Below are 72,089 nucleotides of genomic sequence, written 5' to 3'. Positions count from 1 at the left end.
AAAGCCTTGTATAGTATTTATATTTTTGATATCATTAGACATTTCATTCCATAGCTGGATCGCTCTAATTTTAATACTTTTTTGATTTAGATTCGATATTTTTGGTGGTAATGCAAAATTATTTAGGACTGACAGTGTGCTATATCAGAAGATTTGACAAGGAGGAGGAGGAGCATGTAGCATGGAGGCATATATACCCTGCCAGATCCAAGGAATCTGGCAGCCATGCTACATCCCCCCTCTTTAGGAACTATCTTATCATAACAAGGAAAAATGAAAAAAGAAAGGTTACCCCGAGGAACCTTGAATGTTTTGGCAGGGGTGAGGAATTTTTTGATTATCTCAAAAGTTTTTTTTCTTCATTTAACCAAGCGAATGTTTTTTCGCCAAACGGGCAATTCGTCGGGCCTCTCGTCGGGCAATCGATTCTTTGCTGCGCCCTCCTGGGCAGTCTGAAACGTCATGGTGTCCTGTCTTTCTGCATCGCCAGCAAACCACAGTGCTCCAGATAAGAGGGTGTTTCGCCTGCTCAACTTTCGCCGGAATAAGGATTTTAGGAATTGTTAACTTCGGGGTCCAACCCATACTTCCAAAACGCTCGCAATGGAGCTTATCCTCCTCGTCCGGCTAAATTAATGGGCACCATTGACGGGGAGAAGCACAGGGTGGAGGAAGGTTCTGGCGAGGAGCAGGGGGGACCAGGAGCTGAGCTGGCAGTTGAGGCACAGGAACAAGGGATTTTTGGACGTATTCCTTTAGGCGCCGAAAAGCAGTAACAGGGCCTTGTACAATTTCTTCTTGACAGGAAGAAGAAGAAGGCACACTCAAAAGGGTAGTTCCACTAGGATCTAGCAATTCTTTCATTTCTTCCTGAGGAACTTCAATAATTGGCGATTCTTCATCCGCAAAAGGACAATTGTTTGCAGAATGCCCCTTAGTAAACATAGAGGACATGAATCCTAAGAATTTATTAAACGATTTGGAGTATAGCAATCGCATGCTTTGTGTCCGAAATCGCCACAATTTCGACACTGTTCTTGAACTTGTTTGTCATATGGACAATATTTCTCCAGTATTTCTATGGATTTTCCAGTCAAGCTCGTCGGATTTGATGTTCTACACTCTTTTTGGCGAATTTCCTTAGACAATTCGAAAAACCACGGAGCGGCATCAGATTTCCATGCCATCTATAAAGATATATTATTAATAATATTTCTTACTAGCTTGGGAGATAAACTCCCATGGGAAAAAGAGATTGGCTCTCGGGTGAAGGAAAAATGTTCCCTAGTTAGGTTTTTTATGTTGTTGTTCTGGAGGTAAACTTGGACCTCATATTTTGACCGTAATCGTTTATTGTCGGGAGGGCGATAATAAATATCGACTTCATTTCCTCCTGGCACAACCGTTTCCCTTTTGCACACTTCTCGTCGCCATCCCAATCGAAAAGGTTCTAAATAACTATCGGGTAAGGTAGCCCTGTTTAAACGAGGAGTTCTCATAGACACCGATAACGTGGTCGACCAACTTTCAGACGCACGCAGCGATTGGGATAGCGATTGAGACAAATGTTCAGGAGCCACAATCTCCTCCGAAAACCCAGAAGAAGGTGATTGAAGTTGTTCTGGTTCCGCGACTGAATTGTCAGAGATGTGCTCAGGCGTTTGAATCTCGTCCGAAAAACTCGAAGTTGGTGGATGTAGCTTAGGTTCCGCGACTGATTTTTCAGGATCAGACGGGGAAGCCTCCTCTGCCACAGAAGGCGGACTGTCATTAGAGGGATGATTTAGCTGGAAAGCTCGCATATCGTGATAGGTACGAAGTAGGAGAGGGGGTCTTCACTATCAGAGTCCGTTGGTGGATGAAAATCATCTGAAATTGCAGGAGGATCTGTTGATCCGCTGCTTGATCATCTAGAGCAGGAATGATCTGTTGCTCGACATCCTGACCGTCCTGAGGGGGTGACGGTGAAGTAGAAGATGATGTTGAATCAGAGGAAGTCGCCGTAGGAGGGTGGTCCATGGTACCACCGTTCGTTGTGGGACTAGGCTCAGGATCATCTGCAACATTGGACTTAGAATTGGGGGCATTTCCTTCATTGTCGAAGACAGCTACATTTGGCCAGTAGTTTCAGATGCTGTAGGTTAACTTTCCCTACATTCTGTCCTGAGACAGCATCTTCTAACTCGTAGACAACGTGAAAATGTTTTCCAACTATTTTTAAGGGACCTGCCCAATTGGGACTGGGCTTTCTCATTATCTGACCTGTCGTTCTTGACAAAGGATGCGTTTCCATTCATACTTATGTTCCTACCTCAAACTCTAGAGGGTCATGGCGGAAGTCATAGTGTTTCTTTTGGTGAGCTTTTGCTAACTTAGATAATTCATTACTGAATTCTAATTGTTCCTTAAGAACTTTTAAAGCCTTATAGGCCAGGACAGATATGCCAAAAAAGGGCTTGACCTAGAACATTTGAACATTAAGATGAAAATTGTTACATGTGTTGTTTTTGACCCAACAAAAAATATACTAAATGTCCCCTGCTGTGGAGCGCGAGCTTTCGCCGCCATCTTGGAAAATGGCCGCCGGGAATGCCAACTACAATGTATTCTACGTTCTTCTTCAAAAATTATGAAAATTGGTACACATTATGATTTGAATCACATGAACATCATGGCAAAATTTTATGGCTCTGTGTTCAATAGTTTGGTCGCCATATTGGAAAATGGCCGCCGTGAATGCTAGGTACAGTATATTTCACCATTTTGTTGGAAAATTATGAAAATTTATAGGTTTTATAATCAGAGCTGTGCGAACCTCACTGTAAAATATTGAAGCTATTAGTCAGATAGTTTGGCCGCCATGTTGGAAAATGTCCGCCATCAATGCCATTATGGTTCAAAAATTATGAAAATTGGTAAAAATTATGTTGAAGACCGTCTAAATATCATACTTGAATATTGATGACGTGCTACTGATAGTTTGGGCGCCATCATCGAAATTGACTGCTCGAAGTGCCAAATATATTACCGATATATATATTATTTCGATATTTTTTTATTGAGTAGATGATTTTCATGAACGTATAAAACGCCATAAAAATAACTATTTTCGAGTCTATATTATCGACCCATCATCAAAAATGGTCGCTGAAATATTACTATCCTAAAATCTGGAAAAAAAGGAAAGGAAAGCCATATTACTCGGATTTTGGTTAGTAAAAACCATTTATATGGGGTATATGCATTCTAGCAGAAGGGAATAAGAGAGAAGGGACACACTTTATATCTCCATAATGCTTTACACTCGTAACAACACTCTTACTAACCTCAAATTAACTACCCTTCACTGATTGGCTATCTAACTTCTGTCGTAGCTGTGACGTCACATATGAAGGTGACGCCTCGGTTGACGTATAAAAAGTAGTTTTGTTTACAACTTTACATTGAAGGAGAATTTCATGTTGATAAACGAAATCAAGCTGTGCAATTAATTTAGATGCGCGGGAATTGAGAACATACCAAAATCAGATAATTTGAAGGTAATAAATAGATGAAAACTAATTATTCCGAATTAATATTAAAAAATATAAATTAGTTTCAATAAAATACATACTTGAGGAGGTTATAATTACACAAGAACGAAACATCGACAGCCCTAAGCCTTTGGAGAATGAAAATCTAGCAGACAAATGGGCCGATACCGCGGAGAACTTAAAGAACTATTTTTGCAGTAAATTGGTTAAAAGCTGTGTACCTGCGCAAAGTTTTCGCGGTTTTCTCGAGGTTGGTCGGACTCTCGTTCCCAAAGAGGCTCTAATGTCTCCCTTCTCTCTTATTCCCTTCTGATTCTAGTGTCGTTAAGGATTAGATTTAAGACACATTTTTAACATTTCTTTCGTATTTCTCGTCATCCTGAAGATTTTTTATTACGGCTAATACCTGGATTGCCCAGCAAGCTAATCCAGATCGTCTACATTCACAGTTCTTTATACAAGATGTTCTGCAGACTGCAGGTACAAATAATGAGGTTTATAAGTTCATCTGATGCCGGAAGGAGAATGGTGTGAATGGGTCTTCGACTTTCGCGATCGCGAACCAATCCCCACTGTTCGGGATTAAATCGTTTCCGAGCTATTATTGGACTTGAAGATACGCTCGGAAAAAATTTAGTTTTGCGGCGTCGGTTGTTGGAAGAACCTTAGCGAGATCAAATGAGGACTTGACAGTATGTGTGGCAACGGTTCCATTGTACGTGTAATATCTACATAGTTGAAGCGTGACGTGTCAATTATCACCCTAAAAAAAGCGAAAAGGAATCTCTCTTCGGCAGCAGCTATGGCTTCCTTAGATGCAATATGGTCATTAAAAAAGCGCAAAAAATTTGTAACATGTTGATTATCTGTCATAACTTTAAACCACGCCTTATCATAACCACACTCAGTTACAGCACGTAAATGAAAGAAGTTCTCTCTTAACCTTTTAATCTCAAAGGACTTGTCGTGGCGGAGGGGGTCCAAGTTCGGTGTGACGGTTCGGGAGTTCCTTGGGTTCGCCCTTGGTTCAGACCGTTCCTTGCCCCGTTCCGTGAAGGTTTTGCTCGGCCGCTTCGCTCCCGCCCAGGTGTTGCCTTGGCTCGCCCCCGCTATTGGCAACCCTCTAGGGGTCGCGGATACACTATTTGTTTGGGCCGTATGGCACTGTTGTGCTTGGAGAGAACTCGCCCGTCCACTCGAGTCTTCTGCTGCCCTAATCCTTCCCTGTCACCGATTACCTCCTGACTTGGCTCGACGCTGACGTGTCCAGCTTCTGTCACCTGCTCTAGTGGCGTTCGTCGGGCCCGCTGGCCAATCCCGTGTGCCATGACGGCGGATCCTCAGGTTCAATTTGGAATATGATGGGGAGGGGCGCATAGGTGTAGCGCCTAATTAAGGCCTCTGACATGCAATTATTATGAAAAAAAACTTCAGGATGACGATGAATATGAATGAAATGTTAGAAATTTGTCTAAAATCTAATCTTAAACAATACTAGAATGTGTAAACCAAATATTAAATAATATTCTCTAATCAACATGTTGAGAACAACAGCTTAGAATAACTTTCCTTTCATTCAGAATTTAGGGCAACGATTTTCGTGTGGCCATTTTTAAAGATGGTGTCGATAATTTCGACTTCGAAATATACACTTTTTTGATTAATGAAAATCATCTATTCATAATTGGAATTTCAAAAAGATTTATATATTTGAAATATATTTAGCATTTTCAGCAGTCATTTCCAAAGATGGCGCCCAAACTATCAGTAGCACATCTTCAATATTCATGTATGATGTTAAGACGGTCTTCAACAAAATTATTACCAATTTTCATAATTTTTGAACCATATACTGTATCTATATGACATTGATGGCAACCATTTTCCAACATGGCGGCCAAACTATCTGATTAATGGCTTCAATATTTTACTATGAGGTTCATGCAGCTCTGATTATCATACCTATAAATTTTCATAATTTTCCAACAACATGGTGAAATATACTGTACTCAGCATTCACGGCGGCCATTTTCCAATATGGCGACCAAACTATTGAACACAGAGCTGTAAAATTTTGCCATGATTTTCATGTTGTTCAAATAATAATGTGTACCAATTTTCATAATTTTTGAAGAAGAACGTGGAATACATTGTAGCTGGCATTCCCGGCGGCCATTTTCCAAGATGGGGGCGAAAGCTCGCGCTCTACAGCAGGGGACTTTTACTATATTTTTTGATGAGTCAAAAACAACACATGTACCAATTTTCATCTTTATGTTCAAATGTTCTAGGTCAAAAGCTAAAAGTCCTGGGCTATTAGTACGACCTGGGTCATCAGGGTCCTGAATGGGTTCTTCAATTTCTAAATCCCAAGGGAGACGTGGCTCCCGCCCTATAGTCAAAAAGAAAGGGGATCTGCCCGTAGTTTCATGGGGTGCAGAATTGATAGCAAATTCAAGAAGGTCAAGGGATTCATCCCATCTATAATGGTGATTCCCTACATAATGAGTTCACCTATTACTCTATTGACTCGTTCGGTGGGATTTCCCTTAAGTGTGTAGGGGGTGGTGAACTTTGGGTTAATTCTAAAAGCTCTGCACGTTTGCAGCCAATGTTTCGAAGTAAACTGTACCCCTTTATCACTAAGAATAGCTTTTGGTGCTCCCCACCTAGTAATAATAGACTTCAAAGCCTGGACACAAGTCTTAGTTGTAATAGACTTAAGTGGTATCATTTCCATGAATTTTGTCATGTCATCGACAAAGACTATTAAATACTTATAGTGGTGTCTACTTTGGGGAAAAGGTCCCATAATATCGACACTAATTTGGTCCCAAGGACTTGTTATCTCAGAGGGTTGCATAAGCCCTGGCTTTTTCCTATTCCTTGCCCTAAATTGTTGGCATAAGGGACATCCTCTAACATTGTCCTGGACATCACTAACTATGGTTGGCCACCAATATCTAAATGTCACTTTACTTAGGGTCTTTACTTAGGTCAGCCCCTGAGAGCTGATAAAGGGTGGTCATGTTATAACCGCATGGCTTCTAGCCTTAAGCGCGGTTTTAAATAAATTTTTTCAGGATAATTCCTGTAAGGTCTTCTATATAGAAGATTATTTTTTAGTTCGAACAATTTATGCCTAACTGGGTTAGGACCTTGCAAGGAATTTATAATAGGGGAAGCAAACGGGTCTTCCCTTTGAGATTTTCTTAGATCTTCTTATGTAAATACAGAATATAAGGCTCTAGGACCTGGAGGACGTATCTGACCTTCAACAGAATCACTAGAGGACGTTGTTGAACTACTACTACCGGTAGAATTTGAGTTTGTACTACTACTAGTTGGATCCTGCATACTAGTAGAATTTGAAGTAGAGGAGCTAAAATTTATGCTTAAGACGTTTATCGGAGCTCTCGATAAAGCGTCAGCTACTACATTTTCTACTCCTTTCTTATGCTTAATTGTAAAATCAAATGTTTGAAGGTACATTGCCCATTTAACTAGTCGAGAATTTGGTTCCCTGATATTTAATAACCATTGTAAAGCCTGATGATCAGTAAGGACAGTGAATTTTCGACCTTCTAGAAAGGGCCTAAACTTCTTTACTGCCCAACAAATGGCTAAACACTCTTTCCCGCTAGTGGAGTACCTAGTTTCAGTGTCTTTTAGTCCTGTACTAGCGTAAGCTATAGGAACTTCAACATTATCTTGATTTAGGGAAAGAAGGGCACCTAACCATACATCACTAGCATCGGTAGTTAAAATGCACGGGGAATCCCTTCTAATGGAAGCTAAAGGATGAGCCTTACAAATTTCTTAATTTTTTCGAACGCCTGTTGCTGTTCGATACCCCAAATAAATTTCTGATCCTTCCTTTTAAGTTTATTAATAGGGGCTACTATTTGGGAGTAATGATTAATAAATCTATTATGCCAACCTGCCATCCCTAAAAATCTCTGGACTTCCTTAACCTTTTTAGGTGGAGTAAATTTTTCAATTTCTTCAATTTTTGAAGGATCAATATGCACTCCTTGTTCATTAACTATGTGACTAAAAATGGTAGCTTCTTTTTGAGCGAAACGACATTTTTTTAACTAAAGGGTGAGATCCGCTTCCTTTAATCTATTTAGGACGTATTCCAAACACGTTAAATGTTGATCCCAATCCTCGCTAAGAGAGATTAAGTCATCTAAATAGTCAATCAATTGGAAATAGTTGGCGTCTCTAAAAATCTCGTCAATTAATCGCTGAAAAGAGCTAGGGGCGTTACAGAGCCCAAAGGGGAGTACGTTAAACTCGTACTTTCCCATATGAGTCACGAAAGCAGTTTTTGGTCTACTCTTAGGGTGCATTTCCACTTGCGAATACCCTGATTTAAGGTCAAGGGTTGTTATGAATTTCGGCCTTCCTACTCTGGCTAGCATATCTTCTATATTAGGCAAGGGATAAGGGTCCTTTATAGTACCCTGATTTAGTTTTCTATAATCAATACAAAACCTATAGGGTTTACCCTGTTTTGTTTGATCAACTAAAACTACGGGCGAAGCCCAAGGAGATACTGAGGGTCTGATTATCCCGTCATCTAACATTTCCATGACGTATTGTTCAATTCTTTTCTTTTTCTGGTCATTAACACGATAAGGCTGAGATTTTATGGGCGGACTATTTCCCGTATGAATCTCATGGAAGATTAGTCCTGTTCTTCCTACTTTATCCGAAAACAACTCAGGAAATTTCAATAAGAGGGATTCTAACTGACGACGTTGTTCATCAGAGATAGGGGCTGCGGAAACTGCGTCCCTAATACTATTCACAATCTCCTTATCTATTGGATCCTTTTCAGATGGAATTGAAAAAGGGATCTTTAAGTTACCCACTAAACATTGCTATGATTCAAAATCTAACTTGACCCTGTTTTCTTCAAGAAAATCTTGACCCAATATAAAGTCACTATTTAGGGAAGGAACTATGTAGAATTTAAATTTGAAATGTTTCTCACTTTCATTTGACTTGAGAGTAAACTCTAGTTCGTGAGAACCTTTTGTAAACGTATATCGGCCATCGCCCCAAACTACACAATCTAATTGTTCATCTTCAGGCAATTCTGAAGAGTTTCAAAATTTACAAATTTTTGCCACTGATCTAGACTTACAAAAGAGGCATCGGCCCCACTATCTAATTTAGCGTGAACGGTCGCGTGTTCAAAATTAACGGGGATGGTAACCCTTTTATAAACTGAACCTTTCCTGACGGATTCAATCCTCAGGGGAAACGCGACACGCTTTTTGGTAGGGGAATTTATTGGGCACCGGGAGAGGGACCACGAGGGACCTCTCCCGTCTGGGCTTCCCCCGACTTGCTAATCTTTTTTCTTGACAGTCGGGTGCTAGATGACCTGGTTTTTGACAATTATAACATGTGAGAGTACGTGTAGATGGGTAGGACAAGGCCAATTGACGACCAGGAGATTTTGATCTCTGATTATTATATCTAGTATAGGATCTTTGACCTCTATTAGAGTTGTTAACCTTAGCTTTGGCTCTAGAGTCTAAATGTTGTAAGGGATATTCCCATTGAGGAGAAGTAGGAGGATTACAAGGGCTTTAACAATACCCGGGGGAACACTGACTATGGGCGGAGCCCTTATTAGCTGGGCAAAAGGACTCAGCTGTAACCTTTGGTTTAGGGGTTGATCTCCTCTTTTCCCTTTTTTCAGCATTCTTTTTCCTAACTTCGATATCCTTTTCAATTGTTTTACAGGAATTCCTTAATTGTTCCATTGTAGTAAATTGCAAGAAAAGGAGAGGAGTTCTTAGTTCATCCTTTAAATTGCTTTTAATAATAGGAACTAACTCCTTTTCGGAAAGAGGATGGGTCATCCCTAAATTTAACTTCATAACATCCCCGAAGAAATCCTCTACAGATTTCTTTGATCTTTCTGACTCCTATGGGAAATCTCTATCTTGAGCTTAGAATCAGCTTCAGAGTCTCTAAACTGAGCCTTAAAGTGCCTTTTAAATGTTTTCCAAGCTAAATGAGGATGGGCAGGGTTTGCATTACAATTATCGTCATACTGACGGATTAGATCCCTGTACTAATACAAAGCATGTCCTCGTAGAAGGAGAGGCAATGCTGCTAACCTGTCTTCATTTGATAGCTTGTGAAATTTAGCATATTCCTCAAAAGCAGCTAAAAACTCTGAGGCATTATCGCTAGACGACCCCATAAAGGCTAACCTTTACGGCGGTTCGATAGGGACTTTTCCCGTCTGAAAAATAGTACTTCTATTTATTAATGAGGGTAGATCCCTAACTAATTTAACCAAATTAGTAGCTATAGCTTTATTTTTTGCTACATTTTGAGCTACGGCATTAGCCTGTGTGGTAGAATTATCTGCCAAAGTTTGGAGTAAAGGTAATAAAGGATCTTAATTCCTCATCAGTAGTATCTGGTCCTAATTGAGGGATTTTTCGAGACGGAGACATGTGAGTTCCGGTTGTTTTGACTCTAGGATTAGGTAAGGTGTTAGCAAAACTAACGCTAGGCTTAACACTTTTGGACGCTGATTTAGGAGGAACAAGGGAATCAATCCCATTTTGAGGAGGGAAATTTGAGGGAGTTGAACTTCCCTTAGGAGCGGGAATGTTCTTATGAGGGAATAGTTGATAGGGAGAAAATCCCAATACTGAAGAGGCTGCAGTCCTCTTTCTCGAATGAGAATCTTCTTCGTCCTTCTCTTCCTCAATGCGAAGAATCCTGTTAAAATTCTCCAAAGGATCATCTGTTCCTGGCGGTGCTAGCGTGTCGCCATCATTTTCCGTAGAGGCAAACAGTTCTTCCTTCGAATTATCTTCCACTTTATTTAACGTAGAACCATCCGCCTCATCCTCAGATGTTCGAGGCGACCTCCATTGTTGTTTATTTTCCGAGTAGGCCATTATTTATTTTAATTTAAATTTACAATAATCAAAATAGTTAACAAGTTCAGTTTATACAAAATAAATAAGTTATCTAAATTCAATAAATTAATAACAAGGATAATTTCATTTTTAATTTAATATTTAAATTAATTATGCTTAAATAAGATTTAATTTAATTTAATTTAATCATTAACCAACGTGAAAGGTGTCCTCCCATTGGATCGAATCCCATTCGACCGAATTCCCAATCGACCAATTTAATCTGAAATATGATATTAAATCCCGCCGTTTGTGCGGTTTCTGTCTATTGGGATTTTTTATTAGGAATATTATTATTACTTATAAGGCTATATAAGTTAATTTAGCGATAGGAACTTTAGTCTCACCGTGGCGCAGTGGAAGAGTATCGGACTACCGTGCGATAGTCCTTCGATCGATTCCCCGAAAGAAAAAGTAAACTACGTAATAATAGTTTCAGGCAACTGATTATTAATTTCATTTGAACTTAATTGCAGTTACGTTAGACAGTGTGGGAAACTATAAAGTAATAAAAAATACTATTGCAATAATTTCCTTGTAGAAAGATATTTTCATTAAATGTTTGATTAATATCTAAATATGTTTAAAATCTAATTTGAAGTATTTTTATTTTCAATGTATCTAAATTTTGTAAACGTTTTTTTACTCTTTATATTTGCATTTCTTTATTCTGTACACTTTAAAGTGAGTCACCGGTTTTCGTGGGGTTTACCCCTTTAGGAGAGAGGACTCTAGCTCCTCGGTGGCCAGGAATGCGAGACTCTCAGTCAAGCGCTAAAAATATCTCCTTATATGGAGTTTTGAAACTTTTAGCTGGGCATTTCTGGCCAATAGGGATGAGCCCAAAATTCACCCACGAAGAACCCTGACTTTCACTTTTTAGTCTCTACTATACCTCGACTCGAGAGGTCCAAATAACCTCTCTGTCCCGCCTGTGGGAAACTTTCGTTTACGAAGAATGTAAATCGTAAATTGACCTAGTATTTTTTACCTTAATAATTAAAGTTAATTTGTTTTATTTCATCTCGTCTCTGCGTACATTCTTGCGTAAATAAGCATTTAGTCCGAACCACACTGGATTTAATTAATTGCCCAAAATTAATTAAAGGCTTTTAGACTTTTTCAGTCGGGTCCAAAAGTCCTACCTCTCCGTTCTCCCGCTTAAGCACCCTGCTTAACATTTCGCCATAACATTTTGGTGCGATAAACCCGGGACGGTGTTTATTTTACGCGAGTAAGTGTAACTCTGAAATATAACTTCGTTAATTAAAAACATGCCTGTGGACCCTGAACTAGCGCGTTTACGCCGAAAACGGGCTCCAATTCGCGCCGCTGTAACTAAAATATGCGCGATGGTGGAAAACGAACTTTTACCGGAAACACTCAACCCTAATATTGAGAAACTTGAAGACGCTCTTCTTCAGTTTGAATTAAGGGAGCCTCAGCTGGAGGCCCTTAACAATCAAATCGAACCGTTTATAGACAATGTAGGAGATCAAGAACAAGAAGAAGAATTTGAATCTGTGACAAAATATTCTGAGGACTTAATCAGATGGAAAGGAGCAACCTCGAGGCGCCTGAAGCATCTTCGAGAACAACAGAACCTATCTATCTTCGCCCCACCCTTCGTGGGACCCTCTACTAGCACAGCACCCTTTCCGCCAAGCCCTAGAACTCCTAACAGCGTCGTGCTAAATCCTGCCGTACCTACTGTGGTACCGCCCAACCCTACAACTTCTACCAGCGGTATACATCATCCTGCTCTATCTAAAACAGGAAGTGCTGCTGGGACATTATCCGCAAGTGGTGTTCGCCTTCCGAAACTTGAAATTGAGCGTTTCAACGGCGATGTGGAGACATGGCTATCTTTTTGGTCTCAATACAAGATCAGCGTACATGACAACAGTAGTCTGCACAAACAAGCTAAGTTTACTTATTTAAAATCGTATTTAGAAGGCGCAGCACGCGTTGCAATCTCGGGAATGCCAGTAACTGACCTTAACTATGACGCGGCCATTAAAATTTTATATGATCGGTTTGGAAATCCAGAAGATATCGCTAGCACGCATATGAACATTTTAACTAATCTCTCGCCTGTTCAACGAGCTAACGATATAGAAGGTCTTAAGAGTCTCTATGACACATGTGAAGTCCAAATTCGCAGCCTTCAATCGTTAGGTGTAGTTACCGGTTCTTATGGGGTTTTGCTATGCCATGTTTTGACTAAAATGTTGCCAGTAGAATTAGTCGTGAATTTTAATAGAATTTATGATAGTAGAGCGTAGTTGTTACATATGTCTCAGGAAGCATTTTACCCGAAATTGCGACTCCCGAAGCAAAAAATGCCCAAAATGCGATAAGAAACACCACGTCACACTCTGTGAAAGAGAAATCGACCAAGATCAAGAAGCAACCGAAAGGCGTAACGAATCTCACAGCTGCAACGTTGGAACTTCAGACGATGACAAACGTATTGTCCTACTTCAGATGGCCCAAGCCTTGGCAAAGAATCCTAAGAATAACTCCACTCAAAGATTACGATGCCTTCTTGATAATGGGAGTCAAATTACTGTTATAAAACAAAGCGTTTCTAGAAATCTCAACCTGCCAATCATCAGTGAAGAAGAATTCAATATTTATCCCTTCGAAGGCGCCATTCCCATTAGCACGAAGAGGAGGAAAGTTCTCGTGGAACTAATCAACGTTTCAGACCCCACGAAACGAATAAAAATCGAAGCCATAGAATCTCCTAGCATCAGCGGCGCGGTTTTCTCCGTTCCAAGCCACGGTGTCGTTGCTAAAATGAAGGAGCGAGGTCTTGAGTTGGTTGACTCCATCACTGAAAACGAGGAAAATAATCACGCATCCTCAATTGATCTTTTAATTGGCTCAGACGAATACTGGGGCATTGTCTATCCTAAGTTCGAGCGCCTTGGACCAAAAATAGTAGCTCAAGACACTGTTTTTGGATGGGTAATTAACGGCCCAGAAAAGGTCACGTCATCCTCTTGTGGAATAAACACGGTGACTATCATGATGGCAAGCTCTGAAAACGAAGATACTACTTCACTATCAAAACAAGTCCGCGCCTTTTGGGAACTAGATTCCATTGGAATCCTAGACTCAAACTCAAACTCTTCGGACGGAAGCGACGTATTGGACCTTTTCAAGAAGACTATAAACTTCAAAGACGGTCGGTATGAGGTCTGTTTCCCATGGAAACCTAACAAAGGTCAACTCGCTAGTAATGTCCAAGTCGCTAAGAAACGAACGAATACAGTTCTAGAGAAACTAAGAAAGAATCCAGTACGGTTCCTCAACTACAATGACGTTATGAAGGATCAGCTCGACGCTGGAGTCATTGAAAGGGTAAAAGGACCAAACTTGAAAGATGAGGAAACTATCTATTATTTACCTCATCGGGACGTCATTCGCGAATCAAGCGAGACCACGAAGGTTCGCATTGTCTACGACGGCTCATCGCACGCAACCAACGTTCCTTCCCTGAACGACTGTCTGGAAACCGGTCCAAACCTAAACCCTGAGATTTTCGACGTGCTCATTCGCTTCCGTGAGGGAAAATTGGCATTCACGGCCGATATCTCCAAAGCCTTCCTCCAAATATCCACATCCGAAGAAGACAGAGACGCTGTACGTTTCTTATGGATAGACGTAAACAACTTAAAGTCGGATCTGGAGACTTACCGAATTACTCGGGTACCATTTGGCATAACGAGCAGTCCTTTCCTGCTATCCGCAACCGTACGACACCATCTCAATGGTTATAATGAAGACTCTGAAACTTGCGAAACAATAGATAGAAGTCTGTACGTGGATGACTTAGTCTTAAGCGTCGACGACGTCAAAAGAGCTTACGAGGTTTCCACTAGAGCAACTGAAATTCTGAAGGAAGCAGGAATGGAACTAAGGAAATTCAAAACCAATTCTCCAGAACTACGAGAACTATGGGGCGCTGAAAGCCCCGAGCTTGGAACTCAACCAACTCAAAGCTTGGCAAAATCAACCACTCTTAAGGTTCTTGGCTTGTCTTGGGACACCAAGAATGATTCTTTGATTTTCGACATGGAAGCGCTGCTGCAATTCCTGCTCACAAAGGAAAACACTAAAAAATGCGTACTTAGCGCTGTCGCCAGAATATTTGATCCTCTCGGAATGCTCGCACCATTCACCATTCGAGCAAAGTTCATGTTTCAAGAACTCTGGCAGAAGGGACTTTCTTGGGACGAAGAACTCCCAAGTGAACTGGCCGTCCTATTTAATCGCTGGTGCGCCGAACTCTCGGATCTCAGAAAATTGAGAATTACGCGTTTCTACTACGCAGACATCGGAGCAACAAAACCAGCAGCGACACAGTTACACGTTTTCGTTGACGCCAGTGAAAAAGGGTATGCAACAGCAGCCTACCTCCGTTTCGAAACCATTGATGGTCAGATTGGAACAGCTCTGGTAGCCTCAAAGACTAGGGTTGCGCCTTTGAAGAAACTCTCCCTTCCCCGCCTTGAACTGATGGGAGCGGTACTTGGTTCAAGACTAGCTAACCATCTTACAGAGACCTTTTCTTTTGCCCTATCAAACGTTAAAATGTGGACAGACTCTACGATCGCCCTACAGTGGATAAAAGGATCAGTCTCTCAATGGAAGCCCTTTGTTTCAAACCGAGTGAGAGACATTCAAACACTAACAAGTCCAGAAAATTGGAACCACTGTAGGAGCAAAGAAAACCCAGCCGACTTGCCTACGAGAGGCAGGACTATTTCTGATCTAGCCACCAACGAACTCTGGTGGAAAGGGCCACCTTGGTTAAGCCTTGAAACCGGAAAACACCCTAAGAAAATCTCAGTCAAAACTGAAATTGATGAAGAAACCAAATTGGAATTACGGAAGTCATTCCAATCAATCTCGCAGGCAATTTGCATAATTACGCCAACCCCTGAACCACTACTCGACTTGAAGAGATTTAGTTCCTGTTTCTTGCTTTCGGTCTATCGTATCACTGCGTATATTTTTCGGTTCATTGATAACTGTCGAAGAGCAAAGGCAGAACGATCCACTGAGAGCCTCAATGCAATGGAGATTATCCGTGCAGAAAAATATTGGATAAAAGGTTCTCAAATGGCCAACCCATCTCAATGAAGTCGCCTATTTACTCTCTCCAACCTTACTTGGACGATGATGGACTTATGTCAGTGGGTGGTCGACTTATCTCAAACTCCCTATCGTACAGAGAGCGTCATCCATGGCTTATTGCGTCTCAACACCCGTTGTCAGAGCTTATCACCTACAACCGACACGAAAGACTCATGCATGCCGGCGTCAACGACACACTTGTCGAGACCAGAGAAGAATTTTGGATCCCTCGAGGACGCCAACTTGTAAAAAGGGTTGTGGATCACTGCTACCATTGCAAATGGACACGTGCTCAAAGAACGGTCGCCGCTATGGCACCCTTACCCTCGTTTCGCACGACTCAGTCACCCGTTTTTGAAATGACGGGGCTTGATTTCGCCGGCCCGTTATCCACCAAGACTGGCGAGAAGTGCTATATAACACTTTTCACTTGCGCCGTGACCAGGGCCATCCATCTTGAACTGGTCCCGGACATGTCCACTGAAGCTTTCCTACTGGCTTTCCGCAGATTCATTGCCCGACGTGGCATAGTAAAATCTATTTACTCGGACAATGCCAAGACGTTCAAACGGGCTGAAGCCGACTTAAAGGCACTCTTACAAAATGTTCGACAACCAGAAGTTTGCAAGTACTTGGGCGAACATAAAATATCATGGAATTACATTGTGGAACGAGCGGCATGGTGGGGCGGTTTTTGGGAGCGTCTTGTCCGATCAGTAAAGAACTGCCTCCGTACGGTCATGGGAAAGGCTCGTCTCACTTATGACGAGATCAATACCCTTTTAACTGAAGCCGAAGCCGTTATAAATTCGCGGCCGGTCACCTACGTTTATCAAGACGCGGGAAAGCCAGTTCCTCTCACCCCCGCCCATTTCCTTGTCGGAGGGCGTCTCACGGCATTACCTTCAAGGTCATTCACTGAAAATGAACCCAATCCAGCTACGCGACAACAACTAACAAAACGCTTCAAATTAAGGCAGAGACTAATGGACAGTTTTTGGTCCAGGTGGAAAAAGGACTACCTCCTTGAGCTACGATCAGCTCACCATCGTTTGGTAAACGACCCCACCAAAGAACTAAAAAAGGACGACGTAGTTCTCATCGAAGAACCTAAACTTCTACGATTATGTTGGCGAATGGCTGTGGTGGAAGAGGCTTATCGTGGACGGGATGGAAACGTTCGATCTTGTCTGCTAAGATTGGCTAATGGTAATAGGCTTAAAAGACCCGTACCCTTCCTTTTCCCTTTAGAACTGAATTAATTTTACTTTGAACGCTTGGTTCAAAAGGGGGGGGGAGCTTGTGTAGAAAGATATTTTCATTAAATGTTTGATTAATATCTAAATATGTTTAAAATCTAATTTGAAGTATTTTTATTTTCAATGTATCTAAATTTTGTAAACGTTTTTTTACTCTTTATATTTGCATTTCTTTATTCTGTACACTTTAAAGTGAGTCACCGGTTTTCGTGGGGTTTACCCCTTTAGGAGAGAGGACTCTAGCTCCTCGGTGGCCAGGAATGCGAGACTCTCAGTCAAGCGCTAAAAATATCTCCTTATATGGAGTTTTGAAACTTTTAGCTGGGCATTTCTGGCCAATAGGGATGAGCCCAAAATTCACCCACGAAGAACCCTGACTTTCACTTTTTAGTCTCTACTATACCTCGACTCGAGAGGTCCAAATAACCTCTCTGTCCCGCCTGTGGGAAACTTTCGTTTACGAAGAATGTAAATCGTAAATTGACCTAGTATTTTTTACCTTAATAATTAAAGTTAATTTGTTTTATTTCATCTCGTCTCTGCGTACATTCTTGCGTAAATAAGCATTTAGTCCGAACCACACTGGATTTAATTAATTGCCCAAAATTAATTAAAGGCTTTTAGACTTTTTCAGTCGGGTCCAAAAGTCCTACCTCTCCGTTCTCCCGCTTAAGCACCCTGCTTAACATTTCGCCATAACAGGCCTTTGAGTATTTGAAATATTTTGCGTAAATTTTATTAAAATTACGGTGATATTTTAGAGGCTTTAGGTTAGGTTAGGTTAGGTTTGGAAGTGGTAGGATAATCGATTTTCCAAAATATTTTTATTTTTATTGAGGTCCTTGCATAATGAAAGCGGGCCTTTTCCAACAAATTATTTTTATAAAGATTCTGGAATAATTAACGCTGCGTTTATTAAGTTCCTTGAACAATAAATATATGCCTTTTCCAAAATATTGATTGTTTTATGGGTCATTTCAGGTTGGCTTTGATTTGGCTCGGTTACAATAGAGGCATCCTTTTAAACTTGGGATTTGACCATCACAGTATCATTATTTATATAGGAAAGTGTATTGATAGACGCAAGCTTAAGGATAAGGATTTTCTTTAAACCAAAAGAGGTTAAATTTAAGATAATAAACCCGCACATTTGGCTATATGCGGTCCAACGGGATTCGGTTCAATGGGACATTCGATCTAATGGGATTCGGCCCAATGGGCCAGCAGCACGTGAAAGCCAAGGCTTAACACCACGTGGGGACGGATATACCGACAATGATAAACGGTTTTTTTACGGGACTGACCGAGGCTTAAGGCCTAGTCTTATCTAGTCTGGTCCCTGTTCGGGCGCCATTTATGTAACCCTCCGTAGAATTTAACTAAAGGAGAATCTCTCGAGGGCTATAAAAATGAATTAAAGACAACTTACTTTAATAATCCAAAAATAGAAGAATATCTTCTAGCTTTTATTGATTTAATCAAAATAACTAAGGGATAAAGATCCCGCAAACTACTACGATAATACAAAACTCCGTCTTTGGAGAGGTTAAATCAAAAAGGAGAGAACTGCTCTCTTCCGAAGCAGTAACTAACTAACTCTGACTTGCAAAAATATCGCAGTAAGGGGAGGAGGAGTATGTAGCATGGAGGCATAACACCCTGCCAGATCCAAGGAGTAGAAACTCCAGGAATCTGGCAGCCATGCTACATCATTCTGCTTCATCTTGAATTTTAATGTTTTATTTATAGGTTGCATAAAGGTGGTGTAAGATTTGTAAGTGCGCCATTCGACTTTTTGCATATTTCGTTCCCTCCTTTTTTATACTTCGGAACACCAACTGTTAAAAGACCAGACAAAACCGCAAATATCCTTCCTGGTATTTCTATAGTATGACATTTGCACTACATTTTAAAGAAAAGAGCGTCACAATTCACTTGCGCGTTTAATAGTAATCATTGATCAAAAATTACTCATTTTGAGCAATTTTCGATATTTTTTCTCTGCATCTCCCATGTTAAATGATATTTACTTTTATTTTTAACCTACCATAAGAATCAAGCTCTTCAGACATTACAAACGTCAAAACACGCTTAAACCTACTACAAGGCTAACTTGGCTACCAGATCGTGCACGCAAAAACTATTTAGTTTGGTGAGATCCTAGAACTCAGTGGAAGTTTGTCACTATGAGCCTTGTGGAATTTTTGCCAAAATATCGGTCTTTTGTAACATAGTGGAGGGGGTCGTCCGGTCTTTCTTTTTAGGCCTACGGTTAGCACGAAGGTGATAGTAACATATCACTTTATCAGCCATCTATCTCCGGGTTTTTACCTTTCTTTGAGAGAAGTACTAGTTGCGCAGTCTTTCACGCTGACGGAAAGACCAATAGCTCAAGACACGAGTTATATATAGACAATACCAGACCAGGGATTGCAGTAAACACCTTCTGAAAGACCTCTATTGTTATTCCATCTAGGCCCGACGATTTTCCCTTAGAGAAACTAGAAATAACTTCCTGGACCTCATTTAAGGTTAACGGTGTTGGGGGGATTAACAACATCATCCTTTATCTGGGTGTGTTGGTAAATCCGTCTCAAATCACTGGAAAAAAAGGTGTCTAATAGGATTTCTGCCGTTTCAGTAAAAGAAGAGGTTAGCGAACCGGTTGGTTTTATTACTTTATCCAATTTGATATTTTAAAGGAGGCTAAAGAGGCTATCTTTACTAGCTGTGGAGCAGAACTCTCGCGACGGTTTAACCCTAGCTTCATTAATAGTGATCTTATAAAGTGCATGAGCCTTATTGTAATTGATTTTCCTAGTTGCTCTAAGTCCTGGGTCACGTGTTTTCTGCATTATTTTCCTAAGGGCCCTTACTTTCTTCCTTTGGATTGCTATTTTCTTATTCCACCAGGGAACCGACCTATGCTTTAATGGTTTCTTTCGTTTTAACTTTGCTTCGCATACCCCGCCTAAGCTTAACATAAATTCACTGATAGACCCTTCTAGTGTTTCAGCGTTGGACTTATCCAGAATGAATCCGAAGGAATTTGTTTCGATTGCTTTAATGAAGCTAACCCAATCCGCAGACTTGGTAACATAACGTTTGTAAGCTATGAGTTCGGGGCACTGTTTGGAGATTTGAAAAAAGAATATACCTATGGTCACTACAAGAGGGGTCTTCACTAACCTCCCAATCTCCAATAAGATTTGAGATGTTACTAGAAGTAATAGTTAAAGTGTTAGTGACATAATTTTCGTCATCCACAAACTTAAAATGGGAAAAACATCCTTGAAAAATCTAGTTTATTATGATATCTTTACTTTTATATTTGGTTTCGTAGCAATTTATAAAATTGCAATCAAAGTATTGTGTTTGGAAAAGGCCTAGTTAAAATTTTGTTTCGTTTGATGACGTAGTAAGGAGAAATTTCCTCTCTTGATGTCGCTCACGTGACGCCTTAAGCCTATTTAATTCAGATTCACGCGGCATTAGTAGACTCGGGTGCTCGCGCTTGGCTTTTCCGCGAGCTGCCGTGACTCCCGTGAGTGACGTATCAAGGAGAAAAACCCGCCAAAAATCTTCTCCGCAAATTTGCTTTTGTCCCCCAAATTTCAAGTTTTCGAAGTGTTTTTCTGTGTTTTCCCTCATATTTAAATATTAATTAAGCATATTTTTGGGATCAGAAGAGTTTAAACTCTCAAAAAAGTAAGGTTTTCTTTAGATTTGAGATAATTTTTAAATCACGTCGCTATTCCTTTAAGTCTATTCAACTCTCGCCGTTACTAGTACTAAAAGTGGGTAGCGAGTTAAGGTCGTTTATGACGTCGAGACCTTAGGCATTGGTGAACTCTATGACAGACTCTCCGCGATCGTCGCAGTGATTGGAACCCCAAAGAGAAAGCTTCGCGTTAAAATCCCCAGCTAAAATGGAGCGCCTTAAAGTTATTATACAGGGCCGATAGGCCCTTGTAGATATAACATGATACCCTTCCGTAATGTTAAAGAAAAAGTCACACCTTTTAGGGTTAGCGTCCCATAGAAAAAGCATTTAAAATTTTTGGTTTTTTTTAACGCAATTGTCATAGGTCATACGTCAAAAAATTACTTTTGGGTCAGAAGTCAGCCTAACCTTATAGCGCGCTTAAAGCTATTTCTTCATTTCGTTCTCGTTGACAACTAGAAGGGCCTAGGTTTATGGGTGCTAAAAAGTTACGTTGACAAATTTCAAATGTTGGCTTTCTTGCTGATTTTCCTAATTTCTTAGCAGTAGACGCTAACAATTTACTTTGGTATTTCATCCGAGCTTGAGCACCTTTATATGTATTTTCTTATTAACTGTAGCACCCTTAATAAGAAATACGGCGTTATCAGGTCGAATTTTCGTCTAGAAAAGTAATTCAGGTGAATAATTAAAGCTAATAGAGGTTTTTATATCATTTAAAGTAAGCTTTTCGACGTTCGTTAAGGCCAAGGCTTAAGTTTTAGTTTGTCTAGGTAATATATAGTGTTTATAGTGTCTTTCCTTTTAAAGATTATAAGAAAGCTACTTTCCAGCACTGTTTTGGATTGGAATTACGAAAATACACAGTCTGCTTCGATTCATGCTAGAGATCCTAACCCTAGGGCCTAGGTTTTACGCTACTTAATACTGTATTCATCATGACTGCTTGTTGGCGCTTCTAGTTTTAAGTAGAAAATGGCATATCTATCCAAATTAATATGGTTTAGAAATCAACGGTAGTGTTTTCACCCTGTGAAGAATTCAACTATAAAATATTACAGGATAGATGAAAAAATGTTCAATGTGTTTTCCCTACGGCAGTTAAAAGAGTGGTGTTTACGTTAGCGCATTGAATTCAACATTCTCATTTGAGGACAGGTATACACGGTTTCATTATTGGTTAATCTCACTAAAATGCTACTAATTGTGAAGGTGTGTGATATAATTCCTGAAACTGAACCAATGTAGAGGACCAGATTATTCGTTAAAACAATTTTGATCCTATTGAATCAGTCATACTGTGATGTTACGTTATCATTTTATAAACTATTTGTTACCAACAGTGGATTGTTTAATTCATAAGTAACAGTGGTACTGGTTAATCCAGGAAGACAGTGTCGTTATATAATTTAAATAGTGAAAAATTTTTCACGTTTACTTCACAGATTCTCTCAACGTAACAACGTTAGAAACGGAGGGTTACGTTGTTTGCTATTTCCACAGTCCACATTGCCGTTTGGTTATTGGTTTAAATTGCTATGAATTGTATAGGTATTTGATTTAATTACTGGTATTCAAGCTAAACTATAGAATAACATCATTCATTAACATATTGTATAAATAATATTTACCACAAACCTAGCACAGGATATGATAAAAATTGAACGCAATGTGTTGGAAAAAATCAAAAACTCCTCTAAACATTAGAATTAAGGTGAATTTATTGTTGAAAGTATTTTTATAAGCTTAATGAGCACTGACGACAAGTTAAATTCAACGTAATTAAGTATAATTAACGTGAAATTAAACCCCAAATCTACATTTTTTGATGAAAACTCAGATAACTCTAAAATGATGTTCTTGATTAAAATTGTATCTACCCAAGCCGTTGGTAAAGCCCCATGTTTTCTCTTTCACACTTAAGCTAATTTAAATTATCTCCAAAGTACCTTAATAGGCGCGAAATTTAAAAGTTTAGCGTAAAATGAGAATTGAAAACTCCACTAAAAATTTCAATTAAGGCGAAGCATACATTTAAACTCATTTTATAACCTAAATGTACACTGCCAAAACACAATCCTACGTTAATTTTAACTCAATTTAATATAATTAACGTGAAATTAAACCAAAATATACATTTTTGGATAAAAGCTCAAATAACTTTTAAATAAACTGTTTAATTATGATTAAAACTACCCAAGCCATTGGTAAAGCCCAATATTTTCTATTTCACACTTAAGTTAATTTAAACTATCTTTAAATACATTAATTGCTGCGAAATTCAAAAGTTTAGGGTACCATAATGATGAATATATGGCAAAAATATTAAACTGCACTAAACATTGCAACTAAATCCACGCTAGATAAACAAGATAAGCCGATAAATTGAACTCAATCAAGTATAATTAATGTGAAAGTTTCGTGTTTTGGGTAAATTCATGGATATCTTATAATTAAACTAACAAATTAAAATTAAAACTACACTTATCTTTCACCCAGCCTCCACTTTCCGGTCTAATTCTTACGATTAATTAAATTGTAATTTAAAAGCATTTTTCCCAAATTGAAAAGGCGCGATATTTAAAAGTTTTGGGGCAAAATAGTGATTGTTCCGCAAGAGTCAAACAGTCACTCCTCTAAAGTTTGCAGTTAGGGAGAATTTCTTTTTCAAACTAGATCGTATAATAAACTGAAATAACACTAGTAAAAGAAGATAAGCCGTTAATTTCAACTTAATAATCATATTTAACGTGAAATTAATCGAAAACAATAGGTTTTTTGGGTAACTATAGATAACCCTTAACTGAAATAATAAAATAAGATCAAACTACGCGAGTTGTTCTTTCAGCCTAACTGTTTTCCTATTTAACACTAAAATTAATTACATTATCACTATAATACATTAATAGGCTCCAAACACAAAATTTTAGGGTAAGGAATGTGTCAAAATGTAACTTTTCTATTTAAATTTTAATATATCATTAACATAGTTCGAAAAATCACCAGCAACAATTTAATCTGGAAACATTCAATGTAACAATGTTGCCAATAAAACAAGGGCGTCTAGCCCATAACTAAGCCACATTGCTAGCCATCTCTCGCTATCGCTAATTCAATAAATTTTCTTCTACTGAAATATCACCTAGCATACCAGTCAAGTGGGGGGAGCAACAGAAAATTTTAAAGCACATTCTTGCGATTAGTCTTGGAATTTGGGCCTCAAATTACAACCTCTAATCTGTTCGGTACACATCAACGTCAACGTAGATGTTCAATGTGATTACCATTGTGGTGCAGGCACTCTTCATCTGCCCATGTCTTGCAATAACTTTTCAAGCAACGAACTCATGACGCAGGAAGTCCAATTAAATGCCTTCAGAGATCTTCTTATCAAGAAAAAGGGTCCCATAATTTGGTTTCCAAGAATGCCCTCCCAAAAATGCACGTTATGAAAGTTTAAGGTACCATCCCTAAAAAGCCTCGTTAGAGAACAGTACCTTTCTAAAAAATAATGGATCGGCTTTAATTAGTTCACGCAAAGGTTTTGCTGTATTACGTAATCCTCGTAAACATCATGCTCAATTTGCCCTGGTTTGAATACACTGGCATTTTGCTAAGAGACGAGACTAATTAAATTCGATTTTAACTGCTACGTAACTACGATTACTTTTCACTACGGCCTTTTTTCTCGGTTCCACAGACAACTCGGACCTTCTTCAAAGTTATTCTCAAAGAAACCTTTATGTTTTCCTTATTTTGTCCAAAGTTTAAGGTTAGGGGTGTTTAAAAATTGGCCAACCACTTTTACAATGGTTTTTTTTACAGTATTTGTGCCTTTTTAACAGACGTATTGTTACAATTGTAACACTACAGACCTTGTATTTCTAATGGGACCAGCAATACCGCAACACTGATCCGAAAAACCAAGATGGTAATTGTTTGGACCTATCGGGTCAGGACATACCGTGGTGTCACGTGTCGAACGTTAAAGCGACCTTTACCACTATACACACCATGACCTGCTCTGGCAAATCTTTGAAAACTCAACTTTGAGGAACTTCCGGTCTCTTTAGATATACAGGGTTTTTCAGTGTCGCAGCTAAATTACAGTAGTTAGTCTCGTTTCCTAGCAAAATGCCAAACTACTCTAACCAGGACAAATTGGACAGCACGTATATTTTGGGTGAAGGTCGCGGTAACGTTCAACTAAAGGCACTGCTTTATGCCGAACGGTCTCCACACCGACAACATTCGGGTGCGAGCACCTTCGTGATTTCGGTAGTGCAAGATCGTGAACGTAGAAGAGACTGTATAGTCTGTAATGAGGATAGAGACTTTGACATCGTAGATAGTTTTGAAGCCAATCTCATGCTAGTAGTAGAGCGGTGGAACATGAAGTTGCACTAAGCCATTCTACTGTTCGTGCCAGTTTACAAGGGCATTACTACCAGCATAATCATATCCCCCTACATCAAGCCTTAACGGCAATACCATTAGTCTTACCATGCGTCACGAGTTTAGTGGTTGCAAATGTAATGAAAAACACGGACAATCCTCTGTAAGAGTGCATCAACCACAATGATAGAAACTTTGAATATTTACGTTGAGTTGTTTACCAAACAGTTTAGAGGTTGCAATTTGAGACCCAGGTTCTAAGAGACTAAGACTAATCGTAGGACTGTGCTTTGATATATTTTGTTGCATTCAGGCATGCAATAAAACATGAATTCTAAACATTTATCTACACCCTGTATAATTTAGTATGAAATCTACCGTTGGCAGTATTGGGGGTTTTACATAAAGGAAGCTGTTTGTCTGATCTCGACATACAGTGTACGAAACAAATATTTTTCTTCCAAATTTCAAATACCGGCGTTTTTAAACTTCTTTTATAAATAAAGTACAACATTATTTGCTTATCGAAATCAATGTTTTTGAATATAAGTTAAATGTAATTAACGATACTTAAGTACTTCTTTAAGCAATTAGAAATAGATCAACCCCAAATGTATGACGGTAAAGCAAAAATAAAATTATTCAAATTTTAATTACAATAAGACTGAAGTAACAGATATTATAAAAAAAGTCTTGGTTTGGACCAAGGCCGAAAAAACAAACGATATATCTGAGGTTTATCATTTGACTGAAGTTTCAGATAATGCAATTGTTTTAGTTATTTTTATCCATTTAATCCTTAATCAATAATATAAAAAAGACTTGGTTTGCCCAAGCCTTAAAAACAAAACGATAAGAGTTTTTCCAGTTGTCTGATGCGCGGATATTATTTTTTTCTATTGAATTTTAAAGACAATCCGTATTTTACTACTCTTTAGAATTTAATTCAATCACCTGATTTTACTGCTCATGGATTAGTTTCCTACAAATTAATTGAAATAAAAAATTACTTATCTCAGATTTTTCAACAATTCCATTTTCCTGAAACATTTTATCATGAATTTTTTTCTTTTCAATGAAGAACGTACTTTAATTTTCAAATAATACTCTCATTAATAATGTATTATATGCGGTCTTTTCGAATACAAAGGGGGCTGTTATCACCTTTCTTATATTTGATAAAGGGGTTCGTTTCCTCTTTAAGCACAGTCACAATTATTGAACTGTGTATATCAGTACTTGTGGGGAAGATTTTAGAAGTGTTGGTTGAGTTGCTATTTAGTTGACAACATTATGAAAACTTGATGTGTTTAAAACCTTTTGAAAGGAAAATTCTCGGAAATTAAAAAAGAAAGAGTCAATTTGATCCCTCAAAATAATAAATGCATGATAAAATGTTTCAGGAAAATAGAATTGTTGTTGAAAAATCTGAGATAAGTAATTTTTAATTTCAATTAATTTGTAGGAAACTAATCCATTAGCAGTAAAATCAGGTGATTGAATTAAATTCTAAAGAGTAGTAAAATACGGATTGTCTTTAAAATTCAATAGAAAAAAATAATATCCGCGCATCAGACAACTGGAAAAACTCTTATCGTTTTGTTTTTAAGGCTTGGGCAAACCAAGTCTTTTTTATATAATATCTGTTCCTTCAGCCTTAATTTGTATTAATCTATTATAAAAATAATAATATGCTTGTCAAACGTCATTAATTCGATGTTCCAGTAAGATGTTCGTGAGCATATTGGCTCACTCCAAGTGCCTCTCATTATTTTATGGGAAAGATTAAAATTTTAAATCATTTCGCAGGGGAGTGGTAAATTAATTCACAATTGATAGGCGGGTGGTAACTTATTTCATATAAAAAGGCGGTTGGTGACTCAATTAAGTTCAGTTGACCTTTTTGTATGGATTTAAAAAAAAGTTATTTCTAAACCACGCGCCAGCACGCGCACATTCATTGAAAGTTTGTTATTTAAGAATTGTCCCTTTCATATACTAGGATTCTTCATCAAAAATATACAACGAGCTTTCCAAGACTCGAACCTGCAATGTTTTGCTTTGAATGCAAACGCGTTATCCATTACGCCACAAGCCCGTACTTCGTAACAAAAAAATTATCCAAGCATAGTATTTATAGGATTATTTTATTTATGTTCAATAAAAGATCTGTAAAAATAAACACCGATCTTGCCAGGACTCGAACCTGCAACCTTTTGCTCCATAGGCAGACGCGTTATCCTATGCGCCACAAACCCGATAAAGGCTAAACAAAATTCTATGCAAACAGTGTAATATATGTAACGGTTTTACCATGATTTATAAATTAATTAAAATAAAATACTTAGACTTAATTGTTCTTAATCAAACTTCAGAAGTTCAACATTCAATAGTTGCTTGATAATTCAAAAGTGTTCCGAACCTTAACTTCGCAGTAGTTTCTGAGTTATTCGATGGAGTGGACCACCAAAAATCCCATGCTTTTTCTATGGGACGCTAAGCCTAAAATCTGTGAATTATTTCTTTAACATTACTGGAGGGTGTGGGTTCTTATCTAGAAGGGCCTACCGGCCCTCTAGAATTAAATTCAATCAACTGATTTTACTGTTAATCGATCCATTCCCTCTAAATTAATTGAAAAAATTACATATCTACGCTTTTTCAAGAACAATTACATTTTCCGAGAACATGTTATCATGAAATTAATTATTTTGAAGGGATTTCGTGTCGTTGCTCACTAACTTGTAAGCACCTTGACGGACATAGTTTTAATTGTTGATGGCTTAACAAATTTTAAAGTTTGCACCAAAAAAGTTTAAATCTGTAGTAAGTTTCTGAGAAGACCGATGTTAGAGAAAATATGATAAAGAACTTTTTTTCTCAAACTAATTTATAATTTAAGGTCGTCTTCTTAAGACAAAGCAACAATGTTTATTCTGTGTGGTTTCGTTTAGTAGGTGGCTCTCAGGAAAAATATGATATCGGTATAAAAATAACCAGCAGTAAGATAAGGGACTAGAATTAAAGTGCCCTAGCATTGGTAATAGAGCCTAGCACTAGTGAACAAATTTGACGATTTTATGCCGCTTCCATCGCCAAGTGAAGAGTTTGGTTACCTCGATACTTCTAGTCCCTTATTTTACTTCTGATATAACCAAAGGTAAGGGTAAAGATTACATGAAAAGAAATACTTCTCAGTACCAATGACTTGTTATATTCATTTTCATGCGGAAATAATATGGGTATACACATTATTCATTACCAGTTATTCGAAGGTCACACTTTACTCCGACCCCCCTTCCTCTATTTTCCCAAAATAAAATTATTTAAAAGCACCAGTGGTTCAAGTGTATTGGTCATCTGAGCCGTCGCAACACACTCAATACCATATAGTTCGAAACCTTTTCACATTAGTGACTCTCCGGACTTTCCCGCCAACCTTAATAACCTAAAACTATAAAACATTCGTGTACATGAATGATTATGGTTGTGGCTTGTCACTCGCTAGCGCCTAAAGGACCGATCACTCAGTGTAATTTGTGTACATTTGTAAGTGAGTAGACCATTTTAGAAATTACATACAGAGAAACTAAAACACAAGGGTGATGCCGCCATTGGGGTCTTCTCTCTCTCTCTCGCCTAGAAGCACCGCTATAGGCAGTGCGAGTTGGCTAGCCTCCTGCCTCTAGTGAACTTTGGCACCGTCTGGCGGTGAGCCTTGGTGCGAGGGAGAATACCCCAATGGTGGCCTCGCCCCTGTGTGTTTTCCGAAATGGTCTCCAAGCGTGCTAAAATGATTACGCGTAATACGTAACCGGTTTACAAGTAGCGCCAACAATGTAGAAAGGGGTGGTGACGTGTCAAATGAAGACTGAGTTATGACCAAGAAATTCTAAAGCACGGAGAGGGAAATTGCAGTGCAATCTTTTCTTCATAGATGCGATAAAAGAAATGTAGCATTTCGATTAAAAATTTACATTTTCCTTTCGAATTATGTCAAAGTTCGCTTGTTCTTTTTAGAAAGTCAATAGAATATTTCAAATATTCTATGTTGATACCTCAACACGTACTCCCTTCAAAATAATTAATTTCATAATAAAATGTTTTCGGAAAATGTAATTGTTCTTGAAAAAGCGTAGATATGTAATTTTTTAAATTAATTTAGAGAGAATGGATCGATTAACAGTAAAATCAGTTGATTGAATTTAATATTGATTAAGGATTAAATGGATAAAAATAACTAAAACAATTGAAATATCTGAACTTCAGTCAAATGATAAACCTCACACATCGTTTGTTTTTTCGGCCTTGGTCCAAACCTAGACGTTTTTTTCATAATTCTAGTATCCCACTTATCTAACTCGCTCTCAAATTCAATTTAGTTGATTTGGTGGTTAGAAATTATCGAAGGAACGCTTTGTTTATGAATTCTAGGAGAGCGGTCGCTATCTTATATAAGAGTTGATACTGCCTCTAATGCTAAAGGAGGGTTCTTTGATTGGCCGTAACTTTTTTCGTATTGTGTTTGCTGTTTTGAAATTTTGCCAGTGAACTAAAAGTTGGGCCCTAATTTTGTGGTTAAAATTTTAAAGAGATCCAACTAATAGTTAATTCTATAAAGAAAAGAGTTGTTAAGGGTGGTTTTAGAATCCGTAAAATCAATCACACATTTGGTGAAAAATACTATATTGTTCCATAGAGATAACATGGGATTTTTTGGAAAAATGACCTTAATTGGGATAGTGTATAAAGAAAACGATTCATTCGTTACGTTTGGAAACCATCTTAAATGAAAGATAACAGTCATAGATGTGTCTTCCTTTAGTTTCATTAAGATAAATTAAGTTTAAGTATTGATTTTTATCATTATTAACACATACTTTGACTTACGTTGTTTAGGGTATTGGAATTACGGCGTTTAACCACTGTTAGAGAAACGCATTTTAGCCCTAATTTTTTATATTGGACTTAAGGCGTTTTTGTCGTGATTCACGCCGTTAGAGGGATATTAAGCAAGAAAAACATGGCGTTTGAGCTCTTGTAGGTGCTTTGCCCGGGTGCTTGTAGGTGTTTGTGGGTACTTGTGGGTGCTTGAAGGTACTTGTGGGTGCTTGTGGGTGCTTGAAGGTACTTGTGGGTGCTTGAAGGTACTTGTGGGTACTTGCCCCGGGTACTTGTGGGTGTTTGTAGGTACTTGTGGGTGCTTGTAGGTACTTGTGGGTGCTTGTAGGTACTTGTGGGTACTTGCCCCGGGTGCTTGTAGGTACTTGCCCCGGGTGCTTGTAGGTACTTGCCCCGGGTGCTTGTAGGTAATTGCCCCGGGTGCTTGTAGGTAATTGCCCCGGGTACTTGTAGGTAATTGCCCCGGGTGCTTGTAGGCACTTGCTCCGGGTGATTGTGGGTACTTGCTCCGGGTGATTGTGGGTACTTGCTCCGGGTGATTGTGGGCACTTGCTCCGGGTGATTGTGGGTACTTGCTCCGGGTGCTTGTGGGTACTTGCTCCGGGTGCTTGTAGGTACTTGCTCCGGGTGCTTGTAGGTACTTGCTCCGGGTGCTTGTAGGTACTTGCTCCGGGTGCTTGTAGGTACTTGCTCCGGGTGCTTGTAGGTACTTGCTCCGGGTGCTTGTAGGTACTTGCTCCGGGTGCTTGTAGGTACTTGCCCCGGGTACTTGTGAGTGCTTTCAGGTACTTGCCCCGGGTGCTTGCTCTGGGTGCTTGTAGGTACTTGCAGGTACTTGCCCCGGGTACTTGTAGGTGCTTTCGAGTGCTTTTAGGTACTTGGCCCGGGTGCTTGTTGGTACTTTGCCTCCTCCATAGGATTAACATTAAACTAAATTTTGGAAGCTCGTAACTCTGGTTATATTAGAGATACGGGGATATCCTTTGATTATGTAATAGTCCTATTTGCCCCTTCCCGCCTTCGTTAACATTTGCTCCATAGGATACTCCAAATACGGGAAAAACCTGGAAAACTCAGGTAAGTATACGGGGAAAAGCCTGGAAATCTCAGGGAAATTTGTTTTCCAAATGTTGTATGAACCTTGTTATGGAACATATGTTATAAACTCATGGTTTTAGTTATATAAAGTTTTACCAAGAAGCGATATCTAGTTTACTAGGGAGAAGGTATAAGATGCCTAGGTATTCGCGCTCCATAGTCCCAGTCCCACTTTCAAAATACAAGGGGGGGGACGTAAAAGGAGGCCGGGCTATTTCGCCTCTCCTCAGTCGGAAAATACGTATATTTCGTCATTCGCGTTGCGTTTACGTGAGTTTTCTGGTCCGTGACCAAATAAGCATTTTTTAAACTGTACATTAGGCCAGCGACTTTCCTGACCTCGTGGACCACTGACCCCCCCTCCGATTTAATTTTTGAACTGGACCAGGCAATTTTTAAACTGGTCATTTGCCCTGTGTCACCGCCTTATTTCCCACGCTGGCGCGAGTTGCTTTGCGTCGTCGAGTGCGTGATGGAGTTGGCTATGCCTGGAGTTCCAACCTTGAAGGAGAGAGGAATGGAGTGGAAACCCCCATACCCATAGCGTTGCCTGTGTACCCCCACCTACGGCAACATAGTCCTCCCAGCATCCTCAGCGGTTGGGTAGGGTCGTACTAGACGAAATTGTAAAGGGCGCTCCCTCTATCTTCAAAATAGAAGCTAGTTCTCATACAAATAAAATGGCGCTACGCGGCAGCACTTAGCAATCGCCTACCGAAGGGTAGGGGCGTACATTGGGAGAGATACGGTGCCGCAGGTCGTCCATCTTCGTTTTCAATCCATCTCAACTTCCTTATCCCTGTCCCAACCCCCGAGACTTCCAACCACTAGCATAGCCCACTCGATCACGCTCTCTTTTCCCCGGCTACATATTTTGAAGATGGCACTTTTTAGGCGTATTAACAATCTTGTATCATCTTTGTGAACATTTAGGGTAGCCCTGACTATATTACGTTTAAGGTTTTAAGCTTAATATCAAACAGACGTTAGTTTCTGCGACAAAAAAGTTTGAAATTGACAATGTCGGATCGTCTTTATGAAGTTTTAAGGATATCCGAATTTCATATTGGGCTTATGACAATTTTGAGCTAAATGTTAAACGGACATAAATCAGCATTTTTAAAAATTTTGTAAAATTGTCAATTTGGACCTATTTCTGGAATCTTTAGGGGGGCGCCTCGCGTTTCAATAAATGATTGTAAAAAATTGTATTATGTTAATTACAATAAGAATACAAACTTTTATTGATTTAGGTTTTTTTTGAAGTATCATTATAAATAAATGTCTGATTGAGGTAAATTTATGGTCCCCTTTATATATGTTTCTGCTTAGTGCAGATTTTGAAAATGTAAAAGTTTCTTAACATTCTTAATTAAAATGAAGACTGAAGGAACAGATATTAATCAAAAATGTCTTGATTAGAATCAAAACCTAATAAGTATCGATAAGACTGAGGCTATCACTTGTCTGAAGGATCAGATATTAATTTTTCTTTTTAATTGAAACTTAAATGCATGGTTAAGAAAAAACAACGTTCCATTACCGTTTTCCGTTGAAATAAATTATTTTACTGGTAATCAATTTCAAAAACTTACTTATCTCGGCTTTTCGACCACAATTCCATTCCCCGAAAACATTTTATCATTACATTAATTACTTTTGGGAGATAACGTGTCAAAATTACCTATAAAACAATAAAAAAACTGTAATAGCGGTCTTTTTAGCCATGACAACAACCTTTTAAAAGTTACAAGGACTATATAACCCTTTCGAGACTAACAGGACCTGAGCAAACTGCTACTAGTACGACCAGGGAGAATTGATGTAAACTGGAGTTGAAATTTCATCATGTGCGACCTGCGACCCTGAAACTCTCCCATAGTCCCAGTGTGTGTAGAACATAATTTTTTCGCTGTTATCTGCCAAAATCAATCTTTCTAGGTACTCCCGCCTCCTCACTTGAATTTTTCATGATATATTAAGGTTTGAACGAACAAAATTCTAGATTACTATTTTCTTTACCATGTCCCTCTGCTACCTAGAAGCAAACTTTCCTCTCTTTTTGCTGCTCATTACCGGGGCCATTCCCTTGAGTTTCTGTTCGTTATAAATACTATCATGAGTTTATTTATTTCAAACCAAAATATAAAAAAATGGATTCTTTTTCCTTCTGTGCTACTTAGAATTTACAAATGTACATAACGTTGTGCCGTGCCATATCAATTAGTCTCTAACCATTGTTAGAAACTAGAGAGTGAAATTGGGCAGTAACACTGATCATGCCCTGAACTATGGGAAAGAACAAAACGACGGTTGACTAAAGTACACTTGATATTACATCATTTTGCAAAACCGCGAGTAAAAATCTTACTGTCCCTATTGAATTTGGCGCCATTGGGTTTAGAATAATTAAAATGTTCCACTGCGAAGCGTGCCGGTATCGAATGAGGATGTTACGTTTTTTAGGAACCTTTTAAAACGCAAAACCATACATGTACTCTCCCAACAGTAATTAATGTAATGATAAAATGTTTTCGGGGAATGGAATTGTGGTCGAAAAGCCGAGATAAGTAAATTTTTGGAATTGATTACCAGTAAAATAATTAATTTCAACGGAAAACGGTAATGGAACGTTGTTTTTTCTTAAGCATGCATTTAAGTTTCAATTAAAAATAAAAGTTAATATCTGATCCTTCAGACAAGTGATAACATTTTCCAAAATGACGTAATGTTATTGAGGAAGTAAATGAAGATGAAAAAATAATTTGTAATAGGTGTAATATTATATCGGAACTGAATAAACGTAAACATAAATTTATTTTGGAAAAGGTGTAATATTATTTCAGAAACTAAATAAATGTGAACAACACTTTTTTGGAAAAGGCATAATATTGTTTGGGAATTGGAAGTAACTGACGATAAATAACAATATTTTAGAAAGGCATAACATTATTTTCAAAATATTTGGAAACTAACCTATTCAAACTGACCAACAACCTTACACAAATTAACAAGAAAATTTACATATAGTCAAACTGAAAGGTGATATTGAATGTCAGTGAGACCACTAATTAACAATTCCAATCAAAAATAATTTCACATAACTCACTTTTCTCCATTATTTTAACTAATAGCTTATTATTATAATATTGGCCTATTTTCCCCCTGAACTGATTTAAAGTCAAGGTGCCAATTAAAAATAAGTCCAATTAAAATTTAATATTATTTATTATTTAAAACCTTATTGCTTACTGTATCTACAAGGACAGAAGCGGAAAAAATTTACTTTAGCTCGCTCATTTTAAATACAGTTTTTTCATTTTCTTGGAGGTAAATTAAATGATAAATACATACATTTAAGTTGCGGAAACTAGTTTAATCAATATTTTCATGGCTTTCATCATCCATATTTGCAGAGTTTAACGGAAGGATTTCTTCTTTAGTGTTAAACGGATTATACAGTTCCCAGGGCATTTAAAAAAAGTTATGATTGGGTCTAATGATTTGGTCGTACACAACTTCATGAACATATATTTCGCCATACGTGATGGGAAATAATGTTTATTTCTAGTGGACAAACAACAAAATGAGTAAGCAATATTATATGGAATGAGCGATATCCATCAAATGTAAAGTTATAAAATGACCTTGTTTCTGGATACATTGAAGCCTTTGCGGCTCTCCACGAGGACTCAATGCTATTAGTGTGAATTTTTGTTTGCATCGACAATATCAACAAATTGCACCGAATGATTAACCTTCAAGTTTTTATAATCTTCAGTTTCGAGGCAATAAGCTTTCCAAAAATCAGAAATAATAGTTGTTCCGGGTAAAATCCAATCTATATCTATATAAATTAAAGTCCTGACTGACTGACTGATAATCAACGCCCAGCCCAAACCGCTTGCCCTAGAAGGCTGAAAATTTGCAGGAACGTTACTCATAAGTAGTAGGCGCGTACTAAGAAAGATTTTTCCAATCCGCCGCCATCTTAAAAAAATGGCGCCCAGAAATGTAAAAGTTCTTCTCTATGTAACAGAGTCCGCGCTTTTCAACCGATTTTGAAAACATTTAGTATACTGGTTTCCTTTAACCTATAGACGGGCTGGTCTTTTGGGTTCAATTTTTTGCCGAGTGCCTTTGCCCCCAGGGTGCTACAAAAATATTGGTCATCAGTAAAATCTACCCATTCTTTATATCATTTTGATGGAAGTTCTTATTACAAGCGAGCGACGCCGCGGGTAACAGCTAGTCCTTTATAACACCCAAAAGAGTTTCACCATCCATCTTATCTACAGGGACCATAAAAACCCGACCAGTTCCACATTCGTAGCCACCAAATACCTTAAAATTTCTAATAATATATAACCTAACCCAACCTAATCTAACCTATAGGGAATGACATACCCACTGGCCGTTGACTATATGTCACCGATAATACTTTCATTTGCCAAACTTCGATTCATCAATTTGCACTACAATGCCTTCTCCTCCAAATTTCTCTTTCTTAAGAATCATGGAATCGTACACAACTTCTCTACAAAAGGATGACCAATCGATCATAGTGCTAGACGAACTAATGCCAACCTGTTTCTTAAATGACGACCTAATCTAACCTTAAGCACACCTGTGGCCGTATTCTGCTCATTCAAATTAACGTACGGCAGAATAGCCACAGGCCAAACCTAATGTGAACCTACTCTGAAACTAACTTACCTATAATATGAATTGCAACATTATCTACCCAAAGATTAAACATGGCCATTAGCAAATGATCTGTTCGGATCCATAAATTGATTAAAGTCTATAATGATGTTATCATAAATGGTGTATTTAGCCTGTTGACCTTTGATTTCATTTGAGGGAATTGCAACTTTCAGGACACTTAAAATGTGGTTCCTCTGGAATAAGGCCCTAAGACTGGAGTTTGGTCATGAAATTCTCACTTCGTGATATCTCGTAAATTATAGTCAAATTTAATGACTCAGTCATTTTCGCGTTTCATATAAATTCAGTATTTTCTATCGCTAGTTTGACTTTCAAGTAAAATCCAACATAACCAAATAACATTTTTTCGGATAAGTTGCAACAAAAAATTGAGCTTAACTAATTCAAATTTCACGCGGACTTAATTTCATATTGGATTGGTTCAGTTTAGTTTCATAATAATTCGGTACATCTGGGAACTGGGATACTTCTTCGCGTTGGTCATCCACCACCATGAAAATATTGATTAAAATAGTATCCGCACAACTTACATTTCTTGGAGGTGACAATAAACATGCTTACTAGTAATAATTTTAAAAGGTACCAATATTTTGAGAAAAAACGTACAAAATTTAGTAATATTTTGGAAAAGGGTAAATTTATGCTGTTGAAAAAATTGCTAATAACAAAAATAGCCGCTCAGGGAATTAGGGAATGAGAGGGAATAAATTACAAAAAAACATGGAAAATATTGATTTAAATTAGTTTCCGCACCTTAAATGTATTTAATTATCATATAATTGACCTCGAAGAAATGATATTTATTGAAAAAACGGTACATATAATGAGCAAGCTAAAGTAAAGTTTTGCCACAGAAGCTAAGGCTTCTGATGATCTTATTGATATGGTTTTGTTGAGAAAATATAATTTCCCTTTCAAGAAAATACAACAAGTATCCTTTAAGTTATGTTCAAGAACAACGTTGCAATTACAGTTCAGTAAATAAAATCTAAAGGTAAAATGACTTCTAACAATTACATTATTATAATACATTATCTAGCAGAAATGTTACTTTTATTTATAATTTGTGCGGTCAATTTGTTATCACCTTTCCCGTGAGAAGTCGCTAGGAACAATACAAAGTTTTTATACCGGCACTTTAAAAACCATTTTGTTTTTTCTTCTAGATTGTAATTCAAGAAAAGCGATAAAAATATATCGCTTGCTTATGTTTTCCTTATATGTTGTTTTAAACACCAAGGGGTGCATTAGTAGCGAATATACAATATCTGCTGCATCTCACCGTTTCTCGCGCTTTTATTGACTACGTTCAGCTAGGCCTATCAGAAACAAACGTGGTTAAATGGCAGGTCAGTGGTACCAAAGTGAGATAATAATGCGGTAGAAAACCGATGCATTTTTGAAATTTTACGAGGATGGAACCAGGACTTTTTGGTAAATTATTGCGATTAGTTGGGCCTCATCTGCAAAAGAATCCACCTGGTCGAAAACCAATATCACCCGAAGAAAGACTTTTACTAACTCTACAGTAAACTTAATATAAAAGTAGATTATTCGCTGTCATCGTGACCATGAACTTGAATGTAATTTGATGCTATCAATTACAGTTTTTTGGCAACTTGAGATGGGTTTGATACAATGGTATACGCCTTTCGTCTTGGAAAAACGAAAACCCATAATATCATTAAAGAGACGTGTGAGATCCTTTGGATGGTTTTTCAGCCTTTGTATTAAAGGGTAATATTTATAGCTAGTTTCTACGTCACTTTGGGTAATGTTGCTATTTATCATGTAATTTTAATTGTAGCAACCAAATGAAACGTCTTGGAGAATGGCTGAAGCAGAATTTTCCTCAATATGAAATTATATTTAATAAGATGGCTATTTTGGCAGTTTCAACTCCATTGTTTTGATAGCAGTGGTAGATGCGAAATACAGGTTTCTTGTCGTATATGTCGGTGGCTATGGATCCCACTCCGCTGGAGGCATTTTCAGGTCTTCTACATTTGAACAAGCTGTGGAAAATAACAAAGCTGGATTTCCACATCCAGTCATTCTGCCAAATTGAAATATAATTTCCCCTTATGTGCTTATCGGAAATGATGCCTTCCAACTGGTGACCAATTTTATGAAGCCTTATTCTCGAGAAGGCCGTCTTACAACGTCTCAAATAATTTTCAATTATCGGCTAAGTAGAGCCAGTACATTTCTAATTCTTTATCTACCCCTTTGTAAAAGCTCATTGCGATATTCTGTAAAATAAGCCTGTCGAGCATAACCAATTGCTATGTTCTAGAATTAATTTCAAAATAATTTTTTAATATTTTTTGTTATAGGAGGTGTAGTGAGAACGCCTTTGGTATTTTGGCTACTCGTTGGAGAGTGTTCAGAAGGCCGCTTATGTTGAAGCCATACAATGATGACAAAGTAATCAAAGCCTGCGTGGTGCTACACAACTTCATGATGATGGAAGAAGAAATTCTGGTTAAAAAACATTACTGCCCAAATGACTTTGCTAATGCCATAGATAACGAAACTGGGCAAGTTGAAAATGGCATAAGCAATTAAAGAATTATCCAGCTAACAGATTTCTAAACCCAGGGGCCACAATCGCAAGAAATTATAGTCGACAAGTCGCTGCAATCAGAGACAATTACGCGAAATACTTTGAAGGGCCTGGCAGCGTTGATCGGCAATGGGATTTGAAGGGTGAAAATAGACCAGACACGTAAAACAATGAAATGAAGTGAATTTTTATTTGCTATGTAAGAAATTAAATAAAGAGCTTGGATTTTAATCACTGTCTTCGATGAATTTTAGAATAGTGTTTATGACTTCTTGTTCGCATCGGCGCTCTTTTTTATTTTGTTGCCATCTATGATGGGTCAAAATATTACGGACATCCATTTATGAGACATGAAACGGAAAATTAGCTCCGCCTTCGTCGTCGCATTTTTTCGTCATCAGCTCCGCCTTCGTCGTCGTCTCGCCTTCGCCCTCTTTAAACTACAGTCCCCTATCACAAGCGACTTTGTCGCCATCTATGATGGAGTCAAAATATTACGGAGCTTCGTTAGGTTGTGGTAAGTGGGTTCGAGTCCAACTGCGGGAGATTTTATTATTTTCTTTAAAAATAGTTATTAAATTATTTAAATATTTTCTTAATTTCACTAAGTAAAAAATTATTTGAACATTCATGTAAATTCACTAATTATTATACAGAAGAAAAACTATTAAAACTAGCTACTCTCAAATCTTAATGCAATTTCAACATTGAGATAAGCGATAATTTTACTTATTTTACCTATTTTCAAACATAACTGATTCTTGTTTAGCACTGTAGAAAACTTAAGCTCTAAGCGTTGGGGAAATATTAATTAGCCATGTTACTGTATATAAGTAAGGCATTAATTATACAGTGCCTAAATATAGTTTTTATTATAATTATCCTTTGCTATTATATCAATATGGAGTTCATTATACATTGCTAAAATACATTAGAAAGCGCGACAGAATTGTAAGGGTTTCCCTCGAAACCTCTTGTTAGATTCTACATCTCTTAACAGACTCGAAGCGTAGTCTGCAAATGTCGTTGCACTGTCATCTGGCTTGTTTAATTCTCTACATACATCACTTTGATTGTAATCATAATATTATTTGAAGTTTAAATTATGTAAACATACTTGTTGCAATGTGCTAAAGCTTCTGGCACAGAAGATGGGGAATTGAAGGACATTCCATCTTTTTCTTAGGAGGCCTCTCTGCTCTTTCGTGCATAACTATTCTTTTTAAAATACTTATGCTCTCGCCTGAAGTCTTGGATTCGTCCTATGTGTCAACCGATGGTTTTGACGTCCCAGGAGACGGGTTATCTAAGTCTATGATTGGAGAATTTAGGCCTTTCCTTGTATCTTCTGGTTCTGAAATTAACTGATTAATTCTAAATTCTTTTCCCATAAATGAGCAAGAAAATGATCCTCTTGATTCTTCTGGTAATTCTTCTACATTGTTGCATGAATTTTCTTCCGTATCAGTTCCCGACGACAAGAAATTTGAAGACGTACTATTTACAAGACACACGCATTGATATCCTTTTTGAATTGTAGATAATGCCATAATGCCATTTCTCTTACTCTCTTCTTTAAACTACATCTTTCAAAAATAAAAATGTTTTGAAGAACGGCAAATTCACGGAATCAAAAAAAAGATTCACCAATTTCTTGGCCACTCTTTGAAGCGGTAACAGTGTGGTAATGGTTCCGAAACTGATCAAATAGTCTTCCCTCTTTTTTTGCATTCGTCATCTAAAAACAATGGTCAGTCATTTGTTTTTAATCGTGAAATAAAATATTGATCATATTTATGGTGTTCTTGCTTTTCAAGTTCATTATCTTGGCTATTTCTATCAATGATTCTTCTGTTAAGTCTTTATTTTTGTATTATGCTAGGCCTTGGTTCCATAAATCAGGTTAACTTCTCACTAAAGCAATAAGTACCTCTTTTTCTTCAGTTGCAGCTTTTTTAGTAGTTTCTCTTTCCAATTTTAACAATTCTTTCAGTTCCTTTTTAGTGGGAATTTTGAACTTAATATTAACAAATTACACAAATCCAACTGACACAAGATAAACCAGCTCCTTGGCGTCTTGCAGATGATTGTTGTCGAGAGAGATAATCGGATGTATCTTCCCAATTCTATTGGCACGCTTCTATTGTCCGACTCGGAGTAACGTCAGGTATTTTAATTCTTCCATCGCGAGTGAAAATCAGAAAGCTCACGCAAATATCTACCAAGGATAGATATTTGTTTGACCGAAAATTGAAGCTTGAGGCTCGAACTAAAGTAACGGCTTAAGCTATCGCTTTTGCGTTTTGCTTTGACTTTTCACGCAAAAGCTTGCTTTTTTGACCAAAAATGCGTGATTGAAAACGGGCCTTTACGCGACTTACTGAACGATTGATGTTGTTCAAAACTGAAGCTAGTGCATGTGACAAGCAAAGTTCTAAGTTAACATCGCACAAATTGCAATGCTAGTTGGTACGTGGAAAAATTTTCCATTTGAAAAGGCAGATATACTCAGCTTGTCATGCAAAGTGCATCATGCTTATTGAAGAATTCCAAAGTTTTTCCGAGAAACTGCAAGAAATTGGATTATTAAATAGTGACAATTTTGTCGAAATTATTGGTAGAAAAAGGCTTCACAACAGTCCTACCGAAGCGTTTTATTGAGAGACTTCATAGTTTCCTTTGGGGAATCATGGCAAAATAAGGAAAACCGATGACTGTGAAAAGCGATATGGAAAAGTACTGCAATTTGACGAAAATAGAACTTTCAAAATGATTCTAAGAGAAAAGTCAAATAGCGTGGAGCTACGTAATGAATTTACGGGTTGATAAAAATGGCAATTTCCTAGACATAAAAGTGCCAGACGGTGCGTTTGTCATTGAACGTCTTTCTGTGGAAGAGGTTGTTGCTTTTGAGCGAAATTGTGTTGTTTGCCTTTGCTTGTGACTTGTGGGACATGTTTCTTTGTATACCCAGTGTAGTTAACGTGTTGAGAAGAATGTTCTGAGTTTAAGTGTTTCATGTCTATAGAATCCCTGGCAGTGGTTAAAATGTTGACGGCTAGGTTGATAGCCTTGGTCAGCGTGAGTTGGTCTTCCTCTAATAAACGCTTCTGCATTTGTTCGTTTTTGTATACCACATACTAAACGGTCCCGAAGCATTGTATCAAGATTAGCGCCGAAGTTGCAATGTTCGGAAAGTCGTTTAAGCTCCGCTATGTAGTTTTGTACCGTTTCGTTTGGTTCCCGGTTGCGGTTGTAAAATTTGAAACGCTGTGTGATCTCCCTTGGTTTTGCATCGTAGTGTTGTGTGAGGGCTTGTATTAGCCCGTTGAAAGGCTTTGTGGAGGGTTTGTCAGGTACCATCAAGGCTCGTAACTTTTTATTCTAGGAGAGCGGTAGCTCTCTTAGATAAGACTTCATACTGCTCTTAATGTATAAGGAGGGTTTTTTGTTTGGATGTAGTTTTTTTGTATTGCACTTATTGGTTCGAAAACATTCCACAGAACTACAATTCGGGCCATCAATATGTGGTTAAAGTTTCAAAAAGATCCCATTTGTTTATTTTTCAAAAAATAAAGTTGCTAAGGGTGGTTTTCATTTCCATAAAATTAATCAGCCCTTTTGGTGGAAATGTTAAATTTTCCCATAGAAATAACATGTAGTTTTTCTCAAATTTAGCCATTTTGTCGCAACCCTTTTGAAATGAAATATTCGCTTGTTACGTTTGGGAACGGTTTTTTTAATTTTTTTTATCAAAATATAAACCTTTTTCTAGGACCATTTTTAAGGTTTTTGAGAACAATTAAGTTTAAGTGTTAAATTTCATGTTTTTACCTCTCCGAGTGACGATGACGTCACGGAGAGGTATTACACCGGCCATATCTGTCTGTGTGTCTGTCTGTCAGACCCCACGTGACCGCGTTCGCAGTTTACAAATCGGAGCAAACAAATACCCGATTTCCGGAACGCGTTCGCGGTTCACGGAAATTTGGCCATTCATCTACCAACACCTGTCTTTACTAACTGGCTTCTAAGGACCACAATCTGCTAGTCTTTGTCCATCCCACATGGACACTAGCCTGTACTTGCTAGCTTCTAAGCACTACCATCTTCTGTTCTTCGTCAATCCCACATTGACACCAGCTTCTATGCACCACCATCTTCTGTTCTCCGTCAATTCCACATTGACACCAGCTTCTAAGCAGCACCATCTTCAGGTCTTTGTCCATTCCGGCTTCTTCTCCATCGTTATCGTTTGGTTTTAAGATATACGCGGCGATCGGCTAGGGTTACGAGAAACGTCTAGCCTCCCAATGGCTGGGCTTCCACCATCGGTTCACGCGAATGCGTTTTTATTTATTATTATAATGGCAACGAATCGTATATATACCCCAAAATTTGAAGAAAGCAGCAAGAGGGGTACCCTTCACTTTAAACGTCAATATTAGCAAAGTTTCGAAAGATAATAGGAACAACTTTATTTTAAACGATTTAACTATTTCTAAAGTTATTTACTGGCGATTAAAATAATTGATATCATTTATATTTAATTAATTATTTAAGATAAACTTAATTCTATGTAATGACACAAGTGAGAGTATATATAGAACGAGTAATGAAGATTGCATCCGAATCGAAACACTACACGCACATCCAAGTTAATATAAAGCGAGTAGGATGATAAGATCTCTTACAAAAAGATAACATTTCCTTTTTGCAGAATATTAAATGGAAATATTTTAAATATTTTTCGGCATTACGATTCTTTAAGTAGTTGTGTAGCTATGAAGCTCTGTTTCATCTTTATATTCCAAGAACATCTTTTGATATTAACACTTCAAATTTGGTGTTTACTTTTTAATTCAGCTTTACTACATTTATATATACTGTAAACGCATTTTTTAAATTCATTAGATAATATGGATGTTAATATTACATTTATCCACAAGTGTTGAAACGATTGGGTCTGTGAAATAAGATACCCTAGATTTAAACTAGAAATGACCTTGTTTCGCCTCCTCTTATAGGAGGTGTTAATGGGTCAGAGTGAGCCGAAAGTTAAATACACCCTTCAGTGATACATTTTAGGTCCTCATTAGAATTATTGAGGATACAAAGGAATTTGTTAAACGCTTAAGCCTTTGCTAAAGACCTTGGCAATATTTCGCCAATTTGAACTATGTATTTCCGGTTTTTCTCATTGGCTGGTGGACATTTGTTTAGAGAGTAAATTCTTCTCGGCTCGGAGAGGTTTATTTTGGTTTCCCAACTTGTTTAATCATGCTCTGACTTACGTTGTTGCACCCTATGTGTCATACTGTTGGACTTACGGCGTTTTACCGGGGATAAAGCCGAAAAGAAAGCCACTCTTGCACTTACGCTGTTTTACCGCGGACTTTTATCTGATTTTACTCTCTTTCGTTGCAAAAACTGAATGATTTTACGTAATTAGACTAGAATAACGGTTACAGGTAATTAAGCTAGATTAACGATTACAGGTAATTAAGGTAGATTAGCGATTACAGGTAAATAAGCTAGATTAGCGATTACAAATAATTAAGCTAGATTAGCGATTACAGGTAATTAAGCTTGATTAGCGATTACAGATAATTAACCTAGGTTAGCGATTACAAATAATTAACCTAGATTAGCGATTACAGGTAATTAAGCTAGATTAATGACTACAGGTAATTCAGCTGGATTAGCGATTACAGCTAATTAAGCTGGATTAGCGATTACAACTAATTAAGCTGGATTAGCGATTATTGCTAATTAAGCTGGATTAGTGATTATTGCTAATTAAGCTGGATTAGTGATTATTGCTAATTAAGCTGGATTATCGATTACAGGTAATTAAGCTGGATTATCGATTACAGGTAATTAAGCTAGATTAGAGATTACAAATAATTATGCTAGATTAGCGACTACAAATAATTATGCTAGATTAGCGATTACAAATAATTATGCTAGATTAGCGATTACAAATAATTATGCTAGATTAGCGATTACAAATAATTATGCTAGATTAGCGATTACAAATAATTATGCTAGATTAGCGATTACAGCTAATTAAGCTAGATTAGAGATTACAAATAATTAAGCTAGATTAACGATTACAGCTAATTAAGCTAGATTAACGAATACAGCTAATTAAGCTAGATTAGCGATTACAAATAATTAAGCTAGATTAGCGATTACAGCTAATTAAGCTGGATTAGCGATTACAACTAATTAAGCTGGATTAGCGATTATTGCTAATTAAGCTGGATTAGTGATTATTGCTAATTAAGCTGGATTATCGATTACAGGTAATTAGGCTAGATAAACGATTACAAATAATTATGCTAGATTAGCGATTACAAATAATTATGCTAGATTAGCGATTACAAATAATTATGCTAGATTAGCGATTACAAATAATTATGCTAGATTAGCGATTACAAATAATTATGCTAGATTAGCGATTACAGCTAATTAAGCTAGATTAGCGATTACAGCTAATTAAGCTGGATTAATGACTACAGGTAATTAAGCTGGATTAGCGATTACAGCTAATTAAGCTGGATTAGCGATTACAACTAATTAAGCTGGATTAGCGATTATTGCTAATTAAGCTGGATTAGCGATTATTGCTAATTAAGCTGGATTAGTGATTACAGGTAATTAAGCTTTATTATCGATTACAGCTAATTAAGCAGGATTATCGATTTCTGCTAATTAAGCTGGATTAGCGATTACTGCTAATTAAGCTGGATTAGCGATTACAGCTAATTAAGCTGGATTATCGATTACAGCTAATTAAGCTGGATTATCGATTACAGCTAATTAAGCTGGATTATCGATTACAGCTAATTAAGCTGGATTATCGATTACAGCTAATTAAGCTGGATTAGCGATTACAGCTAATTAAGACGGATTAGCGATTACAGCTAATTAAGCTAGATTAGCGATTACAGCTAATTAAGCTATATTAGCGATTACAGCTAATTATGCTAGATTAGCGATTACAGCTAATGAAGCTGGATTAACGATTACAGCAAATTATGCTAGATTAGCGATTACAGCTAATTAAGCTAGATTAGCGATTACAGGTAATTAAGCTAGATTAGCGATTACAAATAATTAAGGTAGATTAACGATTACAGCTAATTAAGCTAGATTAACGAATACAGCTAATTAGGCTAGATTAGCGATTACAAATAATTAAGCTAGATTAGCGATTACAAATAATTAAGCTAGATTAGCGATTACAAATAATTAAGCTAGATTAGCGATTACAGCTAATTATGCTAGATTAGCGATTACAGCTAATTAAGCTAGATTAGCGATTACAGCTAATTAAGCTAGATTAGCGATTACAGCTAATTAAGCTGGATTAGCGATTACAGCTAATAAAGCTGGATAGCGATTACAACCAATAAAGCTGGATTAGCGATTACAGCTAATAAAGCTGGATAGCGATTACAACCAATTAAGCTGGATTAGCGATTATTGCTAATTAAGCTGGATTAGTGATTACAGGTAATTAAGCTGGATTATCGAATACAGCTAATTAAGCTGGATTATCGATTACAGTTAATTAAGCTGGATTATCGATTACAGCTAATTAAGCTGGATTATCGATTACAGCTAATTAAGCTGGATTATCGATTACAGCTAATTAAGCTGGATTATCGATTACAGTTAATTAAGCTGGATTATCGATTACAGCTAATTAAGCTGGATTATCGATTACAGCTAATTAAGCTGGATTATCGATTACAGCTAATTAAGCTGGATTATCGATTACTGCTAAATAAGCTGGATTAGCGATTACTGCTAATTAAGCTGGATTAGCGATTACAGCTAATTAAGCTGGATTAGCGATTACAGCTAATTATGCTAGATTAGCGATTACAGCTAATTATGCTAGATTAGCGATTACAGCTAATTATGCTAGATTAGCGATTACAGCTAATGAAGCTGGATTAGCGATTACAGCTAATGAAGCTGGATTAGCGATTACAGCAAATTAAGCTGGATTAGCGATTACAGCAAATTAAGCTAGATTAGCGATTACAGCTAATTAAGCTAGTTTAGCGATTACAGCTAATTAAGCTAGTTTAGCGATTACAGCTAATTAAGCTAGTTTAGCGATTACAGCTAATTAAGCTAGATTAGCGATTACAGCTAATTAAGCTAGATTAGCGATTACAGCTAATTAAGCTAGATTAGCGATTACAGCTAATTAAGCTAGATTAGCGATTACAGCTAATTAAGCTAGATTAGCGATTACAGCTAATTAAGCTAGATTAGCGATTACAGCTAATTAATCCAGATTAGCGATTACAGCTGATTAAGCTAGATTAGCGATTACAGCTAATTAAGCTAGATTAGCGATTACAGCTAATTAATCCAGATTAGCGGTTACAGCTAATTAATCCAGATTAGCGATTACAGCTCAAGTAGTGAGGATTGATGTTATGTAATAGATGCTTGGTCAGTTCAAAAGCTTTAACTTATGAAAGTGCAACGCTCTAAAACGTTTTCTCTCCTATGGTTTCTAAACTATTTTAATTAATATTAAGACTGAAGTAACAGATATTAATAAAAACGGTCTTTGTAGACAAAGACGGGAAAAAGTAAGAGATAAGTTTAGAAAATTAAATGCCTGAAGTAACATTTATTCAATTTCTACTTTTGAACACATGATTATAAAACATCAATGATTTGAAAAAATTCTTATCTTATTTTTTTTTCACCAAAATTTCATATGCAAATAATATTTTTCGTCATTACTTACCCTAGTATTTTACTTCCAATATTAGCTCTAGAAAAAGGCTTCTTCAAGAATTTTTTAAGGGATACAAGCTTGATACTACGTTTTACCAGGGAGGAAAGACTTGCGAGCAGCTCACTCCAACTGGTTTTCCATAGTAGCCCTTTCAGTAAACCTCGCTCCTTTCCCAAACAAAACATCATAGTAACTTTTCACTCCTCTCACTGCTCATTTTATCTTGAAGTTTTAATAAACCTCCTCTCATCTCAATTAAGATAAAAATTAAAATGTTTCACTCCTCTCACTGCTCATTTTTTTCGTAGTTTCATTACACCTCCTCTCATCTCAATTAAGATAAATTTTAAAAATTTTCACTCCTCTCACTACTCATTTTTTCTCGTAGTTTTATTGAACCTCCTCTCACCTCTTATTATGTAAAATGTTTTCCAAGACTTAATCCACTCATCTCTCTCAATCTAAAATATTTTTCAGACCTCATCCTTTCATCATTTTTTAGTAATTCATATAAATAGTTCAAATTTTGACTTGTATAGTGAAAGGAGTGAAAAATATGAAAATTACTCCGGTACTTTCAGTGCCTCACCTACACGGTCCTAAATTCACAACTTAACTCTCCCACTTCGTCTCATCTATTGAATCTATCTAGTTTGCCAGGATTTTATACACTACAAGCCTAGCAACGCTCCTCGAACATTCTCGAAGTTTTGTTTCAGCCAATAAGCATTCGTATTTCACTAGACCGATTCAGACAAGCAGAGGGAACCCAGACAGTCACATGACTATTTCAATACACAGCTGGGAACCCAGACAGTCACATGACTATTTCAATACACAGCTGTCAGATTTGTTTCTCTATTTACCTTCCTACCCCGTAGTCTCCCAAACCCCCATCGAGATACAGTGGAAAGTTTTTTATTTTCACCCCACTCCAAAGGCGAGAATAGTGCTTAAAATTATGATCTGTTTCATCATTTTTGACATCTGATATCGATATCTGTTCCGTAAAATCGTCAACAGTTCATTGAAAGTCATATTCACTTTCAGTTCTAAAATCCGATCTGATAAGAAGGATGTTAGTCAACTCCCTTGAGGTATCTGAACGATATATGACCTATTGTCTGCTCTGATATCTCTTTTATGTTACAGATAGCGGATTTGTAGTTTTAGATACTAATTTTGCACACACTTTGGTGCTTGTACCAAATCACTTCCTTTCGAAAAGATTCTCTCCCTACGTACAGATGACCCCTGTATAGCAAGAAAATCCCTGGCCATCTTTCCAACCAACTGGTACTCAATCTCATGGACCTGTAAGTGATTGAATCTTTTAACATTGACTAATAGTCATTAGTACGTCATAGACACGTTACCTTCCACCATTGCATTATGTCAGTGTGGGGTGGCACCACATCTGCTTTCAAATACCGCTGCAATTCAGCACCTTTGTTCGCTTTCTTCTGCCTTTTTGGGTAAAAAGCAAGGAACGGGTCTTCCGTGTCCAAGGTGTTGTGGTTGGCATCAGAAGTAGATAATTCTATGTCTTTTTCGTAATAATCCGTGTATACTGACAGAACAATGGCCTTGATTTTTTTACACATGTTCTTATCAAAATGCTCTTTCGCAAAGTCCAATTTTAAGGTAGGATTCATAACTAAACGCATAAATACAAAGTACTTAGTTGTAATTTGGACACACACGGGACACAATGATGATGAAAGCTTACCCATTGAAATCCAATAAACATTTGTCTCCGACAATTTGAAGTACTTTTCCACCTTGTCCTTAGCTTTTGAGGCAACTGTTTTAAGAGCACCATTAGAATTTTGAACGTGTCGTTCCAGCTTTTCCAACAGCCAAACGTATATTGGCATGACCAACGACAATGTAGCGCTTTTCGACTGCGAAACTCTTTTCGTAGCTGTATCAAAGTCCTGAAACAAAGGTATAAAGGAATTGTTCTGTTGATCACTTGGGTTATAAGTTAGCCATGAACGTCGTGCTGAACCTTTAGAATGTCCATTAATGATGTCAAACGCACCCAATCAGCCTCATCAAGATGGTATTTATTAAGATCCCTGTCACTAGTTGTAATTGATGTCAGCAACTATCGATAATACGAATACAATTAGAGGTCTTTGATATCCCAACGTATCCATAAGTATGCTGACGGTTGATGACCAAGTAAATTCTAGTTCCTACTTACCTGCCTAAGTGAATGTCCTCTCTCTATCATTGCGTATGTGGATCCCCACCCTGTCTTGACATCTAATATCAACTTGTTATCTGGAAGACCGTATGCCACGTTGAATTCTGAGAGTTTCTCACCTTTAAGAGGTGACAATCTCAAGGTCACAACGATACGTCTAAGCTATGGATGCAAATTTAAGATTTATTCTAAGAAATATTAACCATGACACCGCCTACCTTTGTTATCGAAGAACATATATCATCAGCGGTCTCATCAACTGACGAGTTCTGTTCAAGGATATCGAGGTAGTCATTCTCTTCATGCTTGGCTTCAGATTTAAGAACTTTCAACATTTCCTGGACTGAAATGTTAAGAACATGTGCCAAGCACCTAACACGAGTGTCAGATGAAAACATGAAGCCTGTCTCGTCTTTCCGTTTTTCCAGTTCCTTAGTAAAGGTATCATTGCTCGACGCGTTGTCCATGGTAACACTGAGTACCTAGAAAGCCCGAGCCGTTAGCAAATGTAGGATATCCGCCTAAACACACAGCTATGTTGTCCCGTACATCCTTTATATCTCTTTCATTGAGAAGTGTAATGAATTTGTCGCAAATATCCTTTCCCGTATGACTGCCCGGAAAAAATAGAAAGCCAACAAGTACTTCGTGTACTTGCCAGTCATTATCAAGCCAATGACCCGTAACTGCTATAAAGGGCAACATATTTTTAGATGTCCAGCAGTCATGTGTAATAGACAATACGCCAGTGGTTTTCTGCAATCGACATTAAAGGTGGTTAACGGAAATAGGTCTGAGAAGAAGGTATTGATAAGACCTACTTGAAGAAGACGTTTAATATTTTCCGTCTCGACCGAATACGCTTTTAGTATATCAGTCTTAATAGTAGGTCCTGTGACCTTTAAGCAAGAGTCAAACATTACGGGATTTAAACACCTAAGTAAATCTCTAAAACTTTCGTCCTCGACAACTTGAAATGGTTGGTGAGTTAATATGATAAAACGTAATAATTTAGACCGAGGATAATGTAAGTTAGGGACCGAATCCTGTATGTAGAAGATAAGAGTGAGTAATTAAACAATGCCTAGGTCTACGATTCTGCAACGGTAGGCTTATACTTGGTTCGACGTCGGGACAATCCTCGCAGATATGGCAGGACCTTCATAGTTTCTGTTGTAAATTAGAGATAATACCGGTTGTTTTTTATCTATTTCCAGATTCTATTTTCTATACTTATGTTTTTTATGCATCGCGGTCATTCTTGTAATCTTTATTTTTTTATCGCGATGCCTTAACTATATAACCGGATAACATTCCGATAACGTTTGTCAGTTCTCAAAGTCAGTTCACAGGTGATCAGTTCCCAGTTATCAGTTGTCAGTAGCGTTCACGGAAATTAACATAAATGTTTTACTTAATTTAATAAAGAGTTCATAACCAGTTAATCCCAGAGTCGTTCTTGCGTCAAACAACAACAGGTTATGAGCCCAGCACGCTTCCACTGCGCAGAGGTTTAGAAGTCATAAGAAGTTCAACGCCGGGAAGATTATCCTTTAAGGTGCGGAGTCAAACGGAGAATGGCCGGAAATCACCTGGGACGAATCGAGACGTTAACTAAGGATAATTATGATACCTGGAAAATGCAAGTGGAAGCCCTGCTTCAAAAGAACGACCTCTGGGAGTACGTAGATGGAACTTCAACGAGGCCAACTCCGGTGCGGGGAACGGAAGGAAACGCCCAGGCGGTCGCTACCTGGGACAGTAATGATCGGAAAGCAAGAGCGGACCTAATCTTGTCGATCAGTCCGTCGGAGTTGAAGCAAGTAAAGAATTGCACGACCTCACGGGAAGTATGGCTGAAGCTCGAATCCATCTACCAGTCCAGTGGACCTGCCCGGAAAGCCACGCTGCTGAAGAAACTGACCCTCAAGAAAATGAAGGAGGGAGAAGATGTCCGGGATCACGTCCGAGAATTCTTCGACGCAGTAGACAAGTTGGCTGACATGGGAGTAGCTGTAAACGACGACCTACTGGCCATTATGTTGTTATACAGTCTACCAGAATCGTACGAGAACTTCCGGTGCGCAATAGAGTCCAGGGATACGTTACCTGATCCGGAAGCCTTAAAAATAAAGATCCTGGAGGAATCGGACGCCAAGAACTCAAGGGAAGACGAACCCGTGCAGAATGCGATGATGGGCAGTAACCACTTTTCCCGGAAAACTGCAGAAAGGGGTAGAGGAAGAGGTTCACGTGGACGAGGAAGCACGACCTTCAAGTACAAGTGTCATGGATGCAGGAAACCCGGCCACAAGGTAGCCGATTGCCCCGACAGAAACCATGGTTCAGGCATAAGAACCAGAAAGAAAGAAAACGCCCATCATGTACTGGCAGAAAATTTGGCCGAGGAAGAATTCGCATTGCACCTGAAGGCTGATCACGATTCCTGGTGCCTGGACAGCGGAGCCACCTCAAATATGAGTTCCAACAGAGATCGCTTCAACGTTTACGAAGAGACCACGAAATCTTTAAACCTGGCCACCGCAGAGTCAACGAAGATACGAGGTGTTGGCGAAGTAAAAGTACCCGCAACGAATGGCAGCGACAATCGAATTCTTCGCCTGGAACGAGCCCTTCATGTTCCGGATTTAAGAACATCTCCTATCCATTGCCAAGATGACAGACAAAGGACATGAGGTCACATTCAAGAAGTCGCAAGCCTGGATTAAAACGGCAACCGGGGAAGTGATTGCAGTTGCTGACAGAGTTGGAGACCTTTATTTCCTGAGAAAGGGTGAAGAAACGGTCCATGCAGTGCAAGCGGAAATAAAGCCTAGAAGCAACCTGGAGAACTGGCATATCCTACTCGGGCACTTGAACGAGAGAAGTTTAAAGGAAATGGCCCGGAAGAATTTGGCTACGGGACTCAACATTGAAAAAGATGGGAGTCTGGGAATCTGCAAAATCTGTATCAAAGGCAAGCAATCGAAGGAGCCGTTCCCGAAACCTGAAGATAGCCGCACCTCGCATGTCCTGGAAATAGTACACTCTGACGTATGCGGCCCGATGAGAGTAACGTCGATGAGTGGAGCCAAGTACATCGTCGTTTTCACTGATGATTATTCCCGGTGGAGTGAAGTCAGCTTTTTAAAACACAAGAGCGAAGTGTTGAAAGCCTTTAAAGAATTCAAGCAACGAGCTGAAGTGGAAACCGGGAGAAAAATCAAGACCTTGCAGTCCGACAACGGAACCGAATACTGCAACAATGAATTCGACAGATTCCTGAAAGACTTTGGGGTAAAAAGAAGGCTCACCGTACCATACACCCCGGAACAGAATGGCATTGCCGAAAGAAAGAACAGAACACTCCTAGATATGGCCCGATGTATGATGATACAAGCGCAAATTCCACCATCATTCTGGGCAGAAGCGATGGCCACGGCTAATTACATTCGAAACCGTTGTCCTTCCCGAAGTATAAATGGAGAAGGACCATTTACCAGATGGACCGGAAAGAAGCCATCCCTGCAGCATTTGAAGATTTTCGGCGACAAAGCTTTGCTGTTGGACGAAAATAAAAGGAAGGGGAAGTTAGCAGCCAGGAGTAAAGAATGCGTTTTCATCGGCTATTCTCAAGTCTCGAAGGCCTATCGACTCTGGGTTCCGTCCGAGAAGCAAATCTACCGAAGTCGCAATGTCAAGTTCCTGGGAGAATTTAATAAACAAGGCGGATATGATGATTTCGTCACTCCAGATGTCAACCTGAAATACGGAAGCAAAGCTAAAGGCGAAATCGAAGTCCCGGCCACTACACACGCTGCAAAACCGTCTGGCAGAGAAGAATTCAAAGAAGTCAAAAAGGAGTTCAAAGATGAAACCCCGGAAGAATCTAATGACCAGGAAAACGAGGACGTCTTCGAAGAACCCTCAGAAACCCTCGTTCTGAAGAAAGGTCCTGGAAGACCGAAGAAAATAAGAACTGGAGTACCCGCACGACCGAAGAAAAAGTTCAACATGATTCCGAGCGTCTCAGAAGAGTCTACTGAAGAGGCTACTGACGAGCAAGAAACCCTGTCCGATGAGTCAGCAAGCCTAGCCATCTTATCAGAACCTTTGTCCATGAAGCAAGCCCTGGCTTCTCCGTACGCAAACGATTGGAGGAAAGCAGTAACGGAAGAGTTCGTTTCGCTTATCAAGTGCGAAACCTGGGACATCGTTGACTGTCCGGAAAACCAGAAGGTCCTTGGAAATCGCCTAGTCTTCCGAACAAAACACTTACCCAGCGGAGAAGTAGAGAAAAGGAAAGCCAGGCTCGTAGCGAAAGGTTTTGCCCAGAGACCAGGGATCGACTACCAAGAGACGTTCGCACCCGTCATTAGATCCAGCTCGATAAGACTGCTTATGGCCCTTGCTGTGGAAATCGGTTTGGAAGTCCACCAAATGGATGTCGTCACGGCCTATCTTAATGGCGAACTCGAGGAGGAAATATATATGGTCGTCCCGGAAGGATTAACAGAATCCCTCGAAGAAATCGTCAAGTCAACCCGGTTCGACAAGTCAATCATTGCCAGAGCAAAGAAATGGACCAGCGACCTGGAAGAAGAAGGGCAAATAGCCTTGCGGAATCTACCAACAGAGGGAATGCCAGCTGACGTCTGTACAAAGAGCCTGTTCCGTCCGAAGCACCTCTTCTGCGTCAAAGCCCTTGGACTGGAAATAATTAAATGACCACCCCCTGGATAGAAGATTGAAACCACCGATATTAAGAGGGACTGTTGTAAATTAGAGATAATACCGGTTGTTTTTTATCTATATCCAGATTCTATTTTCTATACTTATGTTTTTTATGCATCGCGGTCATTCTTGTAATCTTTATTTTTTATCGCGATGCCTTAATTATATAACCGGATAACATTCCGATAACGTTTGTCAGTTCTCAAACTCAGTTCTCAGTTCTCAGTTCTCAGTTCACAGTTGATCAGTTCCCAGATATCAGTTGTCAGTAGCGTTCCCGGAAATTAACTTAAATGTTTTAATTAACTTAATAAAGAGTTTATAACCAGTTAAACCCAGAGTCGTTCTTGCGTCAAACAACAACAATTTCCCTCGACGTCCAATCCCCAACAAATATACAATTTGTCTGGATGTTTTTTAAGTAAATGGGTTCGCATGCTACCAGTACTTTGGTTATTTTTCTTATCCTGAACATACTTTCCCCTGAACAAAGCGTTTACATTCTTAAAATATTTTGTTTTGACAAAGACACACAAAGATAAAATGTTTAACGCCACTTCATAAAATTATCTAAAAAACTTGAAACCAATTTACCATAAACACCATATTAACAAATTGGATATCTATTTTGTCAATCTCACCGAAGGGCTACATGTCTAACTAAAGAAGAATTATAAACAAATGGAAACAAGCAATACTTACTTGTCACAATATAGACATTTTGCAAAGTCTTTGGTCACACCGTCTGTAAGAACTACGCGTTCGAGTCTGAAATGCTTCCACACATAACTTCTGTAGCATCGCGCAGAGGCAGGAGCAAGTTCCGACACGTCAATAATATCACTCCTAACGCACGCCATTAACATTAACGTTCCGAAATACGTTTAGGAGGCGCAAATACCTAAGGTACAGAGACCTACACTTCACGTTCAAACGCGCCGTTGAAAACTAAATGGTGATTCTGCTAAACACGGCCCTATATAACAATGAGCGTAAGTTTTTTAGGGACGCAGCCGTTTTCCTAATATTGGCCTATACCGCGTATTTTAGTTAATTGAAAAAAAGGGCCTTCAAAACCTTTCTTTATGAAAAAACGAACACCTCAATGCCTATTAGAGTTTCACCTATCCAGGATACAAGCGAAACGTGACGTAATCCGATTTTACGTCAGATACCACAGATAACCGATAGAAATGTCAACAACATCGTATTGATGTCAGATACGATGTAATCCGAATGTTTATCTAAAAAAATGCATCTGATCTGAGTTGATACTGGCTTTCAATTTTATAACCGATAGCTAAAAGGAAGGAATTATATCTGATCTGTTCGGATCAGAAATCGGATATTCATGTTCAGTTTAAAGCACTAGGCGAGAAGGAGAGAACCCCTATCCCAAAATATTTTTCCTCCCACCCACCTCTCACACTCACGAGCCATTATGAAACGCATAGTTTTCAAACTCACCCCCTTTTACACCCCTCTTACACCGCCCGTAAAAACTCGCGCTCTTTTAATATAAGTTTTTCGAGTAGGCAAAGAGGTTCACTCCAATAATTCATGATATTACATTGTTGCGCTCATTTTCTTGCCTATTGTTTTGTTAAAGGCCTACCACTCCCACTCACCCTCCACTCACAATCGTATAATTTCTGAGTCTCTCCTCACAAAACGCTCATTTCACTCCAAAAGGAGAGGAGAGCGCCCATGTCTGCTGACATGGTCTTTAAGAAAGAAAGTTCAAATACTTGCATATCTGAAAGAATTGAGATTTATGAGTTTAATTTTCATATTTTTAAATGAGAAATATTGCGAAGCGGAAAGTAACATAGGCAGTTTGATTGTGATGTTCATATTAGTGTCGAAAAGAACTGTAGATTGATCGTGATCTTTAGAGAGTTATACATTACGTCAATTTTTGAAGGTTCGAAATTTTTGAAATTAACGAACACTTCTTGTTTTGATACGGTTTTTACTTTATCAGCTATAAGTTTTTCTGTCCATTTTATTCCCCTTATAGGGCTCAACCTAATTGGAAATATTTGAGAGAAGAAATTTGGTCGTCGTCGGAATCAGACACGTGAATTTACGCTCCTGCAAACGCTAAGCCTAGACTCGGACTTTTAATTTGCGACTTTTAACTTTTATTTATTTTAACCGAACTCGGAGTTTTAAATGATAAATCCTAGAATTTTTCTATTCGACTAGCAATAATTTTATTGCTTAATCAATCGTGACAACATGAAACATTGCTTACCAGACTGCGAATTTAAAGGAGCGGGTGAAAAGCATGGCAAAATGATATATTGTGGGTTTTGTACAACTTGGTATCACCTAACATGCCAAGGCTTAAAAGAGCTGTGCCTGGAATATTCTGGATCTGTGCGGATTGTCTACACGACCTAATTAAAACTAAAAATCCTATTGGAGAAATGGCGGACTTTAAAGAAGAAGTAAGTGTCTCATTTCAGAAAATTGACAAATCTATAAATACTGTGAACCAAGAAGTTAAGGGTATAAAACAACAACTTGAAGAGATTACTACCAAATTGAATGATGAATTAGAACTAAACTTGTGCCATAAAATTGAAGAATTGCAGAATAAAATTCAAACCATTCAGACAACTACTGCTGATTGTTTTGGGGTAGTTGATGAAAAAGTTAACAGAATACTGAGCAGGCCAGCTCCATCAACAAGAGGACCCTTACCATTCTTAGCCCCGATAGGCAGACCTAAAGAGCAAGAAAACGATACCATATTTGCAAATGTTATACCCCGTGAAAACTGTCCCGAACCCTTCCAAAGAAAACCCTTTACAGAGATCCTGACTCGGAATCTTGAACAAGGGAAAGTTAATAACAGTAACAAGAACCTACGATCTGTTTCCCAACAACAGCAACGTAAGGAGAGACCAGACCACCAATCCTGGACTAAAGTTTAGGGTAGATCCCGTAGCCAAACACAATTAAAGAGACATTCTGGCAGGATGACAAAGGAACGGGCCTCAACTTGCAAATTAAAAGTTACAAACCAGACCAGGACTATTTTATTGGTAATTGCTCAGTTAGGGCAAGCGAAGCCCTTGTGCGCAAACATCTGGTGGATAACGGTATCGCAGATGTTGCAATTAGGCAGTCATATAAAACCAAACATCCGGAGATCAATTTTAAAAACTTTATAATGAGATCAAGCAGCGACCCGAAGGACGTATTAAGTCCAGACCTTTGGCCATCTGGGGTCTCATGCCGTCGTATATCCAAAACAGACCAACAAGATGACTTCCCTAAAATATGGGGTACTAATGATGATAGAAATCTATTAACTTGGTCAAATTCCCCGAAATCTAGTTACCAGCTCTCAAATTGCAGCTCCGAAACCAGTTCGCATCTCGAAGATGTTGAAATTAATGAGGCTCATGTAACCATAAACAAAAATGGAGACTACTGGTCCACGGATTTCATTATTGAATGCAGTAGTAAACACGACAAAAACATTCGGGACTTACAAAATTGGCCTCACCCATCGAGCATTAAAAGAGTTAGTGTTCAAACCATTAATTCTAGTGATAATAGTGACGAGGACCCATCCATAGTGTGACCGGGTGACTCCCTTATTGAAAATCACACCCAAGAATTAGACAATAACCAGATATATCGTACCAATCCTACTAAAAATTATGCCGGCCTAAAAATAGGTCATTTAAATATAAGAAGCCTAAAGTATAAAACTCATGAAGTTGAATTTTTACTAAAAGAGAACAATTTGGACATTCTTGGTCTTACTGAGACATGGCTAACCGACACAATCCCCGATATAATCTGTGATATTGCAGGGTATACTTTCTGGAGACAGGACCGGCCGGGACTGCGAGGTGGAAGTGTTGGAATTTATTTTAAGTCAAATCTGCCACTTAACCTTACACAGATCCAGTTAGAGTCTAGACCAATAAACTCGTCGCTGGAGGCAATATGGGTTGAACTTTCATATCGGAACTCCGGTAAATTGTTTATAGGCATCATGTATATACCACCTATGGCCAATATTATTAAAGTATGACCTACTGCTATAAACTAAATAGACTCGGATAAAATGCAAGCATGTTGCTGCTCTGTTTATTTTAGAACGACTGATTAAATTGTTTACAATGCTCTAACAAGAAACCTTTGATTAGTATATTAGAAAACATATTGTCTATTTATTTAATTGATAACTTTGCTGGTTTTTTTAACACCCTATCTCAAAGTATCTATTATAACTTAATTTTGTCCAATTAATGAAACAAAACGTTGAGTTTTAACTCTATCTAAGGGTTTCGTTAACAAATCGGCTACCATTAGCTCAGTACTACAATTAATCAAAAATGTCTTGATTAGAATCAAAACCTAAAAAGTATCGATAAGACTGAGGTTATCACTTGTCTGAAGGATCAAATATTAATTTTTCTTTTTAATTGAAACTTAAAGGCATGCTCAAGAAAAAACAACATTCCATTACCGTTTTCCGTTGAAATAAATTATTTTACTGGTAATCAATTTCAAAAATTTACTTATCTCGGCTTTTCGACCACAATTCTATTCCCCGAAAACATTTTATCATTACATTAATTACTTTTGGGAGAGTACGTGTATGGTTTTGCGTTTGAAAGGTTCCTAAAGACGTTACATCCCCATTCGTGACCGGCACGCTTCGCAGTGGAACATTTTAATTATTCTAAAACCAATGGCGCCAAATTCAATAGGGACAGAAAGATTTTTACTCGCGGTTTAGCAAAATGATGTAATATCAAGTGTACTTTAGTCAACCGTCGTATTGTTCTTTCTCATAGTTCAGTGCATGATCAGTGTTACTGCCGAATTTCTCTCTCTAGTTTCTAACAATGGTCAGGGACTATTTGATATGGCACGGGACAACGTTATATACATTTGTAAATTCTAAGTAGCACAAAAGGAAAAATAATCCATTTTTTTATATTTCGGTTTGATATAAATAAACTCATGATAGTAGTTATAACGAACTGAAAGTCAAGGGAATGGCACCGGTAATGAGCAGCGAAATGAGAGGAAAGTTTGCTTCAAGTTAGCAGAGGGTCATGGTAGTGAAAATAGTAATCTAGAATTTTGTTCGTTCAAACCTTAATATATCATGAAAAATTCAAGTGTGGAGGCGGCACTACCTAGAAAGATAGATTTTGACAGATAACAGCAAAAAAATTATGTTCTACACACACTGGGACTATGGGAGAGTTTCTGGGCCGCAGGTCGCACATGATGAAGTTTCAACTCCAGTTCACATCAATTCTCCCTGGTCTTACTAGTAGCCGGTTAAGCTATTGTTTGCTCAGGTCCTGTTGGTCTCGAAAGGGTTATATAGTGCTTGTTATCATGGCTAAACAGACCGCTATTACAGTTTTTCCTATTGTTTTATAGGTTATCTCCCAAAAGTAATTAATGTAATGATAAAATGTTTTCGAGGAATGGAATTGTGGTCGAAAAGCCGAGATAAGTAAATTTTTGAAATTGATTACCAGTAAAATAATTTATTTCAACGGAAAACGGTAATGGAATGTTGTTTTTTCTTGAGCATGCCTTTAAGTTTCAATTAAAAAGAAAAATTAATATCTGATCCTTCAGACAAGTGATAGCCTCAGTCTTATCGATACTTATTAGGTTTTGATTCTAATCAAGACATTTTTGATTAATATCTGTTCCTTCAGTCTTCATTTTAATTAAGAATGTTAAGAAACTTTTACATTTTCAAAATCTGCACTAAGCAGAAACATATATATATAAAGGGGACCATAATTTTAGCTCAATCAGACATTTATTTATAATGATACTTCAAAAAAAAACGTAAATCAATAAAAGTTTGTATTCTTATTGTAATTAACATAATACAATTTTTTACAATCATTTATTGAAACGCGAGGCGCCCCCCTAAAAATTCCAGAAATAGGACCAAATTGGCAATTTTACAAAATTTTTTAAAATGCTGATTTGTGTCCGTTTAACATTTAGCTCAAAATTGTTATAAGCAAATATGAAATTCGGATATCCTTAAAACTTCATAAAGACGACCCGAGATTGTCAAATTCAAACTTCCCTGAGTTTTCCATGTTTTTCCCGTATATGGAGTATCCTATGTAACAAATGTTAACGAAGGAGGGAAGGGGCAAGTAGGACTATTACATAATCAAAGGATATCCCCGTATCTCTAATATAACCCGAGGGGCTTCTCACTTCCCCAAAAAATGTACATCAGATTTCTTATTTCCAAATATTTCCGATTTATTTCTATTATTTTTGTATTTCTTTATTTCCCGATATTTCCCCTTAAATTTCCAATATTTCGATTATTCCTTCGTATTTCTAATATTTCTCAGTATTTCTATTATTTTTGAATTTTTTTATTTACCGATATTTCTCCTAAAATTTCAAATATTTTCACTATATTTCCTTTAAATTTCCAATATTTCGATTATTCCTTCGTATTTCTAATATTTTTCAGTATTACTATTATTTTTGTATTTCTTTATTTCCCGATATTTCTCCTAAAATTTCCAATTTTTTCACGATATTTCCCTTAAATTTCCAATATTTCCATTATTCCTTCGTATTTCCAATATTTCCGATATTTCTCATTATTTCTTAATATTTCCGATATTTCCGATATTTCTCATTATTTCTTAATATTTCCGATATTTCTCATTATTTCCTAATATTTCCGATATTTCTCATTATTTCCCGATATTTCTCATTATTTCCCAATATTTCCGCTATTTCTCATTATTTCCCAATATTTCCGCTATTTCTCATTATTTCTCAATATTACGATATTTCTCGAAATATTGAAATATCTTTCTTAAGGCTTGTACACCATATTTCGTAAGTGGCTAGCCCCTCGATATAACCTGAGTTACGAGCATCCAAAATTTAGTGTAATGTTAATCCTATGGAGAAGGCAAAGTACCTACAAGCATTCACAAGCACCTACAAGTACTTACAAGTACCCATGGCAAGTACCCACAAGTACCCACGAGCACCTACAAGCACCCACGAGTACCTACAAGCACCCACAAGTACCTACAAGCACCCACAAGTACCTACAAGCACCCACAAGTACCTACAAGCACCCACAAGTACCTACAAGCACACAAAAGTACCTACGAGCACCCACAAGTACCCACAAGCACCTACAAGCACCCACAAGTACCTACAAGCAACCACAAGTACCTACAAGCACCCACAATTACCTACAAGCACCCACAAGTACCTACAAGCACCCACAAGCACCCACAAGCACCCACAATTACCTACAAGCACCCACAAGTACCTACAAACACCCACAAGTACCTAAAAACACCCACAAGTACCCGGGGCAAGCACCCGGAAAAGTAAACACAAGTACCTTCAAGCACCCACAAGTCCCCGGGGCAAGCACCCGGAAAAGTAAACACAAGTACCTTCAAGCACCCATAAGTACCCACAAGCACCCACAAGTACCTACAAGCACCCACAAGTACCTACAACCGCCCACAAGTACCTACAAGCACACACAAGTACCCACAAGTACATACAAGCACCCACAAGTACCCAAAAGTACCCACAAGTACCCAAAAGTACCTACAAGTACCCAAAAGTACCTACAAGCACCCACAAGTACCTACAAGCACCCACAAGTACCCAAAAGTACCTACAAGTACCTACAAGTACCCACAAGTACCTACATGTACCCACAAGTACCTTCAAACACCACAAACACCTACAAGCACCCACAAGTACCTACAAACACCCACAAGTACCTACAAACACCCACAAGTACCTACAAACACCCACAAGTACCTACAAACACCCACAAGTACCTACAAACACCCACAAGTACCTACAAACACCCACAAGTACCTACAAACACCCACAAGTACCCGGGGCAAGCACCCACAAGTACCTACAAGCACCCACAAGTACCCACAAGTACCTACAAGCACCCTCAAGTACCCACAAGTACCAACAAGCACACAAAAGTACCTACAAGCACACAAAAGTACCTACAAGCACCCACAAGTACCTACAAGCACCCACAAGTACTTACAAGCACCCACAAGCACCTACAAGTACCTACAAGCACCGAAGATACCCGGGGCAAGGTACCCAAAAGTACATAAAAGCACCCACAAGTACGTACAAGCACCTACGAGTACCCACAAGTACCTACAAGCACCCACAAGTACCCACAAGCACCTACAAGTACCCACAACTACCCACAAGTACCCACAATCACCTACAAGTATCCACAAGCACCTACAAGTACCCAGAAGCACCTACAAGTACCCAGAAGCACCTACAAGTACCCACAAGCACCTACAAGTACCCACAAGCACCTACAAGTACCCACAAGAACCTACAAGTACCCACAAGAACCTACAAGTACCCACAAGCACCTACAAGTACCCACAAGCACCTACAAGTACCTACAAGAACCCACAAGCACCTACAAGTATCCACAAGCACCTACAAGTACCCACAAGAACCCACAAGTACCCACAAGCACCTACAAGTACCCACAAGCACCTACAAGTACCTACAAGAACCCACAAGCACCTACAAGTATCCACAAGCACCTACAAGCACCCGGGCAAAGCACCTACAAGAGCTCAAAAGCCATGTTTTTCTTGCTTAATATCCCTCTAACGGCGTGAATCACGACAAAAACGCCGTAATTCCAATATAAAAAATTAGGGCTAAAATGCGTGTCTCTAACAGTGCTAAAACGCTGTAATTCCAATACCCAAAACAACGTAAGTCAAAGTATGTGTTAATAATGATAAAAATCAATACTTTAACTTAATTGATCTTAATGAATCTAAAAAAAGGCGCTACATTGAACTGTTCTCTTTCATTTAAGATGGTTCCCAAACGTATCGAATGAATCGTTTTCCTTATATGTCTGCTGACATAATCCTCTTTTTTATAAAATTCCCTTGTTATGTCTATGGAAGAATATTGTATCTTTCACCAAATGTCGGATTCATTTTATGGATTCTAAAACCACCCTTAACAACTTTATTCTTTATAGAATTAACTTTTAGTTGGATCTCTTTGAAATTTTAACCACATAATTAGGGCCCAAATTTTAGTTCACTGGCAAAATTTAAAAGCAGCAAACACAATACGAAAAAGGTTACGGCCAATCAAAGAACCCTCCTTTAGCATTAGAGGCGGTATCAAGTCTTATCTAAGAGAGCGACCGCTCTCCTAGAATAGACAAAGTTAAATATGTTATGTAAATCTTTAACAAAATAAAAACGAGTCGCAATGTGCTTCGTGCGTGGCGAAATCGCCTCATTTTGAACCATCTTCAAACAGCTCTGATTATCTTCATAGATGTTAGTTGAGACTTGTGGCTGCTTTAGATCTTCAAGTAAATAGTTGAGCCATAGTGCTTCTTGACAAGCTGTAGCTAGCGCAACATACTTCGCTTCTGTTGAGGAAAGGGCTACATTCTCCTGTTTGCGGCTGGCCCAGCTAATAGTCCCTCCGTACCATTGAAAGACAAATCCTGAATTTGACTTCCGGTCATTTTGATCTCCGGCATAGTCTGCGTCAGCGTATCCATAAATGTCATTCGAATGATTTTAATTATTTCCCAATTTCAATCTGTATTCTTGACTTCCTCATGACGCGTTTCACCGCCGTCCAATCAGCTGTACTGGGATTAGTTATTTTCCTGCTCAATATGGATATACTAATTGCGATATCCGGCCTTGTTCATGTCGCTACGTATAAAAGGCAGCCAATGGCTTGACGATAACGATCCTTTTCAGGCATTGCTATATCTTCACGTTGCACGTCGTTCTTCAAGTATCCCGTATCCATAGGAGTCCTTTCTGGCTTAGCATTTTCCAACTGAAAGCGTTTCAGAATTCGAGATATATAACTTGATTGATGAATACTATAAATTCCGTTGCCGTTGCGTTCCACTTTTATTCCCAAATAAAGTTTTGGTGGTTCAAGGTCGCTGACAGTGAAGTTCTTAGCCAGACGTTCATGTAAAGCTTGTATAAACTTGTCATCTCCGACAACGAGAACATCGTCAACGTAGATAAATACATAGTACCATGCGTCTCCATTCTGCTTTGCATACAGACATATATCCGCTTTCCCTCTCTGAAACCCGTCAGATGAAAGCAATTCGTTGAGACGTTCGTTCCAGACGCGATCCGACTGTTTTAAGCCCGTAGAGGCTTCGGTGGAGCTTGCATACGAGGTTTTCTTGACTTGCGAATCCCAGAGGCTGTTTCATGTAAGTTTCTTCATTTAGTACGCCGTTTAGAAAAGCAGTCTTGATGTCAAAATGGTGCATTTTTAGGTTCTTGCGACCTGCCAGCGCAAGTAAAACGCGAAAAGTCGCCAGCTTTCCGACCGGAGCGAAAACTTCGTCGTAGTCCGAGCCGTACTTCTGTGAAAACCCTTGTGCCACAAGACGAGCTCTGTACTTTGAGACATTCCCATGCGCATCAAGCTTCGTTTTAAATACCCATTTACAGCCAATGGCCTGTTTATGTTTCGGTAGATCAGTTAAAGTCCATGTGTTCAATTCTTCAAGAGAGTGTAGTTCTTCTGCCATCGCCATCTGCCAGTCGACACGCTGAGGGCTTGAGAGAGCTTCTTCGACAGTCCGAGGATCGTCTGGTATGTCCTGCTTTACATTCATTACGGTTGCGAAACGCTCGGGTGGAACTCCTTTATTTGGCCGGGTTGATACTCTACGTTCAATGAGCTCCTTGCCGGTGACTTCTGCATCGTCCATCCCTTTCGTCTCGTCAATGGTCCCCCGTCCAATCTGTAAGTATGATTCGTCTGCATCCACAGATTAATGTGAACATGGCGATTCCAAGAACTTTACGTCTCTGCTGGCAATTACACGATCTGTCGAAGCATCAAGGAGCCTTTACGCTTTTGACCCTTCTTCGTAGCCGAGAAAAATTAGCATCCTAGCCTTGGCGTCTAACTTGCGGCGTTTCTCGTCAGGTATAAAAGCAAATGCCGGACATCCAAAGTGACGAATATGACGTAGGTCGGGAATTGTTCCGTACCAGTATTCATACGGTGTCCTTTCGAGCGACTGACTTGGTAGCCTATTTTGCAAGTAACATGCAGTTCTTACAGCTTCGCCCCAAAACCGTTTATCCAACTTCGCGTCTGTTAGCAAACGCCGTGCCATCTCGAGCAACGTTCTGTCGTCTTCCTTGGCAAATAGCGCTTCATTCTTCATATTGAGCTTGTAGAGCTCTCCAGTTGAGGACGCAGTAGCAACGACGTGGTCTTCGCCTTTTATAATGGAGCAACTGTCTCCAGAAAACCTGACTTGTAATCCGTTCATGACCAGCTTCCGTACGGATATTAAACTTCCTTTAAGCATTGGTACGTACAACACGTCTTGGAAAACAGCAATTTTTACGGAATCATCCACTAGACAGCGTAGTTCCCCAGAACCTCGTCCAGAGACTTCCAAAGTAGTTCCATCAGCTAAGTATACCTTGTCATTATAGGAGGGATCGAATTTCCCGAAGAACCGTTTGTCGTTGGTCATATGGCAAGATGCGCCTGAATCGATGTACCATGAGTTAGCGTAAGGCTTGCTACTAAGTTGGAAGTGTATTCTTCAACTTGTTCTTCCTCTTGCGATCGCTGTGCTACATTCGCTCTAGGTTTTTCTCCGCTGTTACCGCCATGTTTAAGTTTATTGGCCAATACCCAACAGTCTTTTCTCAGGTGACCCTTTTTACCGCATCCAAAACACGTAGGCTTCCTTGGACCCTTGTGTTTCTTCCTTTCGACAGATGACAAAGCAGTTTGTTTATCTTCAAAAGAATTCCCTTTACTGGAACTTTCCTGTCGCCTTCGGTACTCGTCGATCAACTTTCCTTTGACTAATCCCAATGTCAAATTCGAATCGGGCCGTGATTCCAGAGCCATAACCCTAGTCTCGTAACTCTCAGGAAGACTGCATAGTAAAAGCCACAATCAAAGTTTCCTTTAAAGTTTCGCCTAAACTTGTGAGACGGGAAACGACGTCCAACATTGCGTCGAGGTGATCCTCCATATTACCGGATTCACTGAGTTGACTGCGACAGAGTCGTTTCAATAAAAATACCTTGCTGCAGAGCGTACTCTTCTCGTGATAATTCTTCAATGCCGTCCAAGCGTCAAGGGCCGTAGTTTTAGACCGAATATGGTTCAGCTGATTATCGTCCACCAGAAGACCAATTGTTGCTCTTGCTTTGCAATCCTTCTTTGTCCAATCATTCGTGATGGGAGATGGTGCAGGCGTGGATACTACATCCCAGATGTCTTCCCGTATGAGAAGCATCCCCATACGAAATTTCCATACTTGGTAATTCGTACCGTTTAACTTGCTAAACTTCACTGTAGTACCGTCTGCCATATCGTCCCACTTACAATAGCTAACCTCAAACTAAAACGGTGTACTCATAAAATCCGCACTAACCACGTACTGGACCCATAACCTATTAAAGTATGACCTACTGCTATAAACTAAATAGACTCGGGATAAAATGCAAGCATGTTGCTACTCTGTTTATTTTAGAACGACTGATTAAATTGCAGGGTATACGTTCTAGAGACAGGACCGGCCGGGACTGCGAGGTGGAAGTGTTGGAATTTATTTTAAGTCAAATCTGCCACTTAACCTTACACAGATCCAGTTAGAGTCTAGACCAATAAACTCGTCGCTGGAGGCAATATGGGTTGAACTTTCATATCGGAACTCCGGTAAATTGTTTATAGGCATCATGTATATACCACCTATGGCCAATATTATTCAAGTATGACCTACTGCTATAAACTAAATAGACTCGGATAAAATGCAAGCATGTTGCTACTCTGTTTATTTTAGAACGACTGATTAAATTGTTTACAATGCTCTAACAAGAAACCTTTGATTAGTATATTAAAAAACATATTGTCTATTTATTTAATTGATAACTTTGCTGGTTTTTTTAACAAATATGGCAGACACTGTTACGGAACTACAAAGCAGCCTTTCCTAACGGAGATTATATTACTTGGGGACACCAACTGCGACATAATGCACAAACCCCCTCAGCGAAAACTAAACTGCTAATAGAAACACTAAGGGAATATAAGCAGATGATAACCGTTCCAACCAGAATCACATTCGAGACGAAAACACTAATAGATCATGTGTACACTAATTTACCACACCGTATATTAACGACTAAGGTACAATCTTGTAGTGTCTCGGACCACGACCTCATTCACATTATCAGGAAAAAATGTTGTCCAAAAATAGTTAAATCATTGAAAAATCGCAGAAATCTTATGGTAATGGACATGGACTTATTTATATCTTCACACTGACCTAACAAAAATCGAATCTACCTTTACTGACCCCGAACAAGGTCTAGAAATTTTCATACATACCGTAAAACAACATTTAAATATTCACACCCCATTTAAGAAAAAATTCACCCCTACTGTAAAACATCCATGGTTAAGCCCGTATATTAAATCTCAAATGCACATCCGAGACAGATATAAAACAAAATCAATAATCCCTGAGTTGAAAGAAGTCTTCACAGAACTATATAGGAAACAAAGAAACTTGGTGAATAGTTTAATAATTAATAGTAAGACTAGCTACTTCAAGTATAACTTGAGTAAGGATAAATCCTTGGCTACGGTTTGGAAGACGCTTAAACCCCACCTTAAGTCAAAACCTAATAATCTAATTACTAAAATCAAGCATAAGGACAATATATAGGAAAACCCTAATGCCATAGTAAATGCATTAAATGAATACTATATAAATATTGCGGAAGAGTTGCTCTCCAAAAATAATCAAAACAAAGATAGCCATACAAGTACGACCCAATTATGTACCACGGTTACAAAAGAATTGGAACCTCCTCTAACTGAATTTCCGCTTGTGTCTGAAAATGATGTATTTAAAATGCTTAAAAAGCTTAATGTAAATAAGGCATGTGGGATTGACGAGTTGGGTCCGGCCTTGCTTAAGGGTCTAGCAGCCATAATTGCCAAGATAATGACCAAAATCGTTAATATGGTGTTGACTTCGGGACGTTTTCCCAATCAATGGAAAATGGCTAAGATTGTCCCGGTTTATAAATCTGGGGATGTGCGGGATCCAAAGAGTTATCGTCCAATCTCAATCCTGCCTGCCTTTTCACTCATATGTGAAAGGATCTTATATAATACTGTGTATAACTATCTAGAAGAGAGGCAGGCACTGTATAAATATCAAAGTGGTTTCAGATCTAAGCATTCCACTACTACTCGTATTTTTGATCTCTATGAGACTGTCCTAAAACACCTTAATGAGGGTATGTATGTTATGATCGTGTTCATCGATATGTCTAAAGCTTTTGCCACGGTGCAGCACGAAGTACTTATAAGTGACCTTGAACGGAACGGTATACATGGTACAGTATTGGAATGGTTTAGATCTTATCTATCAAATAGACTAGCAGACAGTATATCATAACGAACATTACTCGAAAAAGCTGCTTATTAAGCACGGGGTTCCTCAGGGCAGTGTCGTGGGTCCCCTTTTATTTAACGTCTATACAACGGATTTATATAAATCCCTAAGATCTTCCAACTCAAAGGAATATGCCGATGACACGGCCCTGGTGGCCGCGTATAAAAATATGAACCAGCTAATCAGAAACGTTGAACTTGACCTGGAAAATCTAAAAGACACGTTACTAAAGAAAGGTCTTATACTAAATGTAGAGAAAACTAATTTTATGTTATTATCGCCAAACAAACAAATGAGAAATCAAGCTAACTGCATAGTCACTCTGTGTAATAACACCATTAATAGGGTCAAGAAGTATAAATACTTGGGCCTATGGGTCGATGAACTGTTATCATGGACCAATCATATATAATATGTGACCAAGAAAGTTCACACAAGACTCTGGGTTCTGAGGCCCCTTCAGAATAGTTCAGATACTGATACCATACGAATGACATATAATGCGTGTGTGAAACCAATATTCCAATATTTTATTTTAACACATCCAAGGCAAATCAATCTAAGCTAAGATCTTTGCATACTTCGTGCGCAAAGCTCATATCCAATATTCGTAAATATTCTTCCGCAATCCTGGCCAGAAATGTCGCGAATATAAGCACCCCGGAATATGACTACCATTATGATCTTTTAATTTTTTTCTATAAAGTTAAACACGGCTTCTTCCCTGAATATATCCTTAACTGGTTTCCGGAGGGAAACACTGAAATAAGAACGCGTGGAGATATTTATAATTTTTATACAGAAATTTTTACGAGCCATAGAGACAAGAGCGTTAAGTTCCAGGCCATAAAGCACTGGAACGAGCTAGATAACGCGACCAAAGCCCTAAATTCAATGAAGGTTTTCAAAAATGCCGCGCGCAATAACGTTTAACATAAATCTTCCTCATAATTTATTACTTTTATTACTCAATAACCTTTCTAAATTCTATTATACGTTAAATTTATTAACATAAAAGTACGGACATCATTGTAAATAAGGTTAATCATTAATGATTGCTCCAATAAAAGCCTTTATTATTATTATTATTAAAATGGAAAACGCGTATTATTTTTAAAATGATATACAAGTGTCATATTAAAATATTTTTACTAAAGTAATTTTGGTTAAAAAAACTAAGATAAGAATTTTTTCAAATAATTGATGTTTTATAATCATGTGTTCAAAAGTGAAAATTGAATATCTGTTACTTCAGGCATTTAATTTTCTACACTTATCTCTTACTTCTTCCCGTCTTTGTCTACAAAGACAGTTTTTATTGATATACTTCCAACGCAGGTCAATACAATAGATGACATTTGTGCATCGTCGGTGATTTTATTGGCCGTGAAGTAATGTTCTAAACTTTCATAATATGAAGTTAAAGATTTTGCATCTGGATCAAATTGAGTACATTGACCATACGTAGTAGCGTAGACAACGGTAGGAGGCGTAGGTTGTGCCATTGTGGTCAAGGCCTAAGGTTCTGTGTAGACTTTGTTGAAGTTCAGTAAATGTCGAATATTTATTGTTTTCCGCATCTCGCCTCCGTCGCCTATTTTGTAGTGTTTGTGGTTGTCGTAATGCGAAAAGAAGACTCGTTATTAAAGAAAATTACTAAACTTTATTATTGAAATGAAATATAAATGAAGTTAAGGTCTACATCAAAACATGTCTTACCCGAGCTGGTGACATTCTATTCTGGCGAATGCCTGTTTTCTTTTTAGCCTTCTCTCTGCCCGGATGAGTCGACCAAATATCAAACAATATTTGTTATCAGGGTTTGGTCTGCTAGCGACCTCTAGCATTAGGAATGTGCATTTTCTTTGTGGCGCGCAATTTGAAAAGTAGTTGTGACAAATATAACAATTTGTTAAAAAGTGGAACACATTAATAATAAAATAGGCAAAAAACACGACTTCCTCAGATTTCAAACTGAAGAATGTTCGTTAGCTTTATTGAACTTTTAAAAACAAGACTGTCTCTTTCAACTGTTCCTTAATATTTTATTGGCCCTCCCCTAGCCCTTAAACACATTCTTAATCTTTTTATAAACGACAGACATAAAAGCTGAATAAAATTAGGAGGCAAAGCATTGTTAGCTGCCATGACCATATTCGCGGGTATTCGTTTCTCCATGCAAGACCACATGGGTTCGATCGGATTTAAGCCGGGCGAGAGAGCGGGCCAGTCCAGAACGTCAATCCCATTGTTTTCCAGATATCTTGCAACGATTCGAGACGTATGGGCTGGCAGTTGTCCTGCTGAAACCATACATTAAAACAATATTTTAAGTTGGAAAAGAATTATGATTAGTTTATTAATATTAATACCGGTCGCGGTCGTCTTCATTATACATTGCTGCCATAGAAGGGAACATGAAGTTTTTCAAGATATTTATATTGGCGTTGCCGTTGAGACGACCCTCAATTGGTTGCAATACTCCCACTCATCCATCGCCGATGCAACCCCAAACGTTCACGCTAAATCGACCGCTCGTTTTCTTGTAGTTCACATACTCGGGAACGTATCGCTGGTTTTGTATCCTCGAAACCCACACAACAGGCGACGAAGATGAACTTTGGAACGTCTAAAAAATAATACGAGAAAAGTAAGACATAACAGCTTTGACCAAAATTAGTTGACATTATTCGCTGTCTATTCAGGGTTAGTTACTCGCGCGTGTCTGTATGCATATAGCCGCTTTTTCTATCGTTAGCCCTTTTGGTGAGTTCGGCCACCAATAGAAGATTAACACCCGTGTAACGTATGCTAGTGCGTCTCTTTTCCCAACCGCAGTGTAAGTTCTAGGTCCCTTAGGTTATGCCTTTACCGCTTTTAAGTGTTCTTAGAGTTTTATATGCCCTTACAGCATCAGGTATTCTTTAATAGTAAATTTTAATTATTCTTTAAATTAAGCGCGTAAATTTCAGCTTAGCGTAAGCTTTGCCCGCATATTCGCCGAGTGCGGCGCCCTGTAGCCTTGGCGGTAGGAGTCCTGGGGCCAGAGTGGTGGTCCTCCTGCGGGCGGTTCACTGCAACACTGCTCTTTGGTCCTTTAGCTGGGGGTAGACAGGCGGTCTAACGTGACCAGGTTAGATCAATCGGCTAGCCATGTTATGGCATTGGTCAAGTAGGTGTCCTCCCTTGGTGGATTGTGCCCGGGTACATTAGGGACATAGCCCTGATCTTAGGTTTAGGATCCCCGTGTTGGTCTCCGTGGTGGGTGGGGAGTGCCCCTAATGAAGAATAAGTCTATAATCATGGTTACCAATACTTCAAACAATTCAATTAGCTTAGATGAAAAAAATCGAAACCCCATGTTTAGTTGGTACTCCAAATAGGAACAACAATCATGAGGAAGGTAATTCAGTAGAAAACTCTAATAAAAAACGCAAGGCGAGTGATAATCTTTCCCCTAATTTTGATAGCCCACTTTCCGATGCTAAGAGGTCAAAAATAATAGATAATGCCAGA

General features: G+C 38.4%; 3 protein-coding genes and 1 long non-coding RNA gene across 4 annotated transcripts; 2 read left to right on the top strand and 2 right to left on the bottom strand.

The window, feature by feature from the left end:
• The first annotated feature begins 11,769 nt into the window (after positions 1-11,769).
• On the top strand, positions 11,770-15,649 carry LOC149684734 (uncharacterized). The gene is made up of 2 exons (XM_089870902.1): positions 11,770-12,685; positions 12,759-15,649. The coding sequence occupies exons 1-2, from the start codon at positions 11,770-11,772 to the stop codon at positions 15,647-15,649; spliced, it is 3,807 nt and encodes a 1,268-aa protein (XP_089727028.1).
• On the top strand, positions 15,646-16,905 carry LOC149684733 (uncharacterized). The gene has a single exon (XM_089870901.1). The coding sequence runs from the start codon at positions 15,646-15,648 to the stop codon at positions 16,903-16,905; it is 1,260 nt and encodes a 419-aa protein (XP_089727027.1).
• A 24,283-nt stretch (positions 16,906-41,188) lies between these two features.
• On the bottom strand, positions 41,189-50,473 carry LOC149684732 (uncharacterized). The gene is made up of 10 exons (XM_089870900.1): positions 50,122-50,473; positions 49,850-50,056; positions 49,519-49,782; positions 49,420-49,462; positions 49,298-49,359; positions 49,100-49,198; positions 48,818-49,025; positions 48,465-48,745; positions 48,295-48,402; positions 41,189-41,455 (listed from the first exon to the last, which is right to left on the bottom strand). Exons 1-10 carry the CDS (start codon positions 50,218-50,220, stop codon positions 41,189-41,191), a joined length of 1,638 nt encoding a protein of 545 aa, XP_089727026.1. The 5' UTR covers positions 50,221-50,473.
• Positions 50,474-54,499: 4,026 nt separating this feature from the next.
• On the bottom strand, positions 54,500-70,282 carry LOC149684731 (uncharacterized). The gene is made up of 4 exons (XR_016383980.1): positions 70,033-70,282; positions 69,858-69,972; positions 54,737-55,010; positions 54,500-54,517 (listed from the first exon to the last, which is right to left on the bottom strand). It is a non-coding gene; the product is annotated as an uncharacterized LOC149684731 (long non-coding RNA).
• Between the last annotated feature and the right edge of the window lie 1,807 nt (positions 70,283-72,089).

Source organism: Phalangium opilio, unplaced genomic scaffold (genome assembly GCF_054372755.1).
Source record: "Phalangium opilio isolate 3A_F unplaced genomic scaffold, DU_Popi_V2 ptg000032l_1, whole genome shotgun sequence".
Classification (NCBI taxonomy): Eukaryota; Metazoa; Arthropoda; class Arachnida; order Opiliones; family Phalangiidae; genus Phalangium; species Phalangium opilio.
The sequence above is the reverse complement of the archived record's forward strand: the minus strand, read 5'-3'. Positions and strand labels throughout refer to the sequence as shown.

Coding starts and splice junctions, on each gene's coding strand:
- LOC149684734 (XM_089870902.1), top strand. CDS start 11,770: ATGCCTGTGGACCCTGAACTAGCGCGTTTACGCCGAAAACGGGCTCCA. Junction 12,686..12,758: donor ATCGTTAGGTGTAGTTACCG/GTTCTTATGGGG, acceptor GAATTTTAATAG/AATTTATGATAGTAGAGCGT.
- LOC149684733 (XM_089870901.1), top strand. CDS start 15,646: ATGAAGTCGCCTATTTACTCTCTCCAACCTTACTTGGACGATGATGGA.
- LOC149684732 (XM_089870900.1), bottom strand. CDS start 50,220: ATGTTTGACTCTTGCTTAAAGGTCACAGGACCTACTATTAAGACTGAT. Junction 49,783..49,849: donor ATGAAAGAGATATAAAGGAT/GTACGGGACAAC, acceptor CGGGCTTTCTAG/GTACTCAGTGTTACCATGGA. Junction 49,026..49,099: donor CATTAATGGACATTCTAAAG/GTTCAGCACGAC, acceptor CCTTTGTTTCAG/GACTTTGATACAGCTACGAA.